Here is a 72,089-nt window from a genome sequence, read left to right as displayed (position 1 = left end):
GTAGCTTATCGACTCGAGTTACCGCAACAACTCGTCGGAGTACATAATACATTTCACGTATCAAACCTTAAGAAATGTCTTGCAAAGGAAGATCTCACCATTCCTCTTGAAGAAATCCAAGTCGACGAGAAACTACAATTCATAGAAGAACCAGTCGAAATCATGGACCGTGAAGTTAAACAACTCAAGCAGAGCAACATACCGATCGTTAAGGTTCATTGGAATGCTCAAAGGGGTCCCGAGTTTACTTGGGAATGAGAGGATCAGATGAAACGAAAGTACCCACATTTGTTTCCTGAGAACGCAAAATAGGTACAATTTTAAAATTTCGGGACGAAATTTATTTAACGGGTAGGTACTGTAACGACCCGGATTTTTCCGATCATTTTATACCTATGAGATTAATATTTACATAAATTAAACCTTACCAACATGATAAGCAATCTAAATTGTTGAGATTTATGTTTTTAAAAAGAGTTTTACACAACGTTTGACCGTCCAATTTGACCGATGATATCACGAACTATATAACAAACGATAATTATACGTTTATGTGTATATATGTATTTATATATATTTAAAATGATCTAAGAATGGTTTAACATCTCATTGTGTACTAATAACAATAAGTTATAAGTATACTTTGAGACTACTAACTTAAGTTTTCAAAATGATAACTATACGTAACGTTATTTGACATATATACCTTTAACCTATAATACTTATACAAGTATCGTATAAATATGTATTTAATCACTTTTAAAGGGCTTATATACATAAAACAATATAAGTATATTTACAAAAGATAGCTATATTTGAATTCTCGTTCCGTTTCCTCAAAATTTCTACACGTATACCTAGAGTATATGTACTCGTATCATACCCAGCTCCTATACGTATTTACTATTAGTATATACACATCACAATCACTTTATTAGCAGCCATGAGTTAGCCAATTTTGGATCTTAGCATGCATGATTAATCAATTTGGCATATTACAAGACTTTTGCACAATATTACAAATTTATACATCTTTTCACCACCATTTAAACTCCATTCCAATTTCATTTTTACTACACATTTTCTCTAACCAAAAACATACTCTTAGGAACCTTAAGTGTTCTTCACAATCTCAGCAAATAACCATGAAGATCTAGCTTCAAAAACAAGCCTTAATCATCATAATAAATTCCTTACAAGAAAACTTCAATAATCCTTCCAAAAATACAAGTTTACTTCCAACCTTTTGATCCAACTCCACCACTCTTTTGGTTCTAGGATTTTTCTCATCTTTTACAGTAACTTTGTCCAAGTAACTTGAGGTAGTAACCTTGTTCATAACCTTATTCGATTCATATTTATATAGCTATCTTATTTTGTGTTGTAAAATTTTAACAACAAGAGCATAGTTTGAATGATTTCAAACTTGTTTGCAAACTAAATAGATCCTTCTAACTTAACTTTTAAAACACTTCAAGACCTATAATATATCATAATGATATGCTAACTTCACAAGATATAACTTGGTTTTACAAAGAACATCTTAAAAACTGAATCTACGTCGTCGGAGTGCAACTGGGGGCTGTTTTGGGTTGGATAATTAAAAACCATCTTAAGCTTTGAATTGGAAGTTCATGTTCTGGAAAAATGATATTTCTTATGAATATGTTAACACATTAAAATTTCATGGTTTAACTCAAAGTGTAAGTATTTTTAGAAAAATGATCATTAAATGTTGTTTTTATGATGGAAAATGATCACTTTCATAAGTTTCACCAAAGTTTGACCTATAACCTGTGATTTCGAATACAACCTAAGGTATTTTCAGTTCATATTCTAAAAAATTGACTCGATCCAAGGAAGTGGCAAGTTGAACCAACAAAAACGGAGTTGTAATTGTAACATCCCGCATTTTTCCGTTAAATTATTTTAACGCCCGTCTTTTTCTTTTAAATAATGCCCTTCGTATCTAGATTCGTATCCTCGTTAAGTAACATTTTAAATATTCTCGTTATCGGATTATGACGTCTCCCGTACTCCCGTGTAATTTAAAATATTCGTTCGGTTAACTCTCGCACCCGATTACAAACTAAAGGGACTAGTTTTGCCAAAAAGACAAAGAGGTGACTAGCACTTTGACTAGTCAACCTCCTCCCCATTTTTCTTTTATTTTCTTTTCCATTTTCTTCTCATACTTCTCCATTTTCTTTCAATCTTTCAAAAAGCAATTCATCATCTAATTTTGATTTAGGAAGCTCACAACAAATCCGACTACATATTCTTGATCCTCGTTTCATCCTCTTCGATTTGATACCAACCTCATCCATTTTGGGTAACTTTCTAAAATCACTAATTTTATGTGTTCTTGAGATTTTTGAGTTATAAAGTTGTTAATTAGTGTCTATGGCTCATTGTGATGTCGTGTATGTAAATTGTATGCTCGATTCGTTGTTTTTGGTGTAACTAGTTCAATATGAAAATTACTTGCTAAATCCTTGATTTTGGATGATCAAATGTTGTTAGATTGTTAAAGTGCATGTTTTAAAAGTGTTACTAGTATCATTAGCTTCGGTTTGATGTATAGGTTGATTAAGGAAACTCCAAGAACATGATTAATGATTTTGTGAACTTGGATTAGGGTTTGATAAGCTTTACATGAACTTTGGATGCGTCAAATGCTATGAGATATTGTTGTTAAGTGTTTTGTTGCAATGTGTGTTTGATTACCTTCGAAACGGCATAACATACATGTAAATTGGTCGCCCGAATCATAAAATGCATTTTTGGAACTTGAACTTAGATTATGAATGTTTAATTTCGGTTTTTGGTTGTTATAAGTGCAAGTTTGATTGATGATATGTGTTTAGTTGCATTCCTCGTCAAAATACCTTTCCAACGATGTATGATAGGCGTTATAAGTGTTTACGAGTCAAGAGTTGTGTTTGAATTGGTTTTGGCTCGTGCATATTTGTGGAAAACAGAAACAGACCTGTACAGGGGGTGGCGCGGCGCGCCCCTTACCCGCGCGGCGCGCAGAATAGGCTGAACAGATTCTGACCTCCTTGTCCATTTACACGCGAAATGTTTGACTAGCTACGCACCTCCGATTAACATGTAACTTGGCCAACATGCTCATATATGATTTCTAAGCTTAGAAAAATAGTTCGGGACCCGACCCGAACGTGTTGACTTTTCGTTGACTTTGACCAAGTTTGACTTTTTGTCAAACTTAACCAAATACTTATGCAACCTTTCTAACATGATTATTTACTAGTATCTTGCATGAAACTTGACAATTTGATTCACATGCTAATATAATCGAGTCGTAACGAGCCATAGGACTAATTGAACATCTTTGACCGTTTGTGTTTACCGTTATTGATATAACCTATATGTTTAGGTCAAGACTAGCTTTGTCTTTGCACGCGTCTACTTGTTGAAGTACTTTATTAACTCTTGCACTCAAGGTGAGATCATAGTCCCACTTTTACTCTTTTTGAACTTATATTGGGATGAGAAAACATAAACGATTCTTTTGAACTAAGTGAACACAAGAACGGGAAAACAAACATTCTACATACGAGTTTAGAACAAAATCCTCAATTCGATTATCATTAATTACACTTGCCGGGTGTAAGCGAGAACTTATGTTATATGGCCATATGGGTTTGACAGCCCTCATCCTTGACGGTTCGCTACCGTCTACGGATGAAATATATTTTCGAGAATCAGTGTTTGTTCTAGCACTAAGTGATGGGGTATACAATGGAAGGAATGTTAAGCTTTGATAATTGGGTGCTCGTGAAACAAACTTTTGGAATGTATTACTATTATTTCATTGATGCAAATCTTGTGGTTCACTTGTACTTACTTACTTAAACCTATGATTTCACCAACGTTTTCGTTGACAGATTTCTATGTTTTTCTCAGGTCTTGCACGATATGTGAAACATGCTTCCGCTTACTATTTGATACTTGCATCTGATGTCGAGTATACATGCATTTTATGGAGCGTCTTTTGACTTTACTTTAGACCGTGTCGCCTAGACTTCAATCGTACTTATAACGTTGTAACTTAACTTTTGGTTGAACAATTCTTGTAAACTTTGGAACAATCTTTATTTTGAAATGAAGGCGACATATTTTGGTCAAACGTTATCTTAAAGACTTATAATCAGGTAATGGGACCCACGTAGCCGACGCCGTCACTTGACGATTTGTCGGGGTCGCTACAGGTGGTATCAGAGCCTTGGTTGTAGGGATTTAGAGTTCATTTGTGTCCACCCCGAGTCATAGGGTACATAGGTGAATCTAGACTACAACCGGCATATAGACTGAAGTAGGAATTATTTGACTAATTGTGCATTTATACTCGAACTCTTCTATCATATCTAACTCGTATTCGATCTTGATCTTACGTTGATAAATTTTGTTGATGCGCCACCTTGACTTTATGAAGTAATGTTAAATGCACATGAGAATCAGGGTAATATAATTTCCGGGATTATATTACGGTGATTCACATGGACGTTCCGACATTATGACATAGAGAATTTAAGGAACAATGGCTCACCAAGGTCAACACAATACTCCTCTCGAAACTCTTGAACAAACTCTTCAACGAATGATAACCACCGCCGTGGGTACGGCCGTGGCCGATCACTTTTCTAACAACAACAATCATGGAGCCGGTAATTCAAGTGAAGGTTGCTCCTACAAGAACTTCATGAAGTACAACCCTCCCACTTTCGATGGAACCGGAAGACCGGTTACTCTCACCCGATGGTTTGAACAAATAGAGACCGTTTTTAACACAAGCGGTTGTCGAGACCAAGATAAGGTCAAGTTTTCCACCCTCACTTTCACCGGTATTGCTCTCTCATGGTGGAACACGTATGTACAATTAGTGGGAAGCGATGAAGCCCACACACTCTCTTGGACCGAATTAAGAGAAAGAATGATCACCGAATACTTCCCGCGCGACGAGACTCGAAGGCTCGAACAAGGTCTAAGGAATTTAAAAACGGCCGGAAATGACCTCAAGGCTTATAATCAACGGTTTACCGAACTAGTCTCGATGTGTCCAATTCTCATGACTCCCGAATCCCTAAGAGTCGAACTTTACATGGATGGCCTCCCTAAGAGCATTCAACACAAGGTAATGACATCTCAACCCACTAACCTACAAGAGGCTTTAACAATGGCCCGCCAAACCTTAGAAACGGTGAATGAAATGGAAGCACCGGCACCAATGGTCGAGAACCACCCGAGTAACAACAAAAGAACATGGGAAGCCTCTCAATCAAGCAACCACAACAATAACAACAACCCCGCCAAGAAGCCTTTCGCCTCCAACGACAAGAAAGGCTATACCGGAAAACTACCTTTTTGTAACGAATGCCACAAGCATCACTTTGAAGGATGTGGCAGGTTTCGCCACCGGCGCCAAGGACCCGTCGCTCGAAAGATGCCCAACGCACACAGAACGGGTGCTTGCTTCGAATGTGGCCAACCGGGTCATTTTAGGAATGTGTGCCCAAATAAGAAAATCAACCCCAACGCACGCCGTTGAACCTTCGACATCGACACCAAGGATGCCCGGAACGACGATGGACTAGTAACGGGTACGTTTCTTCACAACAAACCGTATATTTCATACTTGTTCGATTCGATTACCGCTAGACGTTTTATAACCAAGGATTTGACTCATGCTCTTTATATTCCACCTCTTTCCCCCAGATACTACTTAAACGATTTAAGTGACCGACGGAAAAATATTGTGTGCCTATAAATTTTATTGGAGGAAATACGTTAAGACTTTTGACTTGACACATATAAAACTAGGGAGCTCGTAATCTATTCGTTAAAAAAAAAAAAAAAAAAAAAAAAAAAAAAAAAAAAAAAAAAAGTTTCCCCATCAACTTGTATAGATTATTGTGAACTGAGTAATTTTCGGTTGGAAACCGATACCCTCTCCCTCGCATCCATGACCTCATGATTATTTGCACGAATCCCGTATGTTCCAAATCGACCTCCGTTCCGGTTATCATCAATTGGGGGTTAAGTGAGACGATGTCTCCTAAGCCACTTTCCGAACTCGCAACGTTAGTTGTAAATCTCTCTTAGTACCGCTTGATTTATTTAGGGCTCGCCCGTATCCATAAACCTCTTGAACCGCGTATGCAAATTCATATAGACTAATCTGTTATCGTATTTATAGATGACATCTTACTTATTTAAGTAAAGAAGGAAAACGAACAACATCACCATCTTACGCTCGAACTTTTGAGAAAAGAGCAACTTTATACCAAATTCTCCGAGTGAGAATTTCTGTTGAACGAAGTCCAATTTTCTAGACCATGAAGTTAATGGTCAAGGCATTTCAATCAATCTCGAAATCAAGCCACATGTAATCAGGAAACTCTCCCAACTCAGACTTGTATTCGTAAAAATCTTAGATCTCACCGGTTGTTACCGAAGATTCATTTCTGACTTTTCTCGTATTACACGACTTTAATCTCTCCGCGATCGAACCTTGGGCGTGATTCTTCACACCAACATTTCTAGCTAAATTCGTACAACACCAGATGGGACTCAAATATGGAAATATTTCTACTTGGACGCCGAAAGGCATACTCCCTCGACTCGAAATCAACGGGACGGAAATTCGTTATTTTGCACGAAGAATTCGAATACTAAATTGTGGATCCGATCAATATTCTTGTCATCACGTACCACACTACATACCTCTGTTATTTCACCGTTACCGTCTGATATTACTGGAAATTAAGATAACACACAATCCAACGATACTTCACTCTTCTTTGACTTAACGCCCTTGTGTTTCTGATAATCGGTCAACTATTATTCAACCCCGAACTATACAACTACGTGTACTACCTCGTTTCTCTTTCAGACTTCAACTTTTGACAACTAGAGGCACGTTATAGCAACCTCGAGATGTAAACTCATCCTATTCTAAGTCCTCATTTCACTACTATCTTTACCGTTCGCATTTCCGTTTAAAGAAACTCCTTGTAACATTTCTCCATGGATAGAGAAACTCCTCATATTACATAAGTATTCGCCACGAGGGTGAATAGTCCTAACGAACATTTTTCGAACCCTAACTAACTTGTTCAAACGTATCTTAAGAGATTCTATTCCAACACGGTGTATCTTTGTCAATTATTCTGTATCGAAATACTCGTTTCACTTCTAGTTTTACAAGAAATCTTGGGAACCCGCTTAGACATGAGTACCGCGTACCACCCACAAACTGACGAACCGAGCAAACGAACGATTTACGTCTTGGAAAGACATCTCACAAACTCGTATTGTCACCTTTAGTAGATCACTCTTACAACAGTAGTTACCACTCGTGTGTTCACGCGCACTTTTCGAAACCTTATATGACCGCTAATGTCATACCCCTGTTCATTTAACCAAAGCATCAACCACCGAAATCTGAACTCCATCAAGAAACAACAATTGAGATCGTTCAAGTCCGGGAAGGGCTCGAGGCGGCCCGTAGTCGTCAAAGGAGTTATACCAAACTTAGATGAAAACCTCACAAATTCCAGTGTGTAACCGCGTAATATTGAGAAACCGCACCTTGGAAAGGTGTAATCCATTTTGGGGAAATCGAGAAAGGCTAGCCGCAATATCGAACCTTTTGAAACCTTGGGGCGTATTGGAACCGCTTCCTACCGCTTAGAACTTTCGACTCAATTAAGCTTCCGTTTACCCTACATTTCGTGTAACAGACTTGGAAACGTGTCCTGCGGAACAGGAACGTGCAATCCTGCCAGATACACCAACTATTGATGACAAACTTCTCTTCATGGGAAAACCGGTTAAAACCGGGGATCGTAAAACCAAACCTTAATGCAACGTAAAACCCTAACTATCTAAATTCGTGAGAACACTCAAGGACGTACCTTCACTTATTCATAGCATGGACAACGTAAGGTCTCGAATAAGAGATATCGACTACTACTTCCAACTAAATTTCGGGACGAAATTTCTTTTGAGGTGTGGATAATGTAACATCCCGCATTTTTCCGTTAAATTATTTTAACGCCCGTCTTTTTCTTTTAAATAATGCCCTTCGTATCTAGATTCGTATCCTCGTTAAGTAACATTTTAAATATTCTCGTTATCGGATTATGACGTCTCCCGTACTCCCGTGTAATTTAAAATATTCGTTCGGTTAACTCTCGCACCCGATTACAAACTAAAGGGACTAGTTTTGCCAAAAAGACAAAGAGGTGACTAGCACTTTGACTAGTCAACCTCCTCCCCATTTTTCTTTTATTTTCTTTTCCATTTTCTTCTCATACTTCTCCATTTTCTTTCAATCTTTCAAAAAGCAATTCATCATCTAATTTTGATTTAGGAAGCTCACAACAAATCCGACTACATATTCTTGATCCTCGTTTCATCCTCTTCGATTTGATACCAACCTCATCCATTTTGGGTAACTTTCTAAAATCACTAATTTTATGTGTTCTTGAGATTTTTGAGTTATAAAGTTGTTAATTAGTGTCTATGGCTCATTGTGATGTCGTGTATGTAAATTGTATGCTCGATTCGTTGTTTTTGGTGTAACTAGTTCAATATGAAAATTACTTGCTAAATCCTTGATTTTGGATGATCAAATGTTGTTAGATTGTTAAAGTGCATGTTTTAAAAGTGTTACTAGTATCATTAGCTTCGGTTTGATGTATAGGTTGATTAAGGAAACTCCAAGAACATGATTAATGATTTTGTGAACTTGGATTAGGGTTTGATAAGCTTTACATGAACTTTGGATGCGTCAAATGCTATGAGATATTGTTGTTAAGTGTTTTGTTGCAATGTGTGTTTGATTACCTTCGAAACGGCATAACATACATGTAAATTGGTCGCCCGAATCATAAAATGCATTTTTGGAACTTGAACTTAGATTATGAATGTTTAATTTCGGTTTTTGGTTGTTATAAGTGCAAGTTTGATTGATGATATGTGTTTAGTTGCATTCCTCGTCAAAATACCTTTCCAACGATGTATGATAGGCGTTATAAGTGTTTACGAGTCAAGAGTTGTGTTTGAATTGGTTTTGGCTCGTGCATATTTGTGGAAAACAGAAACAGACCTGTACAGGGGGTGGCGCGGCGCGCCCCTTACCCGCGCGGCGCGCAGAATAGGCTGAACAGATTCTGACCTCCTTGTCCATTTACACGCGAAATGTTTGACTAGCTACGCACCTCCGATTAACATGTAACTTGGCCAACATGCTCATATATGATTTCTAAGCTTAGAAAAATAGTTCGGGACCCGACCCGAACGTGTTGACTTTTCGTTGACTTTGACCAAGTTTGACTTTTTGTCAAACTTAACCAAATACTTATGCAACCTTTCTAACATGATTATTTACTAGTATCTTGCATGAAACTTGACAATTTGATTCACATGCTAATATAATCGAGTCGTAACGAGCCATAGGACTAATTGAACATCTTTGACCGTTTGTGTTTACCGTTATTGATATAACCTATATGTTTAGGTCAAGACTAGCTTTGTCTTTGCACGCGTCTACTTGTTGAAGTACTTTATTAACTCTTGCACTCAAGGTGAGATCATAGTCCCACTTTTACTCTTTTTGAACTTATATTGGGATGAGAAAACATAAACGATTCTTTTGAACTAAGTGAACACAAGAACGGGAAAACAAACATTCTACATACGAGTTTAGAACAAAATCCTCAATTCGATTATCATTAATTACACTTGCCGGGTGTAAGCGAGAACTTATGTTATATGGCCATATGGGTTTGACAGCCCTCATCCTTGACGGTTCGCTACCGTCTACGGATGAAATATATTTTCGAGAATCAGTGTTTGTTCTAGCACTAAGTGATGGGGTATACAATGGAAGGAATGTTAAGCTTTGATAATTGGGTGCTCGTGAAACAAACTTTTGGAATGTATTACTATTATTTCATTGATGCAAATCTTGTGGTTCACTTGTACTTACTTACTTAAACCTATGATTTCACCAACGTTTTCGTTGACAGATTTCTATGTTTTTCTCAGGTCTTGCACGATATGTGAAACATGCTTCCGCTTACTATTTGATACTTGCATCTGATGTCGAGTATACATGCATTTTATGGAGCGTCTTTTGACTTTACTTTAGACCGTGTCGCCTAGACTTCAATCGTACTTATAACGTTGTAACTTAACTTTTGGTTGAACAATTCTTGTAAACTTTGGAACAATCTTTATTTTGAAATGAAGGCGACATATTTTGGTCAAACGTTATCTTAAAGACTTATAATCAGGTAATGGGACCCACGTAGCCGACGCCGTCACTTGACGATTTGTCGGGGTCGCTACAGTAATGAAGAAACTACGACTAAAACAAGATCGGGTATCCGAAGCTAGTTTAGCTACGAAAATATTTGGAGAAAAATTAAATTAATCATATATTTCTAATTAATATGATATTTCATATATATTTACTTATGATTTGATTTTATATATTTCAGGACCACCTGTAAACAACACGAGAAGATTAATCATAAGACCTCATGATTGTACGCAATACGTCATTTGACAACACGGTACTTTATGTACGCAACACGTCACTTGACAACATGGTACCATGGGTCGAGATTAATTCTGATCAATACGAATACGATGGAGTCTTTATTTATTTTATTTAAGCAACTAATTGTGGACCACTAACATTGGACTGCTAACTACGGACTAAGAGAATATTAAAAGTATATATATATATATATATATATATATATATATATATATATATATATTTATATATATATATATATATATATATATAACGATTACTTAAAAAGAAAATATGTTGATATATTATATATATGGTTAGGTTCGTGATATCTATCGAAGACCAAGTCGTGATAAATACCTTCAAGGCAAAAGTGAGTATATAGTCCCACTTTTAAACTCTAAATATTTCGGGATGAGAATACATGCATTTTATGATTTACGTTATGGACACAAGTGATTAAAAATATATATTCTACGTTGAGTTGTACCACTGGCATACTTCCCTGTAACTTGGTAACTACTATTTACCTGAGGTATTGTAAACGCGAATCCTGTTGATAGATCTATCGGGCCTGACAACCCCAACCGAACTGGACGACCAGTATTCAATGGTTGCACAGTACTTCGTTTCGGTGACTACACTTGGTACGGTGTAGTAAGATTTCATAATAAAGGGAATATGCAACGTTGATTAAATGTTAAGTATGGTTATCAAGTGCTCAACAACTTAGAATATCTTTATTAAAACGTTTATATATGAAATCTTGTGGTCTATATTTATAACGCTGCCGGCATTAAACCTATATCTCACCAACTTTATGTTGACATTTTAAGTATGTTTATTCTCAGGTGATAACTAAAAGCTTCCGCTGCAGCATGTTGAATTTAAGCCAGATCTTGAGTATGCATATTTGTGTCAAAAATAAAACTGCATATCGGAGAATTTGTAATGTAAAATATGTTGGAAGTCATATTGTTATTATCACATGTAAAGTTTGTAAGTCTAAGATTATCGCTAAACTATAATCATTATTATCTTGTTTAAACCTTGTATTTGTAATAAAAGTTATGGTTTGTATTGTAAAAACGAATGCAGTTTTTGAAAAACGTCGCATATAGAGGTCAATACCTCGCGATGAAATCATATGTTATTGTATTCGTCCTTATGGCTAAGGTAGGGTTATGACATACTCTGTCCAATTTACCTCTGATTAATGATACTATTTCACTTGGAAGTGTGTCATTATTACGTTTAGTAATCAAAGCGTGTAGCATTAGACCATGGTTTAATTCACAGGAAGTCTTCATTTCGTAAAACCTAAAAAAAATAAAAATTCAGAATGGGGGGAGAAGACTAGTTCTTTAGGGTCTGCTAGGGAAAGACCATTCGGGTTCCATTTTCGAGAACTACACAAAAACAGAAAATCTAACTCTAACAGAAATACATATTATCCTTTAAAGACTTGATTCTCCCCACACTTAGTTAGCTGTGGTATCGAAATTGTGATTAACTTCGTTGTCGACCTCCATCGGACTATCTATGTAGTGTTTAACTCTGTGACCATTAACCTTAAATTCAATCCCATTTGAATTTATTAATTCTATCGTTCCGTATGGGAAAACTCTTTTGACTATGAATGGTCCAGACCATCTTGATTTCAATTTTCCAGGAAATAGCTTGAATCGTGAATTGAAAAGAAGAACTCTGTCTCCTTCTTTAAATTCTTTTGAACTTCTGATTCTTTTATCATGCCATTTCTTCGTTCTTTCCTTATAGATTAACGAATTTTCGTATGCTTCTTGTCTTAATTCTTCTAATTCGTTTAGTTGACTTAACCGTAGACGTCCAGCTTCATGTAAATCAAGATTACATGTCTTCAAAGCCCAAAATGCTTTGTGTTCAATTTCTACTGGAAGATGACATGCTTTTCCGTAAATGAGTCTGAAAGGTGTGGTTCCAATTGGAGTTTTATAGGTTGTTCTAAAAGCCCAGAGTGCATCCTCCAATTTTATGGACCATTCCTTCGGATTTGATCCTATGGTTTTCTCTAGAATACGTTTTAAAGCTCGGTTGGTATTTTCAACTTGTCCACTTGTTTGTGGATGATATGCAGAGGAGATTTTATGAGTTACTCCATATCTTTTGAGAACTTTCTCAAGTTGATTATTACAAAAATGAGTTCCCCGATCACTTATTAAAGCTTTTGGTGTTCCAAACCTTGCCAAAAGACGTTTTAAAAAGTTAACTATAATTCGTACATCGTTAGTTGGGAGAGCTTGTGCTTCTGCCCATTTAGATACATAATCAATGGCTACGAGTATGTAGAGATTATTATGAGATTTTGGAAATGGACCCATAAAGTCAATACCCCAAATGTCAAATACTTCACATACTTGAATGACATTTTGTGGCATTTCATCACGTTGACTTATTTTTCCGGCCCTTTGACAAGCATCACAGGATTTGCAAAGAAGGTGTGCGTCTTTGTAAATTGTAGGCCAATAGAATCCAGCATCATAAACTTTTCTTGCTGTTAGTTGAGGCCCATAATGCCCTCCTGTTGGTCCTGTGTGACAATGGTTTAAGATTTTACTAGCTTCATCTCCGAATACACATCTGCGTATTATTCCGTCAGGACAACTTTTAAACAAATGTGGATCTTCCCAGAAATAGTGTTTTATATCACTAAAGAATTTCTTTCGTTTTTGGTACGACAATCCTTTTTCAAGGAATCCACATACTATGTAGTTTGCATAGTCTGCAAACCATGGAATTTCATTATAATCTATTTTCAATAGATATTCATCAGGAAAGTTGTCTTGTATGGCCGATTCATTTAGAACTTCTAATTCGGGATTTTCAAGACGAGAAAGATGATCAGCGGCGAGATTTTCTGCTCCTCTTTTATCTCGAATTTCAATATCGAATTCTTGTAAGAGTAAGATCCAACGGATTAATCTTGGTTTGGCATCTTGTTTCAAAAATAGGTATCTAAGAGCAGAATGGTCAGTATAGACCACCGTTTTAGCTAGAACGAGATATGAACGAAATTTGTCAAAAGCAAAGACAATAGCAAGGAGTTCTTTTTTAGTAGTTGTGTAGTTCGTTTGTGCTCCTTGTAACGTCTTACTAGCATAATATATAGGTTGAAATCGTTTTTCAATCCTTTGTCCTAAAACGGCTCACATTGCAAAATCACTTGCATCGCACATTAGTTCAAACGGTAGATTCCAATTTGGAGTTATCATGATCGGCGCATTAGTGAGTTTCTCTTTAAGAATATTAAAAGATTTGATACATTCATCTGAAAAGATGAATGGAGCATCCTTTTCTAGGAGTTTATTCATAGGAGTGGCAATTTTAGAAGAATCTTTTATGAAACGTCGGTAAAAAACAGCATGCCCTAGAAAACTCCTAACTCTTCTAACATTGGTGGGATGTGGAAGTTTAGCAATTACATCTACTTTAGCTCTATCCACTTCAATTCCTTCCTTTGAAATTTTACGACCAAGAACGATGCCTTCTTTAACCATGAAATGGCATTTCTCCCAATTAAGTACTAGATTTGATTGTTCGCATCTAATAAGCATTCGTTCCAGATTAACTAGACATGTTTCAAATGTATCACCGAAGACTGAAAAGTCATCCATGAAAACTTCCATGCATTCTTCTATCATGTCGTGAAAAATCGCCATCTTGCACCTTTGAAAGGTTGCATGGGCGTTGCAAAGTCCAAATGGCATGCGTTTGTAAGCAAAAGTACCATAAGGGCATGTGAACGTGGTTTTCTCTTGGTCTTCGGGTGCTATTGGAATTTGAAAGTATCAGGAAAAACCATCTAGAAAACAATAGTAACTATTTCCGGCTAACCTTTCCAACATTTGATCAATGAAAGGTAAGGGAAAGTGATCTTTTCTGGTGGCGTCATTTAATTTTCTATAATCAATACAAACACCCCATCCTGTTACAGTCCTAGTAGGAATAAGCTCATTTTTCTCATTTGTAATGACAGTCATGCCACCTTTCTTAGGCACGTATTGAACTGGGCTTACCCATGGACTATCAGAGATTGGATAAATTAAACCTGCATCAAGCAGTTTAATAATTTCTTTTGTAACAACATCTTGCATATTAGGATTTAGTCTTCGTTGGCGTTGCACATACGTTTTATGACCTTCTTCCATAAGGATTTTATGTGTGCAATACGAAGGACTTATTCCTTTAATATCATGAATCTTCCATGCAATGGCTGGTTTATGAGCTTTCAACACAGAAATGAGTTGAGATTTTTCATTTTCAGTAAGAGAAGACGATATTATTACAGGTAATTCAGATTCACCATGTAAATAAGCGTATTCCAAATGGTTTGGAAATGGCTTTAACTCTAATTTCGGAGGTTCTTCTATCGATGATTTATATCGATATCTGTCTTCTTCTTTTAGCATTTGACTTTCTTCTGTTGTTGGTTCATATCCATTAGCTATTAGTGTAGCTAACATTTCAGTTTCATCAATTGGTTCAGTTCCTTCTCCTAAAGAACATTCTCCTGTTCCTTGTAATTCTGGAAATTTTTCTAACAATTCTGCATGTGAATCTATAGTTTGAATATAATAACATGTATCATCTGCAGATTGTGGTTGTTGCATTGCTCTATCAACTGAAAAGGTAACACTCTCGTCCTCTATACTTAGGGTCAGTTTCTTACCGAACACGTCTATCATTGCTTTAGCCGTGTTTAAGAATGGTCTTCCTAATATGAGAGGAACTTAAGAATCTTCTTCCATGTCCAGAACAAAAAAATCTACTGGAAATACTAAAGTACCAACTTTAACTAGCATATTCTCCATTATCCCTCTAGGATATTTTATTGATCTATCGACTAGTTGTATACTTATTCTTGTTGGTTTCAATTCTCCAATGTCTAGTTTAGCGTATAGTGAATACGGCATTAAATTTATACTAGCACCTAAGTCTGCCAATGCTTCTATTGAACTAAGACTACTCAGAAAACATGGAATTGTGAAACTTCCTGGATCAGATAATTTTTCTGGTATCTTATTCAACAGCACTGCAGAACAATTAGCATTCATAGTAACGGCCGGGAGTTCTTCCATTTTCTTTCTATTCGAGATTAGATCTTTCAGAAATTTAGCATATCTAGGCATTCCTGAAATCACATCAATGAAAGGAAGATTTACATTTATCTGTTTAAACATATCCAAGAATTTGGATTGCTCGACTTCAAGTTTCTCTTTCTTCATTTTACTCGGGTAAGGAAGTGGTGGTTGGTATGGTTTAACATAAGGTTTAGCCTTAACTGTGTTATCTTCATTAACCTTTTCAACTACCGGTTCTTTTCCTTATCTTGCTCAGGTTGTGGTTCTTGTGGAGTAGGAATAGCTTCATCAGAAATTACAGGTATTTCAGGTGGTTTAAGTGTTGTACCACTTCTTGTGGTAATGGCTTTAGCTGTTTCATTCCGGGGGTTAGCATTTGTATCACTAGGTAGACTTCCCGGTTTTCTTTCACCTATTAACCTTGCTAGGTTACTTACTTCTTGTTCCAAATTTTGAATAGAAGCTTGTTGATTTCTAAATGCTTGAGCATTTTGTTCATTGGTTTGTTTCTGAGATGTGAAAAACTGTGTTTGAGTTTCAACTAGCTTCGTCATCATATCTTCTAAATTCGGCTTTTTATCATCGGTTTGTGGTGGTTTGTTTTGAAAATTAGGTCTTTGCTGATTGTAAGTATTATTGGATACTTGTTGATTACTAGGACCTTGTTGGTTGTTGTATGGAACATTTCGGTTATAATTCTGGTTTTGATTGTAAATTGGTCTTGGCGGTTGATAATTATTTTGATAATTATTTCCAGGCCTTTGGTTTAGATATGAAATATTCTCTCTTTGTTCCATTGTTAGCTCAATACTAAGACAATCTTTTGTCAAATGTGGTCCTCCACACTGCTCACAACTAATTCGTATTGAGTGTATATCCTTAGTCATCTTTTCCATTCGTCTCTCGACAGCATCTATCTTTGCAGAAATGGAATCTAAGTCATGGCTAGAATCGGCTCTAGCTGCTTTAGATGATCTAACAATATCTTTTTCTTGGTGCCACTCATGTGAGTGGGAAGCAGTGTTATCAATAATTTTATAAGCATCAGTTTCGGTTTTCTTCATAATGGAACCACCAGCTGCTATATCGATGTCTTTCCTTGTAGTGATGTCGCATCCTTGGTAGAATATTTGTACTATTTGACAGGTGTCTAAACCATATTGCGGACATCCTCTTAATAATTTTCCAAATCTTGTCCATGCCTCATATAGAGTTTCATTCGGTTTCTGTGTGAACGTAACAATTTCTCCTTGAAGTCTTACGGCTTTAGATGCCGGAAAGAATTGTTTAAGAAATTTTTCAACTAAAACGTCCCATGTATCAATCGCCCCTTCAGATAACGATTCCAACCAATCTTTGGCTTCTCCCTTTAAAGTCCAGGGAAATAACATGAGATATATCTGTTCATCCTCAACTTCTCGGATTTTAAATAGTGTGCAGATCCTATTAAAGGTACGAAGATGTTCATTTGGATCTTCCTTCGGCGCACCACTAAATTGGCATTGATTAGTCACCATGTGTAGAATTTGTCCTTTGATTTCATAATCTGGCGCATTAATGTCTGGATGAGTAATTGTGTGACCTTGGCCAGTGCGTTTAGCTCGCATTCGGTTTTCCATACTTAGAGGTTCCAGATTATCCATAATTGAATTTGTTGAATCTGAATCACTAGAGGATTCTGATTTAATGGTTCGTTCCTCAACAATCTCTGTTTGAATGATTGGTGGTTCCGGAGGAAAAATTAATGGTTCAGGATCTATGAATCGTCCTTGAATATTCTCCGGATTCTCAATTGTGAGGTCGGGTTCAAAAAATGGATTATCGGAAATTTGAATTGGAGTACTTGGTCGACTGGATGACGATTCTAAAGAAAAATCAACGGCGACAATATTTGCTAGATGTCTTGATCGAGTTACAGGTGGTAAACGTACAAAAGGTGGTGAACGTTTTGCTCGGTGCATTCACTGAATATCCTATTAGTTTTTAAAAGGAAAGAAAAATTATATAAGTTATCCAATTAATATACTTTTCTGATTTTGCCCACGTTTCGAATAGCCAAAAGATGCAGCAGAGGGGCAGTATTCGTTTGGTCTCAATATAATTGAGTGCTGTTTGGCTCCAATAACCCGGTCCACGAACAAATCCAACTATTACTACGAACCAGAAAATTTTGATGTCTATCAATTTAACCACTTAAAATAAATTTTCGTAATTTTAAGAAATTTAGATAAGAAGTAGAATAAAAATCTATGTCCTAAAACTAGAATGACGAGAAATAAGAAAGAAAAAGAAAGAGCGCGTCGAAATAGGTCGAAAAAGAAAAGGGTTGAAAAATAAAAGGCGTCGAAAAATAAGAAAGAAAAAGAGTGACTTATAAAACTTTAAAAACACTCGACTAACCCAACCTTATTACTATCACTAACTTAAAATTAAAATTACAAATTGAGATTACTAATTGGAGTGATAATTGATACATAGGTAAAAGGCGTCGAAAAATGAAAGTAAGAAAGTAGCGCATTGAAACTTAAAAAAAAAAAAAAAAAAAAAAACTAAAAAAAAAAACTAAGAATTAAAAGTTGCGTCTAAAAATATCAAAGCTTACAAGAAAAACTATATCCCAAATGGCAATATCTTAAAAAGGCACTAAAATATAAAAATGGCGTCGCAAAATTCTAAAGCACCTAAATCTTAGTCTAAAGAGAAAGCACTTAAGGGATTTTACGGCAAAGCCTAAAAATCTATAAATAAAAAAATAACTATGGCAAAAATTATGACTTAAAAGTAAATACGAGCGAAAAATATAAAAATTACGCTAAAAACAAATAAAAGGGACAAAATATAAAAATATACTAAAAGTTGTAAAAAGTACAAGTTTTATAAAAATATTATTTTTATATTATTTATTTTATAAAAGTATTAATTTTTATATATTTATAAAACTAATTAAAACTTTAAATACAAATTAAATAACAAAACTAAATTAACTAATAAAATACTAAACCCTAATTAGGGTTTAAGTATAATTAATAATAATACTCCGTAATGATTACTGAATTAGGGTTGTATGTGGCCTGTCAGAAGACCTCATGCGATCGCATGAGTTTATGCCTTCGGGCTCATGCGATCGCATGAGCTTGGATTTTTGGCCAGGTTACGGGCTGCTACAGTAGCAGGCCCGAGAGTTTATTATTTTTTTTTTTCTGTTTTAAATTTTGTTTTAAATATTTATATAATTACAAAATATTTAAATTAAATTTATATTTTTACAAACTAAAATAAAAATAAAGAAACTTTATAAAACTTATATATTTAACAAACTCTTAAAAATATTTATGTTTTTGTTTTTCTTTTTATATTTTTGAATATTTAAAACGTATTTTTACAAAAGCGTATTTTTTTATAAAAGTAAACTAAAAATAAAAATCTTTTTTTTATTTAGCGTTGCGCTTCCGGCTTTTAAGCTAGATTTTGTTCCCCGGCAGCGGCGCCAAAAATACTTGATGTTAAATCTAAGATGTATAAAATACTATTAAATTTTACTAGGAAATACTATTAAATACGATACAATTTTACACAAGATATTTATTTATTTATTTAAAGAATGGATATACTTAAACCTTGCTACAACACTTATAGGCAGTGTACCTAATCGTACAGTAGTGTAGTTTTTAGTAAGTCCGGTTCGTTCCATAGAGAAAAATCTTTAACCAAAGCTTAACGCTATATTAGTTTTAATTTATAAAAATACAAATATATAAATAAGTAATATTATTATTATAAAAGGGGGGGTTTTTACCGTTTAATGACCGGTTTGTCGATTTTAAAAAAAAATTTAGTCGCAGTTAAAACCTAATGTAAAATATTAAAAATAAATACAAGACTTAATTTAAAGCGTAAAGTAAATAACGATAAGGAAATTGCGATAAATAAAAGTGCGATAAAATAAAATTGCGATAATTAAAAAGTACGATAATTAAAAGTGCAATTAAATACAAAAACAATAAATAAAAATGCAATAATTAAAAGTGCAATTAAATATAAAATAAAGGAAATTAAATATGAAATAAAAGAATTATGCTTATTTAAACTTCCGTAATCATGATGTTTGACGTGTTGATTTTAGTTTTATGCCCATGGATTAATTGTCATTTGTCCTGGATTATTCAATATGCCCGTCTGGTTTTTGTCCATAACAGTCCATCAGTCATAAATATAAAGTGCGAGTATCCTCGTCAAATTATCCTTATACCCGAAGTCAAATATTCCAACTAATTGGGGACTTAAACTGTAACAAGGTCTTAATACTTTGTTTAATAATTACATCAGGATATCGACTGAGTGTAACCCAAGGTTTTAATACTTTGTTATCAATTATGCCAAGTGTCCTTGTACATAATTTCACCCCTGTTTTAATAATTCTAGTGACTATTAATTCATTCCCGTGTCCGGTTAAATGAATGATTATTCATACATATAAATACCCCGCCCATCGTGTCCGATCGAGTGTATATGGTTATTTATAGGGACGTCCAATTGTAAATCTTTATATTAAAATTAACAAACTATCATTTAGTTAAACAAATATAAAGCCCATTAATAGCCCATAGTCTAATTTCCACAAGTGTCGTTCTTTTGTCCAAACCCCAGTTATGGTACAAAGTCCAATTACCCAATTTTAGTAATTAGCCCAACATCATGATTACTTCGGATTAAATAAGCATAATAATAACTTAGCTACGAGACATTAAATTAAAAAGGTTGAACATAACTTACAATGATTAAAAATCGCGTAGCGTTACACGGACAGAATTTCGACTTACACCCTTACAACATTCGCTAACATACCCTTATTATTAGGATTTAAAATTAAAATTAAAATTAAAATATAAATATAAATATATATATATATATATATATATATATATATATATATACGTTTACATATAGATAGAGAGATTGATGGATTGATATTGATGAACCAAACACTCGTTTTTATAGGGCATGTGGGCTGGAAAAGGTGCTCATGCGATCGCATGAGCTTTGCCCTTCAGGCTCATGCGATCGCATGGCCAGCTGGGGAGGCTCAAAAGTCTACAAAAACGTGGGCTGCTTATTTATTTATTATATAATATAATATATATATAATTAAATTTAATTATATATATATTATATTATATTCTTGTACTCTGTTGACTTGTAATTTTTAGTCCGTTGCGTCGAGCGTTGAGAGTTGACTGTGGTCCCGGTTCCGGATTTTCGAACGTCCTTGCGTATAATTTAATATCTTGTACTTTGCGTTTTGAATCTTGTACTCTTTGTAATTTTGAGACGTTTCTCATCAATAATTGGAACCTCTTTGATTGTATTTTGTACTTTTGAGCTTTTTGGTCGTTTGCATCTTCAATTCGTCGAATCTGTCTTTTGTCTTCACCTTTTATTATTTAAACGAATATCACTTGTAAATAGAACAATTGCAACTAAAAGCTTGTCTTTCTTGAGGAATAATGCTATGAAATATATGTTCGTTTTTAGCATTATCACTTGCGTTTATACTTATATCTTGCATGAAACTTGACAATTTGACTCACATGCTATATTAATCGAGTCATAACGAGCCATAGGACTAACTGAACACATTTAGTTGTTTAGGTCAAGGCTAGGCAACTTTCATTTGCACAACGTTTAATTTCAAATACTTTGGCGTGCAACTACGGTGAGATCATAGTCCCATCTTTTCAACAACTTTTATTCTTTAAATCATGGGATGAGAAACATATACGTATCATACTTTTATGCTTTGAACACAAGTACGAAAACAAACATTCAACAGCGAGTTAGAACAAAAAGCCTCAATTCAATTATCATTAGTTACAGTTGCAGGGTGTAGACGTGAACTTATGTTATGTGATCACATGGGCTTGACGAGCCCTCATTCGGACGGTTCGCTACCGTTAGCAGATGAAATATATTTTCGGGTATAGTGTATGTTCTAACACTACGTAACAGGGTACAAAACAGTTAAGTCTTGATAATTGGGTGCTCGCGAACGTACTTTTGGAATGCAAACGATTTGGATAATCAACTATACAAAATCTTGTGGTTGAAAAACAACGCTTACAAATACACCTATGATTTCACCAACGTTTTTCATTGACATTTTTCTATATGTTTCTCAGGTTCATACTTGGCTACTTGATACATGCTTCCGCACACTTTGATTACTTGCTTGGGGTCAAGCATACATGCATACGCTAGTGATAGCACCTTTGGATTCGAACTTAAAGCATACATACTTGCGCTATTTATAGCAATCGTGATTTTCAACTTATATTATGTCGCAAGTTATTTCATTTATGCTTTTTACTTTTGTAAACTTAAACTTGTTGTTGAACCGTTTGGTAACTTAAAACTTTGCAAGTCATGCACGTTTCAAATGAATGCGACATAATTTTGGTCAAACGCGTCTCATTTAGGGACTATGACCACGCAACGGGACCTAAGTTAACGGCGCTGTAAATGACGATTTTGACGGGTCGTTACATGATTGGGTTGGAAGATGACCCGGTTGGTGAAGAATACTTGTGTGGTTTGATCAAATGATTGAACATATTCGCAGTTTGAGAAGTTTGAATTTGTGAGATAGTTTCGATTTTGATTTTGGGTGATATTTTGTGTTTTGAATATATAAAATGAGAGTAAAATGGAAGTTGTGTCTTAAATCTATATGGAATGTAATTGTGTATATATAGGAAAAATAAAACAAAACCAAAAATAGCCGTTTCGGCCTTTTGTTGTTTTATATATTCTTATTTTCAAATTGCAACGATTAATTCATCGTCCTAAGCTATCTTTAAACTAGACATACTATACCTGGCAAGCGGGTCAGGTTGGGTCGATTTGGGTAACGAGTCAAAACGGTTTGGGTTGAAATAGATTATGGGTCAAACGGGTAAAAATTTTAAACGGGTCCAAACGGGTCATGTTGGGTCGGTTTGAGTAATAGGTCGAAATGGGTAATGGGTCAAATGGGTAATATACTTTTACATTTAATTTTTACCTTTATTATATTATTTTAGTTATTAATATTTTTTATTATATATATAAGAAAATATTAATATACATAATAATTGCTATAATCATTAATGCTTTCATAAATAACTGATGATAAAATTTGTTATGCTTGATCAATTCACAAGATCCATTAGACATGTCTCTATTAATTGAACTTTAGGATTTGATACTCATTTGACCTGTTTTTTTATATTTTGTATAAGACTCAATAAGTTGGATAAAAACTCATTGAACCTTTTTTAAGTTTTGTTTTACATTGTCAGAATTAATTTTTTTTAAGATTCAATTGACTCGAAAGCTTGACCCATTTAACTCAAATTTAAAAATATGTCTCAATTACCAGGTATAGACATAACGCAGCACGAGACAAGGGAGGCCGACGAAGGCGGTGCCAAATTCATCGAGCCCTCCTAGGCGGTGACGGCACACTCCCTATTAAGAGTGGTCTAAAAGACTGAAAGTTTATAAAGAACTAAAACGAAATACAAAACACCCCTTTAACGTGCCAATAAATGAAACTGAGCTACAACATCAGGGACCAGTAATTGAATCATGCTTTTAGTATGTGGAGGCGTGGAGCTTGAAATATTATACATTAACCCATTTTTACAACAAAGGCGGCAGCCGACTTTATAGACATATTATGCATACACTCAGTGACCAAGTTTGCTACTCAACGTACGTCTTTATTTCATTATTTGTCGTTTGTGTTTATACGGAGTAATTTTAATTGTTTACGTTACATCAATCAGCTACCTAATGGTACGAAAGTTTTGTTTCATATGATTGGATTTGATTAATATCATATCCATCAAATCTCTACAAATTATTATTTTTAAAATTAAAGTTAAAATTAAAAATTAACTAATCGTTTAACTTGTACTCCGTAACTATTTTGATCTTAAAGTCATTTCAAGTAATTTGAAAATCAAATCCCTATGATGAGTGTTTTGGATTAAATCGAGAACCATTACTAGTTTCTTACGAAGTTAATTACTCCGTATTACATAATCCCAACTTAATTACAAGTCTAATCTAACTAACTACAGTACTGAACTCAAATATATGGAATTATAACCTTCATAAGTATTGATTTTTTCTTCTTATCCATTAAAATATAAAATGACTCACATAAATTTCTTAACTTAATTCACATTTTGAAGTCATCAAAAACATGCACAAGAGTAACAATAGATAAAAAGCAACACAAAATTACTAAAACTAATAAAAAAGAAGACTAATTAGTACAATTGAAGTGGCTGAGGTTTAGCCATTGTTCTTCTCTTCCATAAATTAATCTCTTTTTTTGGCTCAACGTTTACACCCCTACCAACCCTAACAAAATCATCACAAACACCTTTGTTTCTCACCATTACTGGTGCAGATGAAGGTATCACAATCTCATCATCGTCTTCATCATCTGTAAAACAATTCCGGTGACTCAAATCCAACGGTGTAACTTGTGTTGTCCAATCAAAATTCGAAAAAGCATCTCTCCCACTTGAAAATCTCTTCATCGTACTCAAACACGGCGCCTTTTGTACGTTCAACGCATCTGTAGACGACTTATTATTCGTTGCATCGGACTTTCGACTGCCACTGAATATGCTCCGGAACCCTGTTTTTTTCTTGCTCTTTTCTTGATCTACTTTTTGTACTTTTTCTTGATCGGATGATTTGTTATGCGACGTCGTTTTTGAAGCTTTGTTGTTGAGTTTATTGCGATATTGTTTGCACTTGACTGTACCCATGCAAGAGACTCTTGGAGAGGTGGGTTCAAATACAAGTTTTATATTTGAAACGTCGGCGGTTTTGGTTTTCCGGTGAGTTTGTGACGGAATTATGGTACCGGAGAAGCCGATTCCGAGGTTTGACTTGTAGGGTTTTTCGGATAATCGTTTATCTTTTTTGGGGCTATAAATTGGAGGGTTTTGAAATGAAACATGAGATGAAGTTGCTCTTGGTAAAAACTTCAAGATTTTAGTCATTGATGTTTTTTGTTGTTCCATATATTAACAACAAATTATATCTTTTTATCTCCTTGTATGTATAGATAGTGGTGATTTAAACTGTGTTGTGATGTTTTATTTAGGAGATGATGTTTTTATATGTGTGTATATGTGATCATCAAAAGATGCATATGTTTTTTGTAGGAAAGAGAGAGGAAGGGAGAGATGGAGGTATTAGTCAAATGAAGGTAGTTAGACTTGCTCAAGGCATGGTATATATGTTTATTATATGTGCGAGTATAAAACATTTTAAACATTGCCGTACAAAAATAAAAATAATATAAAATATTCAAACGTTTAAAGTTTATAGATACAAAGTTTGAATGGTTATGTAAGACGGACTAATATTCATTCCCTACAAAATAGTACGGAGTTCTGTTAATATATGATACGGAGTATATGTTTTTTGTTAATATATAATATGACACAGTTTTTTTTTTTTTTTTTTTTTTTTTTTTTTTTTTTTTTGAAATGCAAGCTTTTTATTAACAAAACCAAATATAGAGTTGTTACACGAATATTGTTTGCGAGTTTGCAAACAACAGAACACGAAACTATATTATACGAATTATACTATGGATAGGTATACTTTGGGATTACTTAACCACGTGAGCCAATCGATTTTCTTCCCGACGATTCTTAGAGAGATCCACTCAAATGACTTAATTTGAATTCGTTTAAAGCCATCGGAGCGTTCCACGATTTTCCACGAAATACCTTATTGTTGCGATTTTTTCACATAAAGTACACACTAATCCATTCAATTGTTTGCCATATTTTTTTACCGAGTGGGGACATGTGACCCGAAGCATTACCTATAAGTATTTCATTGATGCTAAAATTTGTGAAGTTACCAAGTCCCCACTACCCGAAAACCCTATTCCATACCTCGAGAGCGTGAGAACAAAAAATGAGAGAATGCTTCACCGTTTCTATGTCGTCGTCAGACAAGGGGCACCTAACGGAGTGTAAGTCAATGCCCCTTTTATCTAACTCCATACGAACCGCTATCCTCTTTTTTCGAACCCGCCAAGCAAAAACCTCCAATTTTTTTGGAACTAGATTGTTTCTTATTGTTTCTTGCGAAGAGAAGTGATTCCCTAGAAAGTTGTTCGTCGATCACGATTGATAATTGTTTGACTGTAAACCGCCCGTTAGAAGCAAAAGACCACGTCCAACCATCCCTGTTATTGATGTCGAATTTGTAGCCTGTAATCAAGTCTTCCAGCACATCTAATTCTGCTTTTGTACAGCCCTTTGGCTCCCTGGACCATTCGAAAACAGCTGTAGCTGAACCAGAATCATCACGAACACGTATCCGATCCATAACCCGAGAGTCTTTGTGTCTTTCAAGCTTGAAAAGCCTTGGAAATCTCTGTCGAAGGCTGCTGTTACCCAGCCACAAATCTGACCAGAAAAGTGTTGTTGTTCCGTCTCGAACCTTTTTGATTATCGAATCTGAGAAAGGAATATCAATGTTGTTGAGAAATCTTCCTGCCATAATAATATTAGTCCACGTACCAGAAAAATGAGAACGTAAATTACCCCCCCCCCCCCCCCCCCCACCCGAGTCCAAACCCCCGTTCGGACCATAAATGCTACTAATAATTTTCACCCAAAGAGCGTTGGTTTCGGTTTTAAACCTCCACCACCACTTTTTCAATAACGCTAAATTTTTGCTTTTTAGAGAACCAAAATTTAACCCCCCATGCCCGTAAGGTGAGATTACTAGTGTGATGAATACAAAGTTATACGAAGTAAATGAAAAATTAAAATTGTATAAATTGGACTATGTTACCTAAGGGTCATTGGCATGATGGTATTGAAGTGATCCCTTCAACTAAGAGGTTGGGAGTTTTTATACGTGTGTGTTTGTCTTTCAAAAAATAAAATGAACATTGTTTGATCAAGGATGTCGTTAATGCTTATTAGAAGGCTATCAAGTAGCACAGAAAAAAAAAATGAAGTTGTGATGTTGTCTAGCGGTTGGTGGTCTGCCTCCTTTAGGGGAGGTCAGAAGTTCGACCCCCGTTGGCTACATATTAAAAACACAATTTCATCCCTGTCATGAAATATTCACCCATGACACCTTTCCCATATCATTTTTGGGGTGGTGGGTGGGGGGGGGGGGGGTTGGGGTAAAGGGGAGGGGGTTTACTTGGTCGTGCCCTTGGATCGGTTTCAAGGTTTCCTCCCGGGCAGCGATGGGGGCGGGGTTATTATCGCTGCATCGGCATAGTCGAAACGGGAGATGATCGCAACGGGTGGTTTAGTCCCCATCGGGTGATCCCAATCGCTGAAAAAAAAGGTAGGAAAATTTCTCTTTAAAGAATTAATCATAATCTTAATTAAAATTACGAGTAGTATGGAACAATGGGACATAATAAAATAATTTAAAACTTTAGACTTTTGAGCTAAAGCAAAAAAAAAGTAATTAAAAATTTTAGGTTTAAAATTGCTGGTTCACTGTAGTCACTTGCCACTGTAGGGGTGTTCAAAACCGGATATCTGAAAATTCGGATACCCGAATTTCGGATATCCGAAAATTCGGATAGTGAATTTGACTGTCCGATATCCGAATCTGATTCGGATATCCGATTTTCAGGTATTCGAAATTTCGAATTCGGATATCGGATTATTCGAATATCCGTCTCAAATGCAAAGTTCTTAGTTCCAATGAAATTTCCGAGTTCTAGACCTGTCTTCACATTTCCTTCATTACTTCAACATATATTTTAAAAATTGAAAACTATTATAAACAACCTAAGATCTTGTGGAAGAAGCTGATCGGAGAGAAGGCGGTGACTTTCAAAACATCGGTTGTAGAAAGAATTGATGCATCAGTAGAAATGACACCGAATGATGATGCGGATCAGATGTGGATTTGTCTGGCGTCCACCATTAGAGAGGTTGCCAAGGAAGCCTTAGGTGTGGCAGTAGGAACATCGAGGGGACATAAGACTGATAGAGAATCATGGTGGTTTAGTGATGAGGTTCAAAGCAAAGTCGCGCTTAAGCAACTAAGGTTCAGGGAGCTTATCACTTGCCAAGAGGGGACTTCGACGGATAGAACCAGGGTTGAAGAGAGATATAAAGAAGCCAAAAGAGAAGCTAAGAAGGCTGTAGCCCGGGCAAAAGAAAAGGCATATGAAGATCTGTATAGGAAGCTTGACTCCAAAGAGGGAGCAAATGATATATACAGGATAGCCAAAGCTAGGGAGCGAAGGCGCAGGGATATTGATAACATCAAGTTTATCAAAAATGAAGCTGGTCAAACTTTAGTAAAGGAGGAAGAAATTAGGAAAAGATGGGAAGAGTATTTCTCATCTCTCTTCGTTGGAGGAAGACCCGAGCATCACGAAGATCTGCAAGAAGTTGATATAGAACAATTCCAGATCAACGGGGATTGTGAGGAGATCAATCATGAGGAAGTAAGATTGGCACTACGTAAGATGGGGAGAAATAAAGCTGTTGGACCAGACCAGATCCCTATTGAGGCATGGTGGTGCCTTGGCGATGATGGTATTAGGTGGTTGACTTGCCTTTTCAACAAGATGTTTCGAAGCTCTAAGATGCCTATGGAATGGAGACTGAGCGAGACTATCCCCATCTATAAGAACAAGGGGGATGCGCAAATTTGCGGTAACTATAGAGGCATAAAATTACTTAGTCATACTATGAAGCTTTGGGAGAGAGTGATTGAGACTAGACTTCGACGCGTAACGAATGTGTCGGAGAACCAATTTGGTTTCATGCCAGAGCGCTCTTCGATAGAGGCAATTCATATTATTAGGAGCCTTATGGAGAAGTATAGAGAAAAACAAAAGAACCTAGAGATGGTTTTCTTAGACTTGGAAAAGGCCTACGATTGCGTTCCACGAAATTTGATTTGGAAGACCCTTAATGGTAGAAGTATCCCGAGTAGATATATCTGTGTTATTAGGGACATGTATGAAGGGGCTAAATCCTGTGTTCGAACGCCTGTGGGAAATACTGAATTTTTCCCAATAGAAGTGGGCCTGCATCAGGGGTCGGCCCTTAGCCCTTTTCTTTTCGCTTTGATCCTTGACGAGCTTTCTCGAGGGATAAAAGAGTGCATCCCTTGGTGCTTGATTTTTGCCGATGATATCGTGCTTGTTTCAGAATCCAAGGAGGAGCTTAATAGAAGATTAGAGCAATGGAGGGTGGCCTTAGAAAGTAATGGCCTACAAATTAGTAGACAAAAGACGGAATATCTTAGATGTGATTTCGATAGGAACGACGATGCTCAAGAGGATGGAGTGAACATCTGCATTGGAGACCAGATCTTGCATCCACAAACTTCGTTCAGATACCTAGGCTCAGTGCTCCACAAATCGGGGAGGATTGACGAAGACGTTTCGCACCGTATTAAGGTAGGGTGGCTGAAGTGGAGGTCAGCGACTGCGGTCTTATGTGACAAGAAGATCCCCCTTAAGCTGAAAGGGAAATTCTTCAAGGTGGCAATTAGACCGTCCATGTTATATGGTTCAGAGTGTTGGCCTATGACGAAGGCGCAAGAGAGAAGGATGGAGGTCGCAGAGATGAGAATGCTTAGGTGGACTTGCGGTAAAACCATGTTGGATATGATTCCAGATAGTGTTTTCAGGGAGAACCTAGAAGTTAGAAGCATCTCTGATAAGCTAAGAGAAGGACGGCTTCGCTGGTTTGGGCATGTGAGGAGGCGACCTCTTACTGCCCCTGTTAGGAGAGTCGAGGCACTTACGGTTGACGGTGTAAGGAGAAGGGGTAGACCCACTCGTAGGTGGGAGGATAGAATAAAGATGGACTTGAAGGAGCTTTTATTGTCCGAGGACATGACTTCTGATAGGATTACGTGGAGGACTAGAATTAGAATAGACGAGTAGGTTTTTGGTGTTTGTGTTTGTTTTTGGTTATGTTTGTTTTTTTTGTTTGCTTGCGTTGGTTCGGCTGTTGGCATGGGTGCTTTTTTTTTTTTTTTTTTTTTTTTTGGTTTGGTAAATTTGTGTAGGTTTTTAGGTTTGTGTTTGACTTGAGTTGTTTTTCGTTGGTTTGTCAATGAGTTTTTTTTTTTTTTTTTTTTTTTTTTTTTTTTTTTAAAGTTGTATGTGTATGTTGTTTGTCCTTTCTATGACTTGCTTTGTTCCGTTGGTTTGTTTGTTTTGGATTTAGGTATCTGTGTTTTGTTTGTATGTATGCATGTTTGTTTAGGTATGTTTTGTTTTTATGTATGTATGTGTGTGTTGGTTTGTTAGTTTGTATGTATGTATGTTCGTAGGTATGTCCCTTGTTGGTTTGTTTTGTATGTTTAGGTACGATTTTATGTATGTATTTTTGTATGTATGTTTATTCGTAGGTATGTCCCTGGTTGGTTTGTTTTTATGTATGTATGCTTTTTGTATGTATGTCATGTATGTATATCATGTTTGTATATCTTGTTTGTTTGGTTGTGGGTTTTTCATGTTCTTTGACTTTCTAGCTATCCTTTGCCTTGCGCTCCGCACTACACTCTAAGGTACGTTTTTATTTCCATTTTATCTATCTTTTTATTTATTATTTTTATCATTTTTTTATGCATCCGGCTCTATTAAGTGAGTTATCAGCAAGCGCCAATATATTGGCGACTTGACTTCTCTCTAGAGCCTAGATTGAATACCAGGCATTATTTAAAACCCATGAAAATTTGATCCTACCATTTTCAGGGCGTAATTTTTTTTTTTTTTTTTTTATCTATTGGCCGGAGGTCCTCTTCAAAGCAATCTCTCTATTCGTCGAACATTGAGAGGGATGACTTTCTCTACTCTTGAAGTGTTTCACTCGGGGTGGAGAAATGACTTCTCTTTATTCTAGGGTAGAGGAAGGATTGTCTACGTTCCACTTCCCCCATACCCCACAAAATGGGATTGGGTGTGTTGTTGTTGTTGTTGTTGTTGTTGTATTGCGTAAGTTCTTTTCACTATCCATTTTGCAAAAGCATTTCAATTGATAAAATACAAAAATTGTTCCAAGTCAATTTTAAAGACCCAAAAAACTGGAGATAAACAAATATGTTAAAGTAAGACACATGCTCCTCAATTATTTTCGTAGATCTCAAATCTCCATCGATGAGTGCACGTTTAATTCAGACTCCGTTAGAATGACCTGAGGACGTACGAAAGATATCAGATAACTGATAAATACCCGTGTGTTGTGGGGTATGGGTTTTAAACCATATTAAGTGTATGATTATCTGTTTAGTGACTTCATTCTCTAGAACTCTCCCAAAACTAAAAAACGTACCTAACTTCACACCATCTCAAACCCTAATCTAATCCAAGTGATAAATTGAATCTTATAATTTTGGGTTTTGGGTATAAATGGGTTTTTGATGAATATGAGCTTGAATCTTATGATTTTGTGTTAGAGATGCTCAATTGATGTTAGATATATGTTATATACTTGTTATATGATGTTTGTAAGTGAGTTTTGTGACCAGAACAAGCAAAAATCAAGATTTAGGGTCAAAAAGTGCGAAAACAGCAAGCTGGAGCTGTTCATCAGCTCCCACACTTTTGACAGCTCAACCACGTGGTTGAGCACACTTTTGAGGGCTCAACCATGCGGTTGAGGGCTCAACCGTACGGTTGAGGGCTCAACCATGCGGTTGGTTGAGCACTTATCAGCTTTTGGTAAATTTGAAAATGACATAACTTTCAAACCGTAACTCCATTTTCAATGAATAAACTATCGTTGGAATCGTCTTGAGGTCTATTTTCCAATGATAAGGTTTTAAGAAGCTGGATCAAACTTTATTTTTGAAATGTCCCGTTCATATTGATTATAAACGTTCCATATTAATTGATTTCGTTGCGCGGTTTTGACCTCTATATGAGACGTTTTCCAAAGACTGCATTCGTTTTTAAAACAAACCATAACCTTTATTTTATCGAAAAGGTTAAAAGGATACCACCTAGATTATCAGAAATGATAATCTAAAAATATCACACTTACACACTACCAATACATATTGGTTTACAATATTAATATGTTACAACAAAGTAAATTTCGAATGCAGTTTTAAACAATATTATACAAGCATGCTGACTCCAAATCTTGTCCATATATTAGCATGCAACAGCGGAAGCTCTTAATAATCACCTTAGAATAAACATGCTTTAAACGTCAACAAAAATGTTGGTGAGTTATAGGTTTAACCTATATATTTATCAAATCGTAATAATAGACCACAAGATTTCATATTTCAATATACATCTCATACACAGAGATAAAAATCATTCATATGGTGAACACCTGGTAACCGACATTAACAAGATGCATATAAGAATATCCCCATCATTCCGGGACATCCATTGGACATGATATAAAACTCGAAGTACTAAAGCATCCGGTACTTTGGATGGGGTTTGTTAGGCCCAATAGATCTATCCTTAGGATTCGCGTCAATTAGGCGTGCACTAATTCTCAAAATTAGTGATGTTCCCTAATTCTTAGACTACCAAGCAAAAAGGGGCATATTTGGCTTCGATCATTCAACCATAGAAAGTAGTTTCATGTACTTCTGTCTATTTTGTAAACCATTTATAAAGCTGCATGTATTCTCATCCCAAAAGTACTAGATTTTAAAAGTGGGACTATAACTCACTTTCATAGATTTTTACTTCGTCGGGAAGTAAAGGCTTGGCCACTGGTCGATTCACGAACCTATAACAAATATGTACATATATATCAAAGTATGTTCAAAATATATTTACAACATTTTTAATACGTTTTAATGTTTTAAGTTTATTAAGTCAGCTGTCCTCGTTAGTAACCTACAACTAGTTGTCCATAGTTAGATGTACATAAAATAAATTGATAAATATTATCTTGACCCAATCCACGACCCAGTGTATACACGTCTCAGGCTAGATCACAACTTAAAGTATATATATTTTTGGAATCAACCTCAACCATGTATAGCTAACTCCAACATTACTGTATATAGAGTGTCTATGGTTGTTCCAAATAATATATATAGATGGGTCGATATGATATGTCAAAACATTTGCGTACGTGTCTATGGTATCCCAAGATTACATAATATATTAGAATATATGTATTATACAATATAATTTAGCTAGGATATGATTAATATAGATTTGTTACCAATTTTCACGTAGCTACAACAAGTAAAAATATCCAATCTTGTTTTACCCATAACTTCTTCGTTTTAAATCCGTTTTGAGTGATTCAAGTTGCTATGGTTTCATATTGAACTTAAGTTTTATGAATCTAAATAGAAAAAGTATAAGTTTATAGTCGAAAATACAGGTTACAAGTCATTTTTGTAAAGGTAGTCATTTCAGTAGCAAGAACGACGTCTAGATGACCATTTTGGAAAAATACTTTCACTTTGAGTTTAACCATGTTTTTTGGATATAGTTTCATGTTCATAAGAAAAATCATTTTCCCAGAAGAAAAACTTTTAAATCAAAGTTTATCGTAGTTTTTAATTAACTAACCCAAAACAGCCCGCGGTGTTACTACGACGGCGTAAATCCGGTTTTATGGTGTTTTTCATGTTTTCAGATTTTAATCATTAAGTTAGCATATCATATAGATATAGAACATGTGTCAAGTTGATTTTAAAAGTCAAGTTAGAAGGATTAACTTTTGTTTGCGAACAAGTTTAGAATTAACTAAACTATGTTCTAGTGATTACAAGTTTAAACCTTCGAATAAGGTAGTTTTATATATATATGAATCGAATGATGTTATGAACATCATTACTACCTCAGATTTTTGTGAATAAACCTACTGGAAATGAGAAAAATAGATCTAGCTTCAAAGGATCCTTGGATGGCTTGAAAGTTCTTGAAGCAGAATCATGACACAAAAACAAGTTCAAGTAAGATTTTCACTCGAAATAAGATTGTTATAGTTATAGAAATTGAATCAAAGTTTGAATATGAGTATTACCTTGTATTAGAAAGATATCTTACAGTAAATAAGAAATATTTCTTGAGGTTGGATGATCACTTTACAAGATTGGAAGTAAGCTAGCAAACTTGGAAGTATTCTTGATTTTATGAAACTAAAACTTATAGAATTTATGAAGAACACTTAGAACTTGAAGAGAACTTGAGAGAGATCAATTAGATGAAGAAAATTGAAGAATGAAAGTGTTTTTAGGTGTTTTTGGTCGTTGGTATATGGATTAGATATAAAGGATGTGTAATTTTGTTTACATGTAAATAAGTCATGAATGATTACTAATATTTTTGTAATTTTATGTGATATTTCATGCTAGTTGCCAAATAATGGTTCCCACATGTGTTAGGTGACTCACATGAGCTGCTAAGAGTTGATCGTTGAAGTGTATATACTGTAGAGACCCGTCCTAATCCATCCGGACGAAGTCCATATCGATTACAAACGATTCACAACAGTGGATTACATCGCGAGGTAATTGACCTCTATATGATACATTTTACAAACATTGCATTCGATTTTAAAAGACAAACTTTCGTTATATCAACAGTTGACAGGCATGTATAGCATTTCATAATATATCCAAATATAATTGACTTAATAATAATCTTGATGAACTCAAGGACTTGAATGCAACGTCTTTTGAAATATGTCATGAATGACTCCAAGTAATATCTCTAATATGAGCAAATGCACAGCGGAAGATTTCTTTCGTACCTGAGAATAAACATGCTTTCAAGTGTCAACCAAAAGGTTGGTGAGTTCATTAGTTTAACATAAATAATCATTTCATAAATTTAATAGACCACAAGATTTTATATTTCCATTTCTCATAAACATACGTCCCATGCATAGAGACAAAAATATCATTCATATGGATTGAACACCTGGTAACCGACATTCACAATATGTATATAAGAATATCCCCATCATTCCGGGATGCTCCTTCGAACATGATATAAATTTCGAAGCACTAAAGCATCCGGTACTTTGGATGGGGCTTGTTGGGCCCGATAGATCTATCTTTAGGATTCGCGTCAATTAGGGTGTCTGTTCCCTAATTCTTAGATTACCAGACTTAATAAAAAGGGCATATTCGATTAGATAATCCAACCATAGAATGTAGTTTCGATTACTTGTGTCTATTTCGTAAAACAGTTATAAAAACAGCGCAAGTATTCTCAGTCCCAAAAATATATATTGCGAAAGCATTTAAAAAGGGAATAATGAAACTCACTCTACAATATTTTGTAGTAAAAATATTCATACGACTGAACTAAACAATGCAAGGTTGGGCTCGGATTCACGAACCTATATCAATTATATATATTAAAACATATAATCGTAATCGAACAAATTTTTATATATTATTAGTGATATAATTGTTATATTAATAAATTATATGTTTCAGTAATAAATATATTTATTTATATATTTTAAATAAATAATTAAGCACATCAAGTAATGGTCCAGAATTCGTAGGTATGGAGTTTCAAATGCACATGGCTAATGTTCTAAGAGAGAATTTGTAATGGCGCGATCTTGATTGGTTAAATTACCAGGATTCAAGAGAAAAGATAGAACTATCAAGAAAATATGTTCTTGATACGTTTGGAGTTTAGATAGGATGTAAGAGTCGTGTAACATGGCACATGATGACGTTATAATCTGTGAATCATCACGTTCCATTAGAAACTCAGCATGACTTACTGTAATATAATCACGTTGATCAAGTGTCATTATATTATACTAACTCATGCATCAATTTCCAACACTACTTCAAAATCATTCATAATTCAAACTCAAATTTTAAAGAAATTTAGAAACTAAAGTAGTTTCCTTTATGATGTAATATAGATAGCATGAAGAAATAAATAATTTCAGACGAGAATATTTATGAAAATATCTTCAGAAATATCGAAGATATTTATGATGATATTTTGGAATTTCTAAGTTCGATGGTTGATAAGGAAAATTTTCCGCAAGATTTTAACATGACATCGGAGCAGGATAATCTCTAAAGATTTCATCGAGTCCAGAATTACCTGGATTCTTTGAATATAGGGTTTGGTCCTTCTATTTGGCCTTGGTCTCCTTCATGGTTTGCTCAATCTATTTTTTCAGTACCAAATTTTCTATCGAGCGTTCCTAACACTCCCTTCTTTATCATCAAACTTTTGGCCGTTTAGACCATCTACAATTTTCCTAGTTTCCTCTGCATCTAATGCTACGATATCTGAATCATCGGTTATCAATCCGAGGTGGTTTAAGGAGAATTGTGTTTTTAGATGATTAAACGCTGATGGTAATATGGTGAAATATAAAAGGTTCCCCGGTAACAATAAAAGAGTACACATATAAATCAAGGTTATAATAAGGTTATTTGGAACGAAAAGTCGAAGTTGACTTGCTGGAGCTGTGATAAAATTTGCTACTTTGAAAGGGATTAACAAGTTATTTTGGGTAATAATAATGCTAAAGGAGCTAACACAGATACAAGTTAAACGTTTTACTCAGGTTCCGAGTGTTTTCAGGTGCATAACTATATGCGTCAATCTCTTCTTTCGTAGATGAAGTGCGGTTGGTTCATACTCTCGATTGAGGTGTTTTCAAGAATTACGAAAAGTTTGAACGCAGATTGCAATTGTCAAGATACAAATGAGGTTTAAAATGAGATCAAGTGGCAAACTTGAAGAAATGTTTAGTTTCATATGTTATAGTCAATATTTTAATTCATTTTAATTGTCCAATATTGGTAGTCCACAGTTTATAGTCCACAGTTAGCAATTCAATAATTCATGTATAGTTTAATATATAATATTCGAATTAATTAATACGTAACGTGACCCGTATTCATCTCAGACTCGATCACAACTCAAAGTATATACATTATTATAGAATCAACCTCAACCCTGTATAGCTAACTCCTGCATTACTGCATATAGAGTGTCTATGGTTATTCCAAATAATATATATAGATGTGTCGATATGATATGTCAAAACCTTGTATACATGTCCCGATATTTAAAGTGTGTAAAATAAATACAGAAATTAAATGACGATAAATTAAATGCGTAAGGTAAATAACAGAAATTAAATGACGATAAATAAAATTGCGAGAATGTAAATTGCGATAATTAAATTGCGATAAATAAAGTGTAATTAGTTAGCTGGGAACAATTAGCTAGGAACAGTTAGCGTGGATTCTTAACAAAATTTCTCCTAGTTAATTTGTTTGTTTCTAACAAATTTTATTTTGTCAAATGTTTTCTTCATTATGCCACTTGTTGGATTCTGATAAGTCAAAATCCAAATATTAAGTTGAATGAAAATGGTTATTTTGCAGTGAACGGAAACGTATATCGGTGTTTGAAAATAGGATAGTAAATGACTGTTGAATCAGATTCGAAGAATGTACAATGTAACTTATTAATGTGAATCTTAAATATTCCTCGGGTATTACCTACCCGTTAAAATATTTTCACCAATAACAGTTTGTACGAATGAATTTTTAATTACAATCTTTTATAAAAATATACTTACATATATATTTTCTTCAGATGTAATCATAGATTTAATGAGTTAATATCATATTAATCTCATTTGATTTACCGTTATAACAAGAATATATAATCTCTAAAACATTAGAGATTACATAATCGCCATGTCGAACGAAGATAAATGATGTAGAACGATAATTGTACTCAAGGTATAGAATGAGACGTCGAGGCATGGGTTGTTGATGGTACTGGTGTTGTTATTGATGGTACTGTTGGTGTCGGTGATGTTGTTAAAGCTGGTATTTTTTTTTTGCACCATATTCTCCAGATTGATTACTCGAGAGCGAAGTTCGTTGACTTCTTCTATTATTCCGGGATGATTGTCGGTCAGTACGAGCGGATGAATAAGGTTTAGAATCTGACTTGTGATATAGTTGTGGCGAGATACTCTGAAAATGAGAGAGAAAATGGTGTTACGAACCAGTTCGCCGGTAAGTGCTTCAGGTTCTTCACCAAGAGTGCAGGTTGGTGAGTGAAAAGGATCGCCTTCTTCTCGTCTCCATTGATTTAGTCGACTACGAAACCATTAGATGAATTTGGGGATGGCTGATTGGTTGATTCATTCCGGTGACACTGCTTTCGGAGCTCGAGCGAAACTTTATGTCGGAATAGCTGTCGGAATAACTATCGGAATAGTTATCGAAATCTAAGGGACTCGAACTGGTTGAGGGACTCATCTTGTACGATCAGATGAAGGATTTTTGATAAGGAATAGAATAAGATGTAGATTAGTACCTTGAAATACATAATTTATATATGCATATATAATACTAAAATCCCATAAGTTACGGAGGAATCTACGGAAGCTGTCAGGAAAAGGTAACAATAACAGATACGCTAAGATATGAATTTATCTATACACTGTCTATGCAATAGAGGCAGTAAGACATGTCTAGACTAAGAATGATAAGCAGGTAATTTCCTAAGGATGATAAGCAGATGATTTCCGACTAGAAATGATAAGCAAATCTTTTGACATGCAGACACGGTCGAAGTCCAGACTCACTAATGCATTCAAACAACTATCAGTTAGACACACTAATGCAAGACCTGGTTCGCTAAGACCACCGCTCTGATACCAACTGTAGAGATCCGTCCTAATCCATCCGGATGAAGTCCATATCGATTACAAACGATTCACAACAGTGGATTACATCGCGAGGTAATTGACCTCTATACGATACATTTTACAAACATTGCATTCGTTTTTAAAAGACAAACTTTTGTTATATCAACAGTTGACAGGCATGTATAGCATTTCATAATATATTCAAATATAATTGACTTAATAATAATCTTGATGAACTCAATGACTCGAATGCAACGTCTTTTGAAATATGTCATGAATGACTCCAAGTAATATCTCTAATATGAGCAAATGCACAGCGGAAGATTTCTTTCGTACCTGAGAATAAACATGCTTTCAAGTGTCAACCAAAAGGTTGGTGAGTTCATTAGTTTAACATAAATAATCATTTCATAAATTTAATAGACCACAAGATTTTATATTTCCATTTCTCATAAACATACGTCCCATGCATAGAGACAAAAATATCATTCATATGGATTGAACACCTGGTAACCGACATTCACAATATGTATATAAGAATATCCCCATCATTCCGGGATCCTCCTTCGAACATGATATAAATTTCGAAGCACTAAAGCATCCAGTACTTTGGATGGGGCTTGTTGGGCCCGATAGATCTATCTTTAGGATTCGCGTCAATTAGGGTGTCTGTTCCCTAATTCTTAGATTACCAAACTTAATAAAAAGGGCATATTTGATTAGATAATCCAACCATAGAATGTAGTTTCGATTACTTGTGTCTATTTCGTAAAACAATTATAAAAACAGCGCAAGTATTCTCAGTCCCAAAAATATATATTGCGAAAGTATTTAAAAAGGGAATAATGAAACTCACTCTACAATATTTTGTAGTAAAAATATTCATACGACTGAACTGAACAATGCAAGGTTGGGCTCGGATTCACGAACTTATATCAATTATATATATTAAAACATATAATCGTAATCGAACAAATTTTTATATATTATTAGTGATATAATTGTTATATTAATAAATTATATGTTTCAGAAATAAATATATTTATTTATATATTTTAAATAAATAATTAACACTTATTATAAAAATATTAGATAAAAAATGGGATTATAACACATGTTAATAGAATATTAAAGTTTATGTAAAAGATACTTAACTTACTTTGATAAGTTATTAAAAGTTACTTAAATTTCAACTATCATGGATACACTACTCTCTACGCATACAATTGCACCAATTTACACAGTAATTGTGAGTGATTATTATATACTTCGAGTTAATGGAGTTTTGTAACAAAAATTAAGATGTTTCTTGTAGTTCTTGTATATGATTTTAATGATTTAGACTATTTGCATCGGGGGTAAGTGACTCCGTCACTTGCCTATGTGGACACCAAGTGACTCTACATCTACCCGTATCCATATGTCACTTTACCCGTTTCTTGCCAATGTCACTTTACCCGTTTCATTGTGACACCAAAAGTGACCCATGTTACTTGTTTTCTACTATTTTTTATTATTATTTTAAAATAATATTTTTACCCCTTTTTAGTACTTAACTCAATTATATTTTAACACATCATCAACATACTCCTAACTAACACCAAAAAGTAACACCACCATTACTCCACTAAAAAAAAAAACGTCCTACTCATCAAAAAAGTGAAAAAAAGCAAGTGACACTACAAGTGACACCACACACCGTTACGAATAGTCTTAATCTCCCTACGCCCGAATATTAGCCTGTTTATACCTATGATCCATTTTATATTTATTTATTATTCCTATAATTACGAAAATTAAAATGCAAAATCATCTCCGTGTCACGCCTCAACTTCTCTGCTCTGACTTTACCTTGAAAACTACGTCCAGTGCTCCATCAAATCATTAAAAGGAATTTGTTTCTCATTATTTTATATGAATTACGTACTATTATTTTACATATAATTTTTATTATATTAATAATTTAAGAATATTATTATTATATTATAAAAAGATTACTATTATATTATAAAAATATTATTTTACATAGAGCAAATAATATTTGTTATATTATCTCTTCAAAAGAATATATTTTATATTATAACTAACTAATCAATATTAATATTAATTATGATATATAATACAATGAATAATAATTATTATTATTCATATTAATTAAAAACAAAATTGTACAACCCACGAAGCATTGAGTTACGACCCATTCTGTTCGTAAAAAGCTCCGCTTGAGCTGAGGGCTAAATTTTACATCTCGAAAGACGGCCCTGGATCTCCTCAACGTAGATGGTATCTTATTATTAGAATCCGAATTCAACACTCGTGAACAAAAACTATATCTTAGATGGATTCTATTAACGGATAGTTTATATGGTAACCTTTTTACTACATATAAAAGATCGCAAAAGAGTTTTATATACTTTTTAATTATATTATTCCATATGTCAGCTTTGACCAAGAATGGATGTTTTGAAGAAACCTCAATTAAGTTATAAGTTAATTCCCTTCTTATTTTTAAATTCGGGTTCACATTTACATGATAATTATATAGCATAAACTAAATCAAAGAGAACACATTTAATATTAGTTAGCATAGCATAACTTATCCGCTAACATGCATGCATATATTTTGTAGATAGAAAAATACAAAAGAAAGAAACCTAATGTCTGATTCCATGATAAGGCCCCACATTCATGGTACTTTGTAGTTTGAAATAAACAGATGACGTTGTTCACATCCAGGTTTGTGATATTCTTGCTATATTCATATTTTCATCTTCACACCGTATCATCATCTTCTTCATTCACCATCACTATTTATCGTCAACTCGTCACTGTATTAGAAAGAGAAGTTGAAACAGCAGCTGCAGGGATAGAAATAGCACAAACAGTAACATGCAGGTGATCGAAGGTTGATGGTATGTGTTTCGATTCCGGTTTATGGTGTTGAAAGGTAGTGTTAGGTGGTTCCCGTATGTTTGTGGTGGCGGAAAAAGGTTGTGTGGGTGGCTCACGATGGTGGTGGTTATGGGTGTCTAACAACAGCAAAAAGAGAGTGATAGATGAGAGAGAGATGGTGATTCTTGGTGGTGGTTAATTTCTATGGTTCACGAAGAAAAAAAAATGAAGAAAGGTGGTGTCGAATTATGGTGATTGAAGTGGTTCAAGGCTGTGATGGTGGTGGCCGGCGGTAGTGCAAGGTGGCATGTGATGATGGCGGGTGAAGATGGTCTCAAAGAAGAAGAAAGACTAAGAAATGGGTTGTGGATATTTTTCTCTGCTTTCTTACATACATACATACATATATATTTATAATATAAGTTATATAATTATAATATTAATAATAATTAACAATAATTAATAATAATAATAATAATAATAATATATTAATACTAATTAGAATAGACATGAAACATATTATTTCAATCATAAAACAGTTAGCAGCCGAGCTTTTAACATATACCTGCCGACACTATTAGCATAATTATTATTTCGTACTCTGTTGATCATCAGTGACGGATAAAAGTGTTCAGAAAAATCCCATATTTTTAATTTAAATGTCTTTATTTATTTTAGTCATTATGGTATAAAATTCGATCATCAATTATTAAATAAAATTTACATTAATTATTTACTCCCAACCCCTAAGTAAAATATAAAAATTTTTAAAAAATTAAACAATTAGTTCCTAATTATATTTTTATTAAGCCTAAAATTTATAGAACTCATTTTCATATCACCGTTTATTTTAAAATTACATAAGTTTGAATTTAACTTGCTTAATATCAATCGAAACATCAAACGGGTATTACAATTATTTAATATTTATTTTTAATATACTTTATTTATATATAGAGATATATTTTAAATAATAATTATTATAATATCCTATATTTATTTTATTAATTTTTAATAACATCAACTTATAATACTTCAAATTATATTTCAAATTATTATTTATATATACATACATACATATATAATTAAAATTAATTGTTCGTGAATCGTCGAAAGCAGTCGAAGGTCAATTGAATATATGAACATCGTTTCAAAAATTTCTAGACTCAACATTACATACTTTGCTTATTGTATCGAAATCATATAAAGATTAAGTTTAAATTTAGTCGAAAATTCCCGGGTCGTCACATATACCAATAGTACATATATCTAAAAGCTGTGTATTGTACGAGTACGAATACGGGTGCATACGAGTAGAATTGTTGATGAAACTGAACGAGGATGTAATTGTAAGCATTTTTGTTAAGTAGATGTATTTTGATAAGTGTATTGAAGTCTTTCAAAAGTTTATGAATACATATTAAAACACTACATGTATATACATTTTAACTGAGTCGTTAAGTCATCGTTAGTCGTTACATGTAAATGTTGTTTTGACACCTTTAGGTTAACGATCTTGTTAAATATTGTTAACCCATTGTTTATTATATCTAATAAAATGTTAAATTATTACATTATCATGATATTAAGATGTATTAATATATCTTAATATGATATATATACAATTAAATGTCGTTACAACGATAATCGTTACATATATGTCTTGTTTCGAAATCCTTAAGTTAGTAGTCTTGTTTTTACATATGTAGTTCATTGTTAATATACTTAATGATATGTTTACTTATCATTTCTCATGATTATATAATGTAACAATATCTTAAAATGATTCATATGTATTTAGTAAGACGTTGATATAACGATAATCGTTATATATATCGTTTTCGAGTTTCATAATTCAATAGTCTCATTTTTATGTATATAACTCATTGTTAAAATACCTAATGAGATACTTACTTATCATAATATCATGTTAACTATATATATATATATATATATATATATATATATATATATATATATATATATATATATATATATATATATATATATATATCCATATATATGTCATCATATAGTTTTTACAAGTTTTAACGTTCGTGAATCACCGGTCAACTTGGGTGGTCAATTGTCTATATAAAACCTATTTCAATTAATCAAGTCTTAACAAGTTTGATTGCTTAACATGTTGGAAACAGTTAATCATATAAATATTAATTTCATTTAATATATATAAACATGGAAAAGTTCGGGTCACTACAGTACCTACCCGTTAAATAAATTTCGTCCCGAAATTTTAAGCAGTTGGAGGTGTTGACGTATCTTTTGGAAATAAGTGCGGGTATTTCTTCTTCATCTGATCTTCTCATTCCCAGGTGAACTCAGGTCCTCTACGAGCATTCCATCGAACCTTAACAATTGGTATCTTGTTTTGCTTAAGTCTTTTAACCCCACGATCCATTATTCGACGGGTTCTTCGATAAATTGAAGTTTTTCGTTAATTTGGATTTCGTCTAATGGAATAGTGAGATCTTCTTTAGCAAAATATTTCTTCAAATTCGAGACGTGGAAAGTGTTATGTACAGCCGTGAGTTGTAGAGGTAACTCAAGTCAGTAAGCTACTGGTCCGACGCTATCAATAACCTTGAATGGTCCAATATACCTTGGGTTTAATTTCCCTCATTTACCAAATCGAACAAAGCCTTTCCAAGGTGCAACTTTAAGCATGACCATCTCTCCAATTTCAAATTCTATATCTTTTCTTTTAATGTCAGCGTAGCTCTTTTGTCGACTTTGGGCGGTTTTCAACCGTTGTTGAATTTGGATGATCTTCTCGGTAGTTTCTTGTATTATCTTCGGACCCGTAATCTGTCTATCCCCCACTTTACTCCAACAAATCGGAGACCTGCATTTTCTACCATAAAGTGCTTCAAACGGTGCCATCTCAATGCTTGAATGGTAGCTGTTGTTGTAGGAAAATTCTGCTAACGGTAGATGTCGATCCCAACTGTTTCTGAAATCAATAACACATGCTCGTAGCATGTCTTCAAGCGTTTGTATTGTCCTTTCGCTCTGCCCATCAGTTTGAGGATGATAGGCAGTACTAATGTCTAGACGAGTTCCTAATGCTTGCTGTAATGTCTGCCAGAATCTTAAAATAAATTTGCCATCCCTATCAGAGATAATAGAGATTGGTATTCCATGTCTGGAGACGACTTCCTACAAATACAATCGTGTTAACTTCTCCATCTTGTCATCTTCTCTTATTTGCAGAAAGTGTGCTGATTTGGTGAGATGATCAACTATTACCCAAATAGTATCAAAACCACTGGCAGTCCTTAGAAATTTAGTGATGAAATCCATGGTAATGTTTTCCCATTTCCATTTCGGGATTTCGGGTTGTTGAAGTAGACCTGATGGTTTCTGATGCTCCGCTTTGACCTTGGAACATGTCAAATATTCTCCTACATATTTAGCAACATCGGCTTTCATACCCGGCCACCAAAAATGTTTCTTGAGATCCTTGTACATCTTCCCCGTTCTAAGGTGTATTGAGTATCTAATTTTATGAGCTTCTCTAAGTACCATTTCTCTCATATCTCCAAATTTTGGTACCCAAATCCTTTCAGCCCTATACCGAGTTCCGTCTTCCCGAATATTAAGATGCTTCTCCGATCCTTTGGGTATTTCATCCTTTAAGTTTCCCTCTTTTAAAACTCCTTGTTGCGCCTCCTTTATTTGAGTAGTAAGGTTATTGTGAATCATTATATTCATAGCTTTTACTCGAATGGGTTCTCTGTCCTTTCTGCTCAAGGCGTCAGCTACCACATTTGCCTTCCCCGGGTGGTAACGAATCTCAAAGTCGTAATCATTCAACAATTCAATCCACCTACGCTGCCTCATGTTCAGTTGTTTCTGATTAAATATGTGTTGAAGACTTTTGTAGTCGGTATATATAATACTTTTGACCCCATATAAGTAGTGCCTCCAAGTCATTAATGCAAAAACAACCGCGTCTAATTCCAAATCATGCGACGTATAATTCTGCTCGTGAATCTTCAATTGTCTAGACGTATAAGCAATTACCTTCATTCGTTGCATTAATACACAACCGAGACCTTACTTTGAAGTGTCACAATATATCACAAAATCATTATTCCCTTCAGGTAATGACAATATAGGTGCCATAGTTAACTTTTTCTTTAATAATTGAAACGCTTTCTCTTGTTCATCCTTCCATTCAAATTTCCTCCCTTTATGCGTTAATGCAGTCAAGGGTTTTGCTATTCTGGAAAAATCTTGGATGAACCTTCTGTAGTAACCAGCTAGTCCTAAAAATTGGCGTATATGCTTTGGAGTTTTTGGGGTTTCCCATTTTTCAATGGTTTCAATCTTTGCTGGATCCACCTGAATACCTTCTTTGTTCACTATGTGACCGAGGAATTGAACTTCTCCCAACCAAAATGCACACTTTGAAAACTTAGCGTACAGTTTTTCTTTTCTCAGCAACTCTAGCACTTTTCTCAAATGTTCTTCGTGCTCTCGATCATTCTTCGAGTAAATAAGTATGTCATCGATGAAAACAATGACAAACTTGTCAAGATATGGCCCACACACTCGGTTCATGAGGTCCATGAACACAGCTGGTGCATTAGTCAACCCAAACGGCATAACCATAAACTCGTATTGACCGTAACGCGTCCTAAAAGCAGTCTTTGGTATATCATCCTCCTTCACCCGCATTTGATGATACCCAGAACGTAAATCAATCTTCGAATAAACCGACGAGCCTTGTAGTTGATCAAATAAGTCGTCGATTCTCGGTAGTGGGTAGCGGTTCTTGATGGTAAGTTTGTTCAACTCTCGGTAGTCGATACACAACCTAAATGTACCATCCTTTTTCTTGACAAACAAAACAGGAGCTCCCCACGGTGATGTGCTTGGTCGAATAAAACCACGCTCTAAAAGTTCCTGTAACTGACTTTGTAATTCTTTCATTTCGCTGGGTGCGAGTCTGTATGGAGCACGAGCTATTGGTGCAGCTCCTAGTACAAGGTCTATCTAAAATTCAACGGATCGATGTGGGGGTAATCCCGGTAATTCTTTCGGAAATACATCGGGAAATTCTTTCGCGACAGGAACATCATTGATGTTCTTTTCTTCAGAATTGACTTTCTCGACGTGTGCTAGCACAACATAGCAACCTTTTCTTATAAGTTTTTGCTCCTTCATGTTACTAATAAGATTTAACTTCGCGTTTCTCTTTTCTCCGTACACCATTAAGGGTTTTCCTTTTTCTCGTATAATGCGAATTGCATTTTTGTAACAAACGATCTCTGCTTTCACTTCTTTCAACCAGTCCATACCGATTATCACATCAAAACTCCCTAACTCTACTGGTATCAAATCAATCTTAAATGTTTCGCTAACCAGTTTAATTTCTCGATTCCAACATATATTATCTGCCTAAATTAATTTTCCGTTTGCTAATTCGAGTAAAAATTTATTATCCAAAGGCGTCAATGGACAACTTAATTTAGCACAAAAATTTCTAATTATATAACTTCTATCCGCACCCGAATCAAATAAAACATAAGCGGATTTATTGTCAATAAGAAACGTACCTGTAACAAGCTCCAGGTCTTCCTGTGCTTATGCCGTATTAATATTGAAAACTCTTTCGCGGCCCTGCCCATTAGTATTCCCCTGATTCGGGCAATTTTTAATAATGTGACCCGGTTTTCCACATTTATAACAGACTACATTGGCAGTACTTGCTCCGACACTACTTGTTCCGACATTACTCGTTTCGACATTATTTGTTCCTTTAGTTCTGTTATACATTGGTCCATAGACTTCACACTTTGTCGCGCTATGACCATTTCTTTTACACCTGTCACAAAATGTTGTACAGAACCCCGGGTGATTCTCTTCACACCTTTGGCATTGCTGCTTCTGATTATTGTTGTTGTTGCGGTTGTTATTGTTGTTAGGACGTTTGTTGTAGTTGTTGTTGTTGGGATTGCGATTGTTGTTGTTGCGATTTATGTTGCGGTTGTTGGGATAGTTGTTGCGATTGTGGTTGTAATTGTTGTTGTTGTTGTTGTTGTTGTTGTACTGGTGACTCTTATCACTGTTTTCCTCCCACTTCCTCTTGAGTTGTTTCGTGTTGGCTTCTTCGGTCGCCTGCTCTTTAATCCTTCCATCGATCTGGTTCACTAATTTGTGAGCCATTCGACTTGCCTTTTGTATGGAGGCGGGCTCGTGTGAACTCACATCTTCTTGAATTCTTTCCGGTAACCCTTTTACAAATGCGTCGATCTTCTCTTCTTCGTCTTCGAATGTTCTGGGACACAATAGGCACAATTATGTGAATCGTCGTTTGTACGTGGTGATATCGAAACCTTGCGTTCGTAATCCTCTATGCTCTACCTTGAGCTTATTGACCTCGTTTCTGGGACGATACTGCTCGTTCATCAATTGCTTGAATGCTGACCATGGTAGTGCGTAAGCAGCATCTTGTCCTACATGCTCGAGATAGGTATTCCACCATGTTAAAGCCGTACCTGTGAAGGTATGTGTAGCGTACTTAACTTTGTCCTCTTCAGTACACTTACTTATGGCAAACACCGATTCGACCTTCTCGGTCCACCGTTTCAATCCAATTGGTCCTTTGGTTCCATTAAATTCCAAAGGTATACAGGCAGTGAATTCTTTGTAGGAGCATCCTACCCGATTTCTTGTGGAATTAGTTCCACTGCTAGATCCAGAGTTATTGTTATTTTGCATCGCAGCCTGTACTGCGGCTATGTTTGCTCCAAGGAAAACACGGAAGTCTTCCTCGCTCATATTCAAATTCTGACGAGTCGCCGGTGCCATTTCCTTCAAAAATAGCCAAAAGAATTGAGTTAATCATATAGAATTTAAGAGTAGTCAATTGTATTTCGTAGCATTATATGAACTTATTTATAAAAGCTTTTTCTTCATATTAGCATTTTATAGTTTTAATTCGGGTAGTACCTACCCGTTAAGTTCATACTTACTAGCTACTATACAACTTAACTACTACGCTTCTATATGAAAAACTTATTACAATAAAATTTCGCGTTCAAACTTTATACAAAATATTACAAACTTACAATACCGCTATTATACATATAGGATGAAATATAACACATAATAACATTGCTACTCGGAAGCTATAAAGGCAAATCTAGTTAATACGCAAGTTGTTCAGCAAAGGAAATAAAGACACGTAATTCATAAGTCCAGAAACAAGTCATGCATTCTGGTTTTACTAAGACGACTTCCCATCCTTGGTTTTGTGGAAAGTAACCGTTATGACCATTGGCTAGGTAGCATGTTGTAATGTCGTCAAAAGTACGAGGGTTTCGTAATGCCCAACAGCCCCGTAACAATCTAAAAACCTTGTTTCTTATCTCAACTACCGAGTCCGTCACTTGAGGGAATCTTTTATTTAAAATTTGCAACCCAATGTTCTTTTCTCAATTTGATGAGAAGCGAACATTATTAACCCGTAAGCATAACATGCTTCTTTATGTTGCATGTTAGAAGCTCTTTCTAACTCACGAAATCCTATGTTGGGATATGTTGAGTCAAAATAGGTTCTTAACCCGTAGCGTAAAATTGCATTTGGGTTCCCCGCATTTAACGCTTTAAAGAAAACACGACGTAACTTACGGTCTTCCCAATGTGATATACCCCACCTATCAAAGGAAAGTCTTTTATAAACTAAGGCATTTCTGGAAAGTCTTTCAAATGTATGACAAGTTAATTTCGCCATAACTAAATGTGCTGATGAATTCTGACCGACTCTAGACAATATTTCCTCAATCATATCCTCTGGTAGGTCTTCTAAAATATTCGGTTGTCTACCCTTAACGTCCATTTTGTTTTTATAATGTAAAATAGACAAGGATTAGATTCGTAAAAGATAAATAACAAACAATACAAGCAATTTTTACATAGAACATAAAAGTACAAGCGCACTACAATACATATAATACACAACATGATTATAACCCTCTAATCTAAATCACTGGTTTCTTCTTCATCGGACTTGGTTCGTTTTCCTAATTTTCTAGGGATATATGGTGTTCCTCTAATACGAGCCGTCGTTTTCCATAATGGTTTAGAAAAACCTGGTGGTTTAGAGGTTCCCGGGTTATTGTTACAATTTAGGAAATACGGACGTTGCCGATACATATAAAGTTCATCGGGGTTGGAATCAGGTTTCTCTATTTTTATACCTTTTCCCTTATTATTTTCTTTTGCTTTATTAAATTGGGTCGAGGTAATTTCTATAACATCATCGGAATCCTCGTCGGGATCTGATTCATTAGAAAATTGGTAATCTTCCCAATAATTTTCTGTCTCGGCGGAAACACCATTGACCATTTTTAACGTTGGTCCGTTGGTTGAGGATTTTCTTTTATTTAACCGATTTACTGTAGGTATCAATATTTCTTCCTCCGGAACCTCTTCTTCTTCTTCCGGTTCTTCCTCTTTCGGTTCCTCCTCTTCCGGTTCCTCCTCTTCCGGTTCCTCTTCGGGAATTTGTGAATCTTCCTAAAGTATATTCGACTCTTCATTATTATTAGGTGAGTCGATGAGATTTGTACTAGAGGTAGACATCTATCACACATAATCAAACTCGTTAAGAGATTAATACATCACATAATATTACATGTTAATAATATATAGTTTCCAACAAAAGTGTTAAGCAATCGTTTTTAAAGAAAATACGGTCGAAGTCCAGACTCACTAATGTATCCTAACAAACTCGATAAGACACACTAATGCAAATTTCTGGTTCTCTAAGACCAACGCTCTGATACCAACTGAAATGTCCCATTCATATTGATTATAAACGTTCCATATTAATTGATTTCATTGCGAGGTTTTGACCTCTATATGAGACGTTTTCCAAATACTGCATTCGTTTTTAAAACAAACTATAACCTTTATTTTATCGACAATGTTAAAAGGACACCACCTAGATTATCAGAAATGATAATCTAAAAATATCACACTTACACACTACCAATACATATTAGTTTAGAATATTAATATGTTACAACAAAGTAAATTTGGAATGTAGTTTTAAACAATATTATACAAGCATGCTGACTCCAAATCTTGTCCATATATTAGCATGCAACAGCGGAAGCTCTTAATAATCATCTGAGAATAAACATGCTTTAAACGTCAACAAAAATGTTGGTGAGTTATAGGTTTAACCTATATATTTATCAAATCGTAATAATAGACCACAAGATTTCATATTTCAATATACATCTCATACATAGAGATAAAAATCATTCATATGGTGAACACTTGGTAACCGACATTAACAAGATGCATATAAGAATATCCCCATCATTTCGGGACATCCATCAGACATGATATAAAACTCGAAGTACTAAAGCATCCGGTACTTTGGATGGGGTTTGTTAGGCCCAATAGATCTATCTTTAGGATTCGCGTCAATTAGGCGTGTACTAATTCTCAAAATTAGTGATGTTCCCTAATTCTTAGGCTACCAAGCAAAAAGGGGCATATTCGGCTTCGATCATTCAACCATAGAAAGTAGTTTCATGTACTTGTGTCTATTTTGTAAAACATTTATAAAGCTGCATGTATTCTCATCCCAAAAGTATTAGATTTTAAAAGTGGGACTATAACTCACTTTCACAGATTTTTACTTCGTCGGGAAGTAAGACTTGGCCACTGGTCGATTCACGAACATATAACAAATATGTATATATATATCAAAGTATGTTCAAAATATATTTACAACATTTTTAATACGTTTTAATGTTTTAAGTTTATTAAGTCAGCTGTCCTCGTTAGTAACCTACAACTAGTTGTCCATAGTTAGATGTACAGAAAATAAATTGATATATATTATCTTGACCCAATCCATGACCCAGTGTATACATGTCTCAGGCTGATCAAAACTCAAAGTATATATATTTTTGGAATCAACCTCAACCTTGTATAGATAACTCCAACATTACTGCATATAGAGTGTCTATGGTTGTTCCAAATAATATATATAGATGGGTCGATATGATATGTCAAAACACTTGCATACGTGTCTATGGCATCCCAAGATTACATAATATATTAGAATATATGTATTATACAATATAAGTTAGCTAGGATATGATTAATATAGATTTGTTACCAATTTTCACGTAGCTACAACAAGTAAAAATATCCAATCTTATTTTACCCATAACTTCTTCGTTTTAAATCCGTTTTGTGTGATTCAAGTTGCTATGGTTTCATATTGAACTTAAGTGTATGAATCTAAACAGAAAAAGTATAAGTTTATAGTCTAAAATACAAGTTACAAATCGTTTTTGTAAAGGTAGTCATTTCAGTCGAAAGAACGACGTCTAGATGACCATTTTAGAAAATATACTTCCACTTTGAGTTTAACCATCATTTTTGGATATAGTTTCATGCTCATAAGAAAAATCATTTTTCCAGAAGAACAAATTTTAAATCAAAGTTTATCATAGTTTTTAATTAACTAACCCAAAATAGCCCGCGGTGTTACTACGACGGCGTAAGTCCGGTTTTAAGGTGTTTTTCATGTTTTTAGGTTTTAAATCATTAAGTTAGCATGTCATATAGATATAGAACATGTGTCAAGTTGATTTTAAATGTCAAGTTAGAAGGATTAACTTTTGTTTGCGAACAAGTTTAGAATTAACTAAACTATGTTCTAGTGATTACAAGTTTAAACCTTCGAATAAGGTAGTTTTATATATATGAATCAAATGATGTTATGAACATTATTACTACCTCAGGTTTTGTGGATAAATCTACTGGAAATGAGAAAATTAGATCTCACTTCAAAGGATCCTTGGATGGCTTGAAAGTTCTTGAAGCAGAATCATGACACAAAAACAAGTTCAAGTAAGATTTCCACTCGAAATAAGATTGTTATAGTTATAGAAATTGAATCAAAGTTTGAATATGAGTATTACCCTGTATTAGAAAGATATCTTACTATAAATAAGAAAGATTTCTTGAGGTTGGATGATCACTTTACAAGATTGGAAGTAAGCTAGCAAACTTGGAAGTATTCTTGATTTTATGAAACTAGAACTTATAGAATTTATGAAGAACACTTAGAACTTGAAGAAATAACTTGAGAGAGATCAATTAGATGAATAAAATTGAAGAATGAAAGTGTTTGTAGGTGTTTTTGGTCGTTGGTATATGGATTAGATATAAAGGATGTGTAATTTTGTTTACATGTAAATAAGTCATGAATGATTACTAATATTTTTGTAATTTTATGATAATATTTCATGCTAGTTGCCAAATGATGGTTCTCACATGTGTTAGGTGACTCACATGGGCTGCTAAGAGCTGATAATTGGAGTGTATATACTAATAGTACATACATCTAAAATCTGTGTATTGTACGAGTACGAATACGGGTGCATACGAGTAGAATTGTTGATGAAACTGAACGACGATGTAATTGTAAGCATTTTTGTTAAGTAGAAGTATTTTGATAAGAGTCTTGAAGTCTTTCAAAAGTTTATGAATGCATATTAAAACACTACATGTATATACATTTTAACTGAGTCGTTAAGTCATCGTTAGTCGTTACATGTAAATGTTGTTTTGACACCTTTAGGTTAACGATCTTGTTAAATGTTGTTAACCCATTGTTTATTATATCTAATGAAATGTTAAATTATTACATTATCATGATATTAAGATGTATTAATATATCTTAATATGATATATATACAATTAAATGTCGTTACAATGATAATCGTTACATATATGTCTTGTTTCAAAATCCTTAAGTTAGTAATCTTGATTTTACATATGTAGTTCATTGTTAATATACTTAATGATATGTTTACTTATCATTTCTCATGATTATATAATGTAACAATATCTTAAAATGATTCATATGTATTTAGTAAGACGTTGATATAACGATAATCATTATATATATCATTTTCGAGTTTCATAATTCAATAGCCTCATTTTTATGTATATAACTCATTGTTAAAATACCTAATGAGATACTTACTTATCATAATATCATGTTAACTATATATATATATATATATATATATATATATATATATATATATATATATATATATATATATATATATATATATATATATATATATATATATATATATATATATATATATATATATATATATATATATATATATATATCCATATATATGTCATCATATAGTTTTTACAAGTTTTAACATTCGTGAATCACCGGTCAACTTGGGTGGTTAGTTGTCTATATAAAACCTATTTCAATTAATCAAGTCTTAACAAGTTTGATTGCTTAACATGTTGGAAACACTTAATCATATAAATATTAATTTCATTTAATATATATAAATATGGAAAAGTTCGGGTCACTACAGTTTTGGTCCGAATAAGGGGTTTTAGGGTGTATGTCTTGTTTTGCACACATGTGAATGATGTTATTGATTGAGGTAATGATGTAGACTTATCTCATCGTAAATACATGAATATATGGATTGATTTACAGTATGTATCAATGTTTGATGTTGTGCATTTTGATTTGAAACCCGTCTAAATAGTTGCTGCTACTGTTCTTCATCACTCGCACGAGTGAGCTTTCACTCATACGGTTGGGGTGGTCAATCGTGTTATAAACCGTGCGAGTGAGTGGTTAAGGAGAACTATTGTTTTGGTTAAGATGATATGTACTGTTGAGATATGACTCGTACGATTCACTGGTCACTCGTGTAGTGAACCGTACGGATCATTTGATTCATTGATAGGTGTTCAGTCATAGATCAAACGTACGAGTAAGCTTTCAATCGCACGGTTAAGTGTTCTCCAACGTGCGAGTGAGGGTGTTACTCGTAAGGTTGGCAGGACAATCGTAAAGTGATTTAGTTTTGGTATTTGGTGTTGTTATCTTGTTGTCGAGTTGTTATCAAGACATTATTACTGACTGTGTTATATCTATTCTCAGGTGGAAAAGACAAGGAGAAAGCTCAGTAGTCAGAATCTGAGCTGTTACTGGTAATTGGTGAGTGGGTCTATCTTCGGATAGAGTTTAAGTAGAAAATCATGCTACTGTGGATTACTCTAATTACCCTGTATAGTGTAGTGATTGCCATGCTAGTTGGATAGTTGCATTTTATGTGATATATATGTTGTATATGCGCACGGTGTAGACACCAATCGAGGCCAGGCAAAGTTGGGAACTCACTGAGGCCAGGCAAGGTCGAGTTCATATGAGGTCAACCGAGGCTAGGAAAGGTTGAGTACAAGTCCTACATCCTGTTTAGTATAGCATAGAAGAACGCATGTGTTGCATTTGGATAGTTATACAGAGACTCAGTAGGAAGGACTATCGGTAGATCTTAGCCCGATCAGCTAGGGTCGTGTGCCCGTACAAGCCGCCGATCCTCATATTATCTTTATTTGTATGCTTGTTGGTTGTAAGCAAGTTAGCTGATTATAGTATGATGGATTGCTTAAGCTTAATCTGTAGATAGATTCCATTCACTTTGCGGTGCGCTAATCCCTCACATTCCTCCCTTTGTAGGTTTTAGGTACTGCTGATGGGATCGGGCCATGATGTAGAAGACATGTTTGACTAGTAACTCTGATGTGGACAATTATAATCGTGTTTGTAATAACGTAACACCGTTTATAGAAGTAAACTTAATTAAGTGGTTTTGTACTGATGTAATTAAGGTTGTGATTTTACTAAGTAAGACTTTCACTGTGTTATAAAAAAATGGTCGGTGTTACAATTTATCCTTACAAAAGTTACTTTTCTTGCTTTTATATATTATTTTGTGTTTGGAAACCGTTTGTGTTTGTGTTGTGATTGAAGAATAGGTACTTTGGTGTATGAAAAGGAGATCCTAAAAGGATCAAGAATTTACACATCCATTTTACGATACGGAGAAACACGTGCACGGGGTTTACAAGCGTAGAGAAGAAAGGGTATTAAGGAAATATTTTAAGGTTTTGCCATTTTTTTTTAGTAGATATGGACGGAGGTGAAGAGGGTAATCTGATTGGTCATGGTCTACCGGTTAATGAAGAGTTACAAGATGATCCAAATGACACTCCGATGTGGAATGCTAGGTTGGTTGCACATACCTTGGTGCCTCTCGCTATTACAAAACCACCAATTTGAGCCGATAATTGGAAGATTGAGGGAAACTTCTTCACAATGATCAAAGATATGTTCTACCATTAGTTGATAGAGGAAAATCCGTTCAAACGCATTCAACAATTTAGCGAAATTTGTGATATCTATAAGAACAAGGATGTGACCGATGATGCTTTTAAGTTAAGGGCATTCACCTTTACACTTCAAGGAGAGGCGAAAGTATGGTTAAGGAACTTACCTTTCAATTCGATTAGGACTTTTCAAGATTTAACTGATACGTTTATCAATCACTTCTTTCCACCATTAACGGCGGAACGACTTAGAATGGAAATTAATGGGTTCGCTCAACGGAGTGATGAGTCTTTGTATGATTCATGGATACATTTTAAGAAGATGTTGAGAGCTTATCCACCACATGGTTTGACTAAGAAGGAGTATATTAACACGTTCTACCGGGGCACTAATGCTTTGACAAGACAAACTCTTGATGTGTCCGCAAGTGGAGTGTTTATGTAGAAATAATCAAATGCAGCCGAAACTTTGTTAGAAGACATCCCGGTTAATACATACGAATGGGCACCTTCACCTAGAGATTTGCCAAGAAAAAGTGTAGCACAAGTAGAGAGTGATAATGGGCAAGTCACACTTGCAAGCTTGCATAATCAATTTCAAATGTATGGGAAAGATTGAAAAAGTTACAACAATCGATAGTCACTATGCAAGTAGGTTATCAACGATGCGAATGGCCACATCTCACCAAGAATTGTCCCCGAATTAATCAATGCAACCATATTGATTTGGATGACATTCTCATGAATTCGGATGCTCATATTAACTATGTGAGTAATCAAAACTATCAAAGGAGTGGAACATCAAACCAAGGCTATTACAACCCCAACCAAAGACAAGTATCGTTCAACAATCAAACCAATCCACCACCCAGATTTACCAATCAAAACCGAAACCAAGGCTACAATTTAAATTACAACCAAAATCGAAACAACAATTACCAATCACAAAACAACCAATCCTATAACAACCAACCTTATACCAACCAAGGAAATCAATGCTATCAAAACCAAGGTTATAGTCAACCACAAAATAACCAAGGTTACAATCAACAACCTCAACAAAACACTCAACAATCTCAACCTTCCAAGAATCTAGAGGAAATGATGAAAAATTACATAAAGTAGGTAGAGACAACCGAAGCATTTCTAACCAAGGAGAAAGAGTTTTTGAAGCAACAAATACGACACCAACAAGCTTCATTTAAAAACCTTGAGAGCACCGTTGGAAGACTTTCTAATCAAGTTGCTAAAAGACCTCAAGGAACTTTACCTTCAAATACTCAAGTTAACCTAAACAACAATTACAATAACAACCGGAGCAACCAACAATCTCAACAACCCTAACAAAACTAAAACCACAACAACACAAGAGTTATTCCTATCAAAAGCAACCCTACCAATCAAAACAACAACAAAGCGAGTTCATCAAATGCTACACCAAATCATAACTATGCTCAATTTAACTCGATTGCTTCAATCGAAGAGGAAGATCAAACCGAATGTCCTCGTGTATTTACATTCGATGTTGAAGAGGAAGAGAAAAATTTGGATGAAGCATTAGAGATCGATACAATGGATTTTGGGGTGTTCAAGTTTTCGAATGAATCGGACATAGCGGAGTTTATTCCCTATCAAGTAAAGAGTGTGATGTCCATGGAGGCTACCGAATCGACATGCAAGGAATTAGAGAGTGATTTTGCGAAAATTAAATTGGGAAAGGTATAAAATGTCTTGAATACAAAGGAGAAAAAGAACGAGGACGAGGTTCTTGCTCCATCAACAAAGGAAAAAATATGAGACACCGGTCTCATACCCTCAATCATTGTCTGCCACACATCTAAAAGATGTGGATTGTAAGTCAACCCTAACCGATCATGAGAATATTTATGTTAAACTCCCCTTGGTGGAGGTGCTTGAGAATATGCCCAATTATGGAAAACATTTTAAGGCACTCATGGCAAAAAAGGAGAGATTGAGCAAGCATCCACCGCTTTCTTGAAAAAGGAGCGTGATGGGATATTAAAGAAGTGTAACCTACCACCAAAAATGGGTGATCCCGGACCTTTCCTTATGCCATGTAATGTGAACGGGTCGGAGATGTTTACATCCTTAGCCGACTCGGGGGCAAGTATTAACTTCATGCCCTATTCCATTTATTAAAGACTAGGCCTAGGTGACCTTTCACCTACTAAAATGGGAGTAAAGTTGATTGACCAATCCATTAGCTCTAGTGTGGGAATCACCGAAGATCTAATTATGAAAGGAGGAGACATGGAATTTCCAATTGATTTTGTTATTGTCGATATAAAGGAAGATTTGATTGTGCCTCTTGTTTTGGGAAGGCCATTTTTGGCAACCGCGGGTTCTTTATTTGACTTTAGAACTGGGAATTTAACCCTTAGAGATAAAAGAAAGTGCACGAGCATTCATAGCAAGTATGCTAAACTACCACCAACGCCCTTGACCACACCACAAGTTGTTGCTAGTATGCAATGCACTACAAGCACAATTCAAGTTGGTTCACCAACTAATTGTGGTTGAAAGTTGACCAAAGCAACTCTAAGTGAGCCAAAAGATCAAAATGATATAACTGACAAATCCATGAGAAAATTGTATGGGCGGGTACATCGGGCATCATCCAATAAGGATGAACACTTAAAAAACACGCCTTGTATCTAGTGCAAACTTAGAGAGTTAATTAATGAAGCTAAGTTAGTAAACGATTGGTTATTGTTAATACTAGATGATGATTGTCATGATAGTGGTGCTTTTAGCTCAAAGGGAGGGGAGGTTTACCACCCCGGTGTTAGTTGAAGACTTAAGTGAGGTTGAGTCGGGTGATAGACTCGTAAAACAATTTCCACAAAAACATGTACATAGCTCATTTAGTTGCATTCAATATAGACTTGTATGATATTGCTTTTTCTTTAGTTGCATTCGCATTTAGGTTGCATTTCATGCATTTGGGTAAACTAGAAAAGACAAAAAATAGTTGGTGAAGGGGTTAGATTGTGCTTTGTATTGAAAAAAAGCAGTTCGGTTCCAAGAACGACGTTCCTACAACAGGAACGATGTTCTTTATCTCATACATAAACAGAAGCAGTTCTAGGAACTTTCAGGAACGACGTTCCTAAACATTGAACGACGTTCTTGACTTTGAAGGAATGACGTTATAATATTAGGAACCACGTTCCAGATTCCTGGTAATTTTAAGAAACGACGTTCCATTTTAAGGAAGGACGTTCCTGTGTATGATATAATGAATCTATGAGTTAATTTAAATCACTTTTTCACACACCCCTATTTTATTTTTCTCTCAAGTCCGATTCCTACAACTAAAAACCCTAATTTTAACATACTAATCACCCACTAATCAACAAGAATTACACCTAATCATCTACAATGAACTTTCTAAGAGTATGATTCTTACTTCTTTCTTGTTTTATTACTTGATTATATGTAATGTTCTTGCTTCAATTTCTCTATTTGCTTTATATGTTGATTATGTTTGATTTAGGTTGATAGTGGTGAAATTATTGTTGAATCTTGATTACATTGTTGTTACTTAACATGCTTCTCTCGATTAATTGCATAAATTACAACTTTGAAAATATAGGGTTCTTCAATTTTGGGGCTTTTTGAAGTCGGTCAATTGAGATGAAATTGTGTGATGTTTAGGGTTAATTACTAGTCTACTATCTTGCTATTGTTGTTTATTCCTAAAAATTGATGATTTTTCGTTAAGAACTTGCAAATTAGGTTTATTACTTTAGGGTTTGACTAGTTTTGACTCTTTGACTTTTGAATTAATTGATTTGAAGTATGAAGTATTATGGCCTATAGTTTTCATGTGTGTTTTCGATATACTTACGATGTTGATTAGGTTTGCTAAAATTACACCTATTTGATATGTCCGAATTTACCATTGTATTATCTTTGCACATTGAATATTTGGCCTAGTTGGATCTTTTATTTGATGAATTGTGATGATTGATTGATGAGCTTAAATGTAGGGGTGAGCTAACCCCTTAGTTGAATTAATTGTGAGTTGAATTAATTGTGGTGTGATAACATTAAGGCTAACTTTATGCACCCATGGTTCGTGTTTTTTGTTATTGTTCTATTTCAGGGAGGAGGTAAATGCAAAAGCAAGGGAAAGGAGAAGCAAGTCGAAGGTGGCGCCAAACACCAAAACGCGATTTGGGCAAACCGTGCAAGACAAGAGCAACAATAATCAGAAACTCCTCACCCAACGCCACCCGACTCACCACCTCACGATGAGGAGGATAACCAGGGCTATTTCTTACATCCATGGCTTAAAGCCATTTTTGACTAGGAGAGGGAAGAGTTGTGGCATAGGAGATTGAGGGCACGACTTGCCAAACAAGTCAATATAGCCAAATACATTGATTGGCAACCCCTTCAAGACATAGGCAAGTACAACCTCCTTAAGCAACATGTTGTAGTTTACCCGGACCCGACCAATTTGAAACAAAGCATAAACTCTTGGTGGCCACTTTTTAACCTGAGGGAAGCCACATACCCAACTATCACTAGGGAGTTTCTCACTACGATGCACTTTAGACCACAAGTTGACTCAATCATGGATACGAGTTACATGACCTTTCGTTTAGGGGGAGTGAGCGGAGTTTAAGCATGTTGGAATGGATTCGTATTTTGGGAATTTATCAAGAATATATTCATGACCCTTATTTGTTATGGGCTTATATGCTATCCACATTCGACTTTGACCAAAAGTGGGCCCTCATGACCGAGGGACCATTCATCGCTGGAAAAACATCAATGACAAACATAAGAACCCTTGTACGCCGAATGATTCACATGGTTGTCTCACGGGTCATCAATAATAGAGCGAAGAACTATGATAAAATGTCCTATCTTGACCTTTGGCTTAACCATTTGATCTACAATGGTTGGAATGCTCACATTCCAAACACCATCGCCTCCATCCTTCACGATGATGATGGTACCAAGGCCTTAAAGCCTTCGGCGGGTGGGCATTTCGTGACCTTGATAGCCAAGTATTTGAATATCAATCTTGAGGGTTTAAAGGATGAGAGAAAGGAGGCAAGGAAAACAAACATGAATGATTATCTTAGTTGCAATATTTTGAAGAAGGAGGGTGATAGGTATGTTATTTTTAAAGGAGGATCTACACTAACCCAAACCCATGAGACTAACGCGAACCAAGATGGGGGTAGTGGGAGTTCTAGTTCACCAACCCAAGGTGGGTTCAACCTTAGCCAACAAGACCGGGAATATCTTAGTGGTGAATTTAATGGGGTGAATCGACGCGTATATGGCATCGAATACACCCAAGCGGGACATAGCCGGGACATTAATTAGATTTGCCATTCGGTTAAGACCATGAGGGTAAACCCCAAAGCTCCACTTCCCTACCGTGAACCATGGAGCCCTTTTGTGGATTCAATTCCACCACCACCATATCCAACTCGTTACAATTATGATTACGCCATGCAACGTGCACAAGAAATGTGCAATGCACAACAATGACGCTTAGATGAACGTGAATGTGAACGCCAAGAGGAGGAACAACAACAAAGGGCCAAGATGGGTGATCAAAGTGGAGGGCCGAACGGGTGGTCACATTGGAACTTTTAGCAATGAAAGAAATGGTAACTAATGGTTGGTGTTTGGTTCTTGTTTATGTAACTTTGATGAATTTGTGATTTTGTTAAACTTGTTTTTAAGACAATCGGTTTGTAATAATGGCAGGCGGATGGTTTGGGAAGTTGAAACAATTGAATGATGTTTGTGTTAATTTGGTTGCATGATGAAACAATTTAGCTTTTAGCTGTTCATGGTTGATTGATGGTAGTTATTTGTATCCGGAGGATATGTGATTCCTGGATAAAACAATGATGAATTTGAACTTTGTTTGTAATAATTTGACAATTGCTAGGATCGTTATATTTATATTTGTTCTTGTTATGCGTAAGGTGTTGATGAATGTGTTGGTTGATTTAGTGGTTGTGTATGTGTTGTTGATGATCATTAATATCTTATGCTTGTTTGTTAAAGCACGAAGACTATCATCTGTTTGTGATTATGATGATTTGGTTGTTTGGTTGAGTTAGTTATTATACTTGTGGATGTTTGGATTATTTTTGTTATGACGTTGGAACATCTTGATTCTTATTGTGGGTGCGTATACTTCCCCGAGTATCGCCCCACACATTTTGTACTTTGTGAGCATACTTGAAATTGTAGGGAATGCCATATGCATTTGCTTCCTTCTTTTGGATCAACAAGTGGTACAACAACATGCAAGCAATTTTGGTGACTAAGTATTATCTGATTGATGACAACAAAGATCACTTGATATAATTCCGGTTTTACTTTCTTCTCTCTTCTACTCTATTTTCAAAATGCCCCTCATTTTTACTTATCTTATCGTTTAAATGCAATTAGGGCATTGCATCAAACTAAATGAGGGGGGGGGGGGAGGTAAAATCTCGGGTCATTTTGAACTTTTCGGATTAATTTGCCACATACACTATAAAGATAAAACTTGCAATGTTAATATAATTTTTGGAACAAGTCTCTAACCATTACATCAACACAAATTATAAACATTTAAATGGCTATAACTTGTAAATTATGGAGAAGTAATGTATTTTCCTTGTCATTTCAAAACTTAAGGAAGTAAAGTCTTCCCTTTGTGTTGTTCTTGCAATTCTCAAGTGGGAGTAAAGTCTCCCACTTTCAAAATATTTTTATACTTTAAATGATAAAATCAAAAGAAAAATTGAAACTTTTACATGGAAGTTAAAGTCTTCCATGTTGTGCACCAAAACCAAGTGTCTAAAGCTTCATGCTTTAATACTTCCAGATGATTCAAGTCCACCCATTGTTATTAGGGAGTAAAGTCTCCAGAATGTCGTTTTACTTGGTGTAGGAGACTTGCTAATCTACACCATTTCATACTTGCATCATTTTAAGATGTAAAGTACCGTAGGAAGAGGAGCCACCGAGCTTCACCGTGTGCTATCTTTTTGATGAAGGGCAATGGCTTCGTGCTAGTGTTGCTAGACAACACACGCCATAGCCAAAAGCTATGGCACACTTGTGCGATCAATTAACAGAAAGGTAGTTACTACTTTCTACCTTTTCTCAACATAAGCATAAAAGCTTGTTATATGGGAAGTAGATGAGTGAATAAAAGCCTTGAGCTTTGACCCTCCCGGGAGAGTCGAGCCCTCCCAATGTTTCATTTTGGAAGTTAAGTCTTCCAAATTTAGAAGTAAAGTCTTCCAAATTATGTCGTGTTCCAAACTTGGGAGTAAAGTCTCTCAAGTTAAGTTTTGTTCCAAAAGGACCTAAGCTTGAAAGTAAAGTCTTCCAAGTATCGTCCAATGAACCCACTGCTAATCTTACACCCAAGGTAGTTACTTTCCCATCGCTATTGACACCGAGTAGTATGTTTATCGGGGAAGTAGCTACCCGTGCGGTCGTCTCACCACCGGGATGGCTTGTATGCACATTGCTTTTATGAGCCCAAGATAGTTATTGTCTCATCACCTTCAATACAAGAAGGTAGTTCACTTCGGTGATATACCGGGGTAATAGCTATCCGTGCAGTTGTCCCATAAAACGGGATGGCTTTGGAATGCACAAAGCTTTTAAACCATAAAATTTTCAGAAAACTTGTCTCGTTTCACAACTTGGCTCGTTTTCCCTTTTCAAAAACAAAAATGGTTTTCTTAAAGCCTTGTCTTCTTTAAGGCTAAAACGTTTTTCTTGGATAACTCATGTGACTTGGTGCTCCATTATACTCAAAAGAAACTTGCGAGCGATCCTTAACTAGGTAGTGATGAATTTAGGGTGAAAAGGTGAAGTCTTTGCTTATGATGGTCTATTGAATGCTCCTAGAAAGGTTTGCACAAAAAAGCTGGAATCTTGATATGTTTTTCTCAATTGCAAATCTTGTGGATATTTGAGCCTTTCTAGGGAGCATGTGTTTGATGGTTTGTTTCAAGATGAATGAAGATGTGTAGATGTTTAGCCTAGGCTGTTTGAAGACTTGGAGCTTGATTTTGAAGAGTGGTGTGTAATTTTTGTAGTGACCCGAACTTTTCCATATTTATATATATTAAATGAAATTGATATTTACATGATTAAGTGTTTCCAACATGTTAAGCAATCAAACTTGTTAAGACTTGATTAATTGAAATAGGTTTCATATAGACAATTGATCACCTAAGTTGACCGGTGATTCACGAACGTTAAAACTTGTAAAAACTATATGATGACATATATATGGTTACATATATAGTTAACATGATATTATGCTAAGTAAGTATCTCATTAGGTATTTTAACTATGTGTATATACATAAAAATGAGACTATTGAATTAAGAAAACTCAAAAACGATATATATAACGATTATCGTTATAACAACGTCTTACTAAATACATATGAATCATAATAAGATATTGATACACTATGTTTAATCATGAAATGATAAGTAAACATGTCATTAAGTGTATTAACAATGAACTGCATATGTAAAAACAAGACTACTAACTTAATGATTTCGAAACGAGACATATATGTAACGATTATCGTTGTAACAACATTTAACTGTATATATATCATACTAAGATATATTAATATATCATAATATCATGATAATGTAATAATTTAACATCTCTTTAGATATTATAAACAATGGGTTAACAACATTTAACAAGATCGTTAACCTAAAGGTTTCAAAACAACATTTACATGTAACTACTAACGATGACTTAACGACTCAGTTAAAATGTATATACATGTAGTGTTTTAATATGTATTCATACACTTTTGAAAGACTTCAAGATACTTATCAAAATACTTCTACTTAACAAAAATGCTTACAATTACATCCTCGTTCAGTTTCATCAACAATTCTATTCGTATGCACCCGTATTCGTACTCGTACAATACACAGCTTTTAGATGTATGTACTTGGTATATACACTCCAATGATCAGCTCTTAGCAGCCCATGTGAGTCACCTAACACATGTGGGAACCATCATTTGGCAACTAGCATGAAATATCTCATAAAATTACAAAAATATTAGTAATCATTCATGACTTATTTACATGTAAACAAAATTACACATCCTTTATATCTAATCCATATACCAACGACCAAAAACACCTACAAACACTTTCATTCTTCAATTTTCTTCATCTAATTGATCTCTCTCAAGTTCTATCTTCAAGTTCTAAGTGTTCTTCATAAATTAAATAAGTTCTAGTTTCATAAAATCAAGAATACTTCCAAGTTTGCTAGCTTACTTCCAATCTTGTAAAGTGATCATCCAACCTCAAGAAATCTTTATTATTTACAATAAGATATCTTTCTAATACAAGGTAATACTCATATTCAAACTTTGATTCAATTTCTATAACTATAACAATCTTATTTCGAGTGGAAATCTTACTTGAACTTGTTTTCGTGTCATGATTCTGCTTCAAGAACTTTTAAGCCATCCAAGGATCCTTTGAAGCTAGATCTATTTTTCTCATTTTTAGTAGGTTTATCCACAAAACTTGAGGTAGTAATGATGTTCATAACATCATTCGATTCATATATATAAAACTACCTTATTCGAAGGTTTAAACTTGAAATCACTAGAACATAGTTTAGTTAATTCTAAACTTGTTCACAAACAATAGTTAATCCTTCTAACTTGACTTTTAAAATCAACTAAACACATGTTATATATCTATATGATATGCTAACTTAATGATTTAAAACCTGGAAACACGAAAAACACCGTAAAACCGGACATACGCCGTCGTAGTAACACCGCGGGTTATTTTGGGTTTGATAATTAAAAACTATGATAAACTTTGATTTAAAAGTTTTTCTCCTGGGAAAATGATTTTTCTTATGAACATGAAACTATATCCAAAAATCATAGTTAAACTCAAAGTGGAAGTATGTTTTTCAAAATGGTCATCAAGACGTCGTTCTTTCGACTGAAATGACTACCTCTTACAAAAATGACTTGTAACTTATATTTCCAACTATAAATCTATACCTTTTCTGTTTAGATTCATAAAATAAATTTCAATATGAAACCATAGCAATTTGATTCACTCAAAACGGATTTAAAACGAAGAAGTTATGGGTAAAACAAGATTGGATATTTTTGCTTGTTGTAGCTACGTGAAAATTGGTAAAAAATTTATATTAATCATATCCTAGCTAACTTATATTGTATTATATATGTATTCTAATATATTATGTAATCTTGGGATACCATAGACTCGTATGCAAATATTTTGACATATCATATCGACCCATGTATATATATTATTTGGAACAACCATAGACACTCTATATGCAGTAATGTTGGAGTTAGCTATACAGGGTTGAGGTTGATTCCAAAAATATATATACTTTGAGTTGTGATCTAGTCTGAGATGTGTATACACTGGGTCGTGGATTGATTCAAGATAATATATATCAATTTATTTCTGTACATCTAACTATGGACAACTAGTTGTAGGTTACTAACGAGGACAGCTGACTTAATAAACTTAAAACATTAAAACGTATTAAAAATGCTGTAAATATATTTTGAACATACTTTGATATATATGTACATATTTGTTATAGGTTCGTGAATCGACCAGTGGCCAAGTCTTACTTCCCGACGAAGTAAAAATCTGTGAAAGTGAGTTATAGTCCCACTTTTAAAATCTAATATTTTGGGATGAGAATACATGCAGTTTTATAAATGTTTTACGAAATAGACACAAGTAATTGAAACTACATTATATGGGTGAATGATCGAAGCCGAATATGCCCCTTTTGCTTGGTAGCCTAAGAATTAGTAAACCGATCTACTAATTGACGCGAATCCTAAAGATAGATCTATTGGGCCTAACGAACCCCATCCAAAGTACCGTATGCTTTAGTACTTTGAATTCGTTTTTATCATGTCCGAAGGATTTCCCGGAATGGTAGGGGATATTCTTATATGCATCTTGTTAATGTCGGTTACCAGGTGTTCACCATATGAATATTTTTATCTCTATGTATGGGATGTATATTGAAATATGAAATCTTGTGGTCTATTATTATGATTTGATAATATATAGGTTAAACCTATAACTCACCAACATTTTTGTTGACGTTTTAAGCATGTTTATTCTCAGGTGATTATTAAGAGCTTCCGTTGTTGCACACTAAAATAAGGACAAGATTTGGAGTCCATGCTTGTATGATATTATGTAAAAATTGCATTCAAGAAACTTATTTTTGATGTAATATATTCTTATTGTAAACCATTATGTAATGGTCCTGTGTAAACGGTATATTTTAGATTATCATTATTTGATAATCTACGTAATGCTTTTTAAACCTTTATAGATAAAATAAAGGTTATGGTTATTTTAAAAATGAATGCAGTCTTTGAAAAACGTCTCATATAGAGGTCAAAACCTCGCAACGAAATCAATTAATATGGAACGTTTATAATCAATATGAACGGGACATTTCAGTTGGTATCTGAGCATTGGTCTTAGAGAACCAGAAAATTACGTTAGTGTATCTTACCGAGTTTGTTAGGATGCATTAGTGAGTCTGGACTTCGACCGTGTTTTTCTTCAAAAATGATTGCTTAACATTTTTTTGTTGGAAACTATATATTATTAACATGTAAATATTATGTGATATATTAACCTCTTAATGTGTTTGATATTGTGTGATAGATGTCTACCACTAGTACAAATCCCATTGATTCACCTAATAATAATGAAGAGTCGAATATATTTTGGGAAGATTCACAAATTCCCGAAGAGGAACCGGAAGAGGAGGAATCGGAAGAGGAGGAACCGGAAGAGGAGGAACCAGAAGAGGAGGAATCGGAAGAGGAGGAACCAGAAGAAGAGGTTCCGGAGGAAGAAATATTGATACCTATAGTAAATCGATTAAATAAAAGAAAATCCTCAACCAACGGACCAAAGTTAATAATGGTCAATGGTGTTTCCGCCGAGGAAGCAAAATATTGGGAAGATTACCAATTTTCCGATGAATCGGATCCCGATGAGGATTCCGATGATGTTATAGAAATTACCTCGACCCAATTTAATAAAGTGAAAGAAAATAATAAGGGAAAAGGTATAAAAATAGAGAAACCCGATTCCAACCCCGATGAACTTTATATGTATCGACAACATCCGTATTTCCTAAAATGTAACAATGACCCAGAAACCTCTAAACCACCAGGTTTTTCTAAACCATTATGGAAAACTACGGCTCGTATTAGAGGAACACCATATATTCCTAGAAAATTAGGAAAACGAACCAAGTTCGAAGAAGAAGAAACCAGTGATTCAGATTAGAGGGTTGTAATCATGTTGTGTATTATATGTATTGTAGTGTGCTTGTACTTTTATGTTCTATGTAAAAATTGCTTGCATTGTTTATTAATTATCTTTTACGAATCTAATCCTTGTCTATTTTATAGTATAAAAACAAAATGGACGTTAAGGGTAGACAACCGAGTATTTTAGATGACCTACCAGAGGATATGATTGAGGAAATCTTGTCTAGAGTCGGTCAGAATTCATCAGCACATTTAGTTATGGCGAAATTAACTTGTCAAACATTTGAAAGACTTTCCAGAAATGCCTTAGTTCATAAAAGGCTTTCCTTTGATAGGTGGGGTATATCACATTGGGGAGATCGTAAGTTACGCTGTGTTTTCTTTAAAGCGTTAAATGCGGGGAACCCAAATACAATTTTACGCTATGGGTTAAGAACCTATTTTGACTCAACATATCCCAACATAGGATTTCGTGATTTAAAAAGAGCTTCTAACATGCAACATAAAGAAGCATGTTATGCTTATGGGTTAGTGATGTTCGCTTCTTACCAAAGTGAGAAAAAGAACATCGGATTGCAGATTTTGAATAAGACCTTCACAAGTGACGGATTCAGTAGTTGGGGTGAGAAACAAGGTTTTTAGATTATTACGGGGCTGTTGGACATTACGAAACCCTCGTCCTTTTGACGATATTACAACATGCTGCCTAGCCAATGGTTATAACGGTTATTTTCCACATGACCAAGGATGGGAAGTTGTCTTAGTAAAACCAGAATGCATGACTTGTTTCTGGACTTATGAATTACGTGTCTTTATTTCCTTTGTTCAACAACTTGCATATTAACTAGATTTATCTTCAAAACTGTCCTGTATCATAGTGTACTATATTTCATGTTATATGTAATATAGCGAAGTTGTAAGTTTGAAGAATATTTGTATGTGATATATTATTATAATCAGTTTTTCATATGGAATTGTAGTAGTTGAATTGTATATTAGCTACTAAATATGAACTTAACGGGTAGGTAGTACCCGAATTTAAACTTATAAAACGCTAATATGAAGAAAAAGCTTTTATAAATGAGTTCATATTATGCTACGAAATACTATTGACTACTCTTAATATTCTGTATGATTAACTCGATTCAGTTGGCTATTTTGAAGGAAATGGCACCGACTACTCGACACACCATGAATATGAGTGAAGAGGAATTTCGTACCTTTCTTGCTGCAAACATAGCCGCAGTACAGGCTGCGCTACATACCAACAATAACTCTGAATCTAGCAATGTAGCTAACGGCGCAAGAAATCGTGTAGGATGCTCCTACAAAGAATTCACTGCCTGCAAACCTTTGGAATTTGATGAAACTGAAGGACCAATTGGATTGAAACAGTGGACCGAGAAAGTCGAATCGGTGTTTGCCATAAGTAAGTGTACTGAAGAGGACAAAGTTAAGTACGCTACGCATACCTTCACAGGTACTGCGTTAACGTGGTGTAACACCTATCTTGAACAGGTAGGACAAAATGCTACTTACGCACTACCGTGGTCGGCATTCAAGCAATTGATGAACGAGGAGTACCGTCCTAGAAACGAAGTCAAAAACTCAAGGCAGAACTTAGAGAGTTACGAACACAAGGGTTCGACGTTACCACATATGAACGACGATTCACAGAGTTGTGTCTATTGTGTCCGGGAGCATTCGAAGATGAAGAAGAGAAGATCGACGCATTTGTAAAAGGGTTACCAGTAAGGATTCAAGAAGATGTGAGTTCACACTAGCCCGCTTCTATACATAAGGCAAGTCGAATGGCTCATAAACTCATAAATCAGATTGAGGGAAGAATTAAAGAGCAGGCGGCCGAAGAAGCCAACACGAAACAACTCAAGAGGAAGTGGGAGGAAAACGGTGACAAGAGTCACTAGTACAACAACAACAACAATTACAACCACAATCGCAACAACTATCCCAACAACCGCAATAAAAATCGTAACAATAACCGCAATCCTAACAATAACTACAACAAACATCCCAACAACAATAACAACTACAATAACCGTTTCAACAACAATAACAACCCCAACAACAACCTCAATAACAACAACGGCAACAAAAACCAAAAACAGCCATGTCATAGGTGTGAAGAAAATCATCCGGGGTTTTGCACGACATTTTGCAACAGGTGTAAAAGAAATGGTCATAGCGCGACAAAGTGTGAGGTCTATGGACCAAGGTTTAACAGAACAAAAGGAACAAATAATGTCGGAACAAGTAATGCCGAAACGAATAGTGTCGGAGCAAGTAATACCAACGCTGTTTGTTATAAATGTGGAAAACCGAGCCACATTATTAGAAATTGCCCGAATCAGGGGAATACTAATGGGCAGGGCCGTGGAAGAGTATTCAATATTAATGCGGCAGAAGCACGGGAAGACCCGGAGCTTGTTACGGGTACGTTTCTTATTGACGATAAATCTGCTTATGTTTTATTTGAATGAGTAGAGAATTTTGTGCTAAATTAAGTTGCCCATTGATACCTTTGGATAGTAAATTTTTACTCGAATTAGCAAACGGTAAATTAATTTCAGCAGATAATATATGTCGGGAGAGAGAAATTAAACTGGGGGATGAAACGTTTAAAATTGATTTAATACCAGTCGAGTTAGGGAGTTTTGATGTAATAATTGGCATGGACTGGTTGAAAAAGGTGAGAGCAGAGGTCGTTTGTTACAAAAATGCGATTCGCATTATGCGTGAAAAAGGAAAACCTTTAATGGTGTACGGAGAAAAGAACAACGCGAAATTAAATCTTATTAGTAGTTTGAAGGCACAAAAACTAATAAGAAAAGGTTGTTACGTCATTCTAACACACATCGAAGAAGTTAAACCTGAAGAAAAGAACATTAGTGATGTTCCCGTAGCAAAAGAATTTCCCGATGTATTTCCGAAAGAATTACCGGGATTACCCCCACATCGATCCGTTGAATTTCAAATAGACCTTGTACCAGAAGCTGCACCAATAGCTCATTCTCCATACAGACTCGCACCCAGCGAAATGAAAGAATTACAAAGTCAGTTACAGGAACTTTTAGAGCGTGGTTTCATTCGACCAAGCACATCACCATGGGGAGCTCCTGTTTTGTTTGTCAAGAAGAAAGATGGTACATTCAGGTTGTGTATCGACTACCGAGAGTTGAACAAACTTACCATCAAGAACCGCTACCCACTACCGAGAATCGACGACTTATTTGATCAACTACAAGGCTCGTCTATTTATTCGAAGATCGATTTACGTTCTGAATATCATCAAATGCGGGTAAAGGAGGATGATATTCCAAAGACTGCTTTTAGGACGCGTTACGGTCATTACGAGTTTATGGTTATGCCGTTTGGATTGACTAACGCACCAGCTGTGTTCATGGACATCATGAACCGAGTGTGTGGGTCATATCTTGACAAGTTTGTCATTGTTTTCATCGATGACATACTTAATTACTCGAAGAATGATCAAGAGCATGAAGAACATTTAAGAAAAGTGCTAGAGTTGCTGAGAAAAGAAAAACTGTACGGTAAGTTTTCAAAGTATGCATTTTGGTTGGAAGAAGTTCAATTCCTCGGTCACATAGTGAACAAAGAAGGTATTCAGGTTGATCCAGCAAAGATTGAGACCGTTGAAAAATGGAAAACCCCAAAAACTCCGAAGCATATACGCCAATTTTTAGGACTAGCTGGTTACTACAGAAGTTTCATCCAAGATTTTTCTAGAATAGCAAAACCCTTGACTGCATTAACGCATAAAGGGAGGAAATTTGAATGGAAGTATGAACAAGAGAAAGCGTTTCAATTGTTAAAGAAAAAGTTAACTACGGCACCTATATTGTCATTACCTGAAGGGAATGATGATTTTGTGATATATTGTGACGCTTTAAAGCAAGGTCTTAGTTGTGTATTAATGCAACGAACGAAGGTAATTGCTTATGCGTCTAGACAATTGAAGATTCACGAGCAGAATTATACGACGCATGATTTAGAATTTGGCGCGGTTTTTTTTGTATTAAAAACTTGGAGGCACTACTTATATAGGGTCAAAAGTATTATATATACCGACCACAAAAGTCTTCAACATATATTTAATCAGAAACAACTGAACATGAGACAGCGCAGGTGGATTGAATTGTTGAATGATTACGACTTTGAGATTCGTTACCACCCGGGGAAGGCGAATG

The 72,089-nt window shown here is 34.9% G+C and overlaps 2 protein-coding genes and 1 non-coding gene across 3 annotated transcripts; 1 reads left to right on the top strand and 2 right to left on the bottom strand.

The window, feature by feature from the left end:
- Positions 1 to 23,996: 23,996 nt before the first annotated feature.
- On the bottom strand, positions 23,997 to 24,970 carry LOC139893800 (uncharacterized protein At1g76070-like). Its single transcript, XM_071876989.1, has one exon. The coding sequence runs from the start codon at positions 24,771 to 24,773 to the stop codon at positions 24,006 to 24,008; it is 768 nt and encodes a 255-aa protein (XP_071733090.1). The 5' UTR covers positions 24,774 to 24,970; the 3' UTR covers positions 23,997 to 24,005.
- Positions 24,971 to 27,622: 2,652 nt separating this feature from the next.
- Positions 27,623 to 54,287, top strand: LOC139890164 (uncharacterized). The gene is made up of 6 exons (XM_071873060.1): positions 27,623 to 28,023; positions 28,120 to 28,415; positions 28,731 to 29,518; positions 29,785 to 29,823; positions 29,876 to 29,945; positions 54,259 to 54,287. Exons 1-6 carry the CDS (start codon positions 27,623 to 27,625, stop codon positions 54,285 to 54,287), a joined length of 1,623 nt encoding a protein of 540 aa, XP_071729161.1.
- A 1,444-nt stretch (positions 54,288 to 55,731) lies between these two features.
- On the bottom strand, positions 55,732 to 55,838 carry LOC139895238 (small nucleolar RNA R71). Its single transcript, XR_011775699.1, has one exon. It is a non-coding gene; the product is annotated as a small nucleolar RNA R71 (small nucleolar RNA).
- Positions 55,839 to 72,089: the final 16,251 nt, after the last annotated feature.

The sequence above is a fragment of the Rutidosis leptorrhynchoides genome, chromosome 2 (genome assembly GCF_046630445.1).
Source record: "Rutidosis leptorrhynchoides isolate AG116_Rl617_1_P2 chromosome 2, CSIRO_AGI_Rlap_v1, whole genome shotgun sequence".
In the NCBI taxonomy this organism is placed as follows: domain Eukaryota; kingdom Viridiplantae; phylum Streptophyta; class Magnoliopsida; order Asterales; family Asteraceae; genus Rutidosis; species Rutidosis leptorrhynchoides.
Note: the sequence above shows the minus strand (reverse complement) of the source record. Positions and strands in the feature narration are given on the sequence as shown.

Bases quoted from the DNA above. Each gene is read 5' to 3' on its own strand.
- LOC139893800 (XM_071876989.1), bottom strand. From the start codon at position 24,773: ATGGAACAACAAAAAACATCAATGACTAAAATCTTGAAGTTTTTACCA.
- LOC139890164 (XM_071873060.1), top strand. From the start codon at position 27,623: ATGACACCGAATGATGATGCGGATCAGATGTGGATTTGTCTGGCGTCC. The intron at 28,416-28,730 runs GTAACTATAGAG...ACATGTATGAAG, and splicing joins GGGGGATGCGCAAATTTGCG to GGGCTAAATCCTGTGTTCGA. The intron at 29,519-29,784 runs GTTGACGGTGTA...AAATTTGTGTAG, and splicing joins GGAGAGTCGAGGCACTTACG to GTTTTTAGGTTTGTGTTTGA.